Below are 60,948 nucleotides of genomic sequence, written 5' to 3'. Positions count from 1 at the left end.
ATACATGGTGCAAATAGATGACTGGGCTGCCCTATCCCATACAGTCTGCCAGGCACTGCGAGAAAGAGGCGATTTGAGGGTGGTAGCCCATTTTTCCATGTAAGCACGATGTGGGGTCTCTCCCTCTGCAATTGTGGCCAGAAGGCGGTAGATAAGAGAGATCAGACCTCTCGTCCCTGTGCCCAGTCTGCACAAGCGCTCAAATGGGGTAGGAAGTGACACCCTAAGCGAACCAAAAGTGGTGCTCACATAGTGACGAACCTGGAGGTAGTGGAGTCCCTCCATCGCCGGTAATTTCGATTGGTCCTGAAGTTGCGCAAAGAGCCTCAATGTCAGAGTAGAGGCGTCTACAATGTCCGCCAGATGGAAGAGACCCAACGACAACCAGACCCATGGGGGCGGTCAAGCTAGAGGGAATAGCTGGGTTGTAGAGAAAGGAGATCATAGAGGAGTGCTGAGAAGCTAAGGAAAACCGTCGGTGGCAGGTGTCCTATATGTGTTTGGTAAAGGCCATAGGCCCCAGGAGGGGAGTGTGGGGAGCTACGGGGGCCCTCTGCCATAGCAGGGTGTTTGGATGAACCGGGGCAATCCAGGGTTTTTCGATTTCTACCCATTTGGTGTATGCCTGTTGGGATGCCCAAAAAGGAATGATATGCAAATGAGAAGCCCAGTAATAATGTATGATATTATGGACCAATATGCCGCCTCTATCTGTGGCCGCGAAAATAACCTTACGGGGGATGCGGGGACGTTTACCTTGCCATATAAAGTTAAGAACGGCCTGTTGGAGGAGGAGTAGTTCTGACATAGGGATTCGTACTGGGAGCGTCTCAAAGTAATAAAGCAATTTTAGGAGGAGGGACATCTTCACCGCTGCTATGCGGTCTAGCAATAATATGTATAGGGGTTTCCATTTTGTGAGGAGGGACTTAAGTTCCCGGCAGAGGGGAGGGAAGTTACTGGAGTACAATGAGGCATACGTAGGAGTAATATGAACCCCTAGGTACTTCAGTGTGGGGTACGACCATCAATAGGAGAAATTGCTCTGGAGCAATGTTAGATCACTGGTGGGTAGAAGGATAGTTAGGGCTTCTGACTTAGGAGCATTGACCTTGTATCCCAAAAGGTCGCCGTAGTGAATTAAGGCTTTTTGTAGGTTTGGTAGTGTTATGTGGGGATTGGTCAGGGTGAGGAGGACATCGTCCGCATAAAGGTAGATCTTAAATTCCCTGTCCTGTACTTTAAGTCCCTGAATGTCGGGGTTCAGTCGTATGTGTGCTGCAAGGGGTTCTATACACAATGCAAAAATAAGCGGTGAGAGCGGGCAGCCCTGACATGTACCATTAGAAATATTGAACGGAATAGAGGAGCTAAAGGGCAACTTGACAAGCGCCGAAGGGGCAGAGTAGAGGGTGAAAATGGCTTGCAGAAAGGGTCCTGCGATACCGAAGATTCGGAAGGTTTCGAATAAAAAGGACCAATCAAGTTGGTCGAAGGCCTTTTCTGCCTCAAGGCTCAAAATAACTGTGGGGGTTGAGGTACGCATCGCCACATCAATTAGGTCAACAACCAGGCGAGTGTTATCTCCGCCTTGTCCATGGGGGATAAACCCCAACTGGTCCTTGTGGACCAGGCTGGGGAGCCCCATATTCAGGCGAGTGGCGAGAATACAGGTGAAAATTTTCAGGTCTGCGTTTAGGAAGGGCGATCGGTCTATAGTTAGCGTAGTCCTGAGGGTCTTTACCCGTCTTGTGGATGACTACAATATAGGATGACAGCATAGATGGCGGGATTGGAGAACCCAGTAGAAATGAGTTGAGTAAGGCCAGGAGATGGGGGGAGAGTTCTGATTCAATCGTTTTGTAGTACAGGTCTGTGAACCCGTCAGGTCCCGGAGATCTGCCTAGGAGGAGAGTTTTAATCACATCTCTGAGTTCCTCGGCTGATATGGGGCTATTCAGAGAGGCTACTTTCTTCAGAGAGAGCTTGGGCAATTTACAAGAGGCTTAGTAATTCCGTATGCGGGGAAGTGGGGGGGTGTTTGTTGGCAAGATTATACAATTTAGAGTATTAATCATGAAACCATCGAGCAATCGCGTCAAGGTGGTATTGGGGACAGCCAGTGTCTTTCCCCGCCTGGGGAGCACAATTAGAGGCAGCATCCCATAATTGACGGGCCAAGATAGTGTGGGCTTTATTTCCTTTTTCGTAATATCACTGTTTGGAGTAAAGCAGCATGGGTTCCACAGTATGCATGGAGGCATCTTTTAGTTTAGTGCGGGCCCCCACAAGCTCCCGGAGAAGGGAAAGACTCAGCCTATGGCTTAGTTGGGTTTGTAGCACAGTAATTTGTCGTAAGTTCCCGAACCCGGAGTGTTCTGGGGTTTTTTAAGTCGCGAGGCCAGTGCAATACATTGGCACCGAACTACCGCCTTTTCTCTAAACTTTTTAATGCACATGTCCAACTGTTCAATGTTTCAGTACTTTTTGCACAACTTGCTGTTCTCTAACAAGGAGCTTAACGGCAAAATTCACAACAGGTGTTTGATCCATGAATTGCCCAATAATTTTCCTGGTTCAATTAGAATTGGTATTTAAAAAGGCCTCCTCATCATGCTGTTCACATTTTTACATCATGAGACCAAGACGACACCTAACAATTGATCAACAGTACCTCGCCATTGCAAGGCTTCAAGCAGGATGTTCTCAGACGGAAGTGGCCACTGTGCTTAGAGTGTTACAGAGTGTCATCAACAGGTTGCAACGGAGATACAGAGCGACTGGAAAAGTCACAAAAAAGGCATAGAAGTGTACGTCCTTTGGCCACATCCCACACTGATGACCGCTTCATTGTGAACAATGCCCTGCGGAACCAGATGATGAATGCCACAGTGAACTGAGGGCTGCCCCTTAAAGAAGATTGTGATGCCATGCCTCAGCAGACAATAAGTCGACTTGTCAATAGCATGAGACGTCGTTGTCAAGCTGTAATTGATGCTCAAGGCAACATGACAAGTTATTGAGACACTGACATTTTTGTGGGGGTATACCGACCACTGCTGTTGGCTCTTGTTTCAATAAATTGTTTGAGATGAGTAAATCATTATTGTATGCGTCTAATTAAATTACTTAAATGCCCTACTTTCATTATATAATATCGCGTGAACATTTTTCCATAAATTTCACCCGAAAGCCAAATATCCCTAACTTTTTGTAAGTAGTGTATATCAGAAGAGTAAATTAAATCCTTGACTTTTGTTACTTAACCTCTGGCATGAAAAGTCCCTATTGCGTCTGAACTCTCTATAAGATGTCACATATTTGGTTGTTTTGTTCTTTTCTAAGTGATCATTATACATTCTTTACCTTGTAGGACAAAACAGGTTGAGCAGCTTCCCTGAGAAAATACACGGAACCTATGTAAATGAATGGTATCTTCCTTTTACATGTATTATCTGTAAACATACAGAATATTGCTCTGTGAAATGAAATGTGGAGTAAACAGAAGCTGACAATGTCAATTATGAGGTTACAAGTCCCTGTCCAAAAAATAAAGTCACTAGGTATACTGGTGGAAAAAGCAAGCTGTGGCTGTTTAAAGGGACTGTGGTTTCTACTCTACATAGTATCTGTCAACTGCAGTCCACAAGATTGCAGTGTATTGCTTTGGACTGCAGCGGTGCCTATATAGTAAAATCAGTAGTGCACCTTCTTTCCCCCAACTTTTGTGTTGGGGAGAGTCAATATCAATGTCGGACTGGGGTCATTATGGCCCACCTACTAAAATACTGCTGGCTGACAATGTGGCAGCAGCAGTAAGATGATACAGGATGATTATGGGGCCCCTACATTGACACTGAGAGGGCAGGTCCCTGGGGAAGAGGACACAGGCTAGCCTGACTCTGTACTTAGAAATCATCTTAGCCACCTGGGTAATTCACCTGTTCACCTCTGGGTCAGTCCGAGCCTAGTCAGTATGCCGCCATACACATTCTATTGTGACGAGCTGATTCTGCCGATATCAGCGGCTTTAGTCATTTGATCTAATGTGTATGTGCACAGTGGTGATCGATCACTTTGTGAGATAAATACAGCCTGTTAAACCAGTACATTTTAATCAATGGAATTTACTGTAAATGGGTGGCCTCTATATTTCTATTAAAGAGACTATCCGGCTCAAAAGCTGTACTGCAGTTGTGAGATTGTCACTACTGGGTATAATCTTTACTCTTATATAGATGGCCCTTTGCCCCTATTTTCACAACTGGTTGTTTTTTTTTTAGCTAGTTAGCAGCTCCCCTCCCCTAAGACTTCCCTCCATGATACCTTTATAACAGGTCAGTGACAAGCTCAGTCCCCTGGAGCTCACAGGACAAGGCGACAATGGACAGGAAAATGCAAGAGCAGAAGGTATTGTACTCCATACGTACATAGTACTGTTAAAGCGAAAGCTACAAGAGTGTGTGTGCAACAGTAATATATATGTGTGTGTGTATTAGTAATGTATATATGTGTATGTGTGTGTGTAATAGTATTGTATACATGTGTGTGCTATAGTAATGTATTTATAATATGTAAGTGTGTAGTAGTAATGTACTGGTATATATATATATATATATGTACAATTGTATGTATATATACAGTATCTGTGTGTGGTAGTAATGTGTGTGTGTATATATATATATATATATATATATATATATATATATATTACACATTAATGGCAAATACATCTATATTTTAATGTCTATACTTCTAAAAACTCTAAAACCAAATTGCATTTAGATCCTAAGCAACGCCTGCTACTGAAGTGCTTCTATAGTCCACTCTCTCTAAGTACATACATAGCTAATATTGTAGAAGTACAGGAGCAGAAGCTACAACCATGGCACCTTTTATCAATGTAAATGCTTAGTGCAGGCCCATTATTGGAGGTGCATAATTCATAGTTTGATAGACCTGTTTTATATTAACTATGGTGTCAAATACTGTAATATCCACCACCCTGTATCAGGAATAATAGCACACCACAAAGTAAAAGTATCTAATATAATATATGTTTTACTATCACCACCATCATCATCTACCCTCAACAGAATAAGATTTTTTTTTTTTTTTATAACAAATCCCTCTGTTTGGTTGACATAAAAAAAAAATCTGCCCCCTTGTGTGGCTCTGTGTTATTATGGGCACATTTTGCAACTATTTATTTGCAGGGATAACCCATGCACCTATGAACAATGCAGTCATTCTGTAGGCAAACAATAAGGCACCCCACCACCCAGATGTCCCTGTATCTCTGCTGCAGACATTTAATTATATTCGCTGTGTAATGGTAATAACCTCTAAAGTTAGGCAAATCAGAAAATGAAGGTTTCTCGTCATGCTGAGTGCTAGACGTTTGCATTTTCACACTGACTTGTAGCACAATGTTTACTCATGCATATCTATACGAGTACTGTATATTTGCAATGTAAATCCCTCCAGACTCCAGTGAGTCGAATGAGCAATGTTTATTTCATCTTAACTTTATAAGGGCTGCTATCAGTAAAAGTGACGAAATTCACCAAGCCCAGGAAAAGTATGAGATATTTAATTGACTTGCATAATACTACTATATAGGCACACGTTTAACAGGAGAGAGGCACCTGTATAACACTGACCCCTGCTCTGAACAGCTGCCAGGCCTCTGGCGCACATTTCCCTGGATAAGCACTATTTCTAATGACACAAGCAGGTTTATGACCCAGCAGACTTCCACACACACAGCTGCACTCTCCGGGTTATACTATGTATTGGCTCACTCATGAACTGTGTATATCTGTGCTAGTAGCTTTCATTCCGAAAAACTCAACCTATCATAATATAGAAGGCATATAAACACCTATCATCCCCGAAAAGAAGACCCCGCCACACATCACTTATAAAAACATGAAAAAATCTTTATTAATTCATAATCATTTTAAAATCCCATACACAGTATGAGACCGCACCAGCTGTCATGAAAGAATGTTAAAGCGGAACAAATCAAACCTACTAAGGGCTCATGCACACAAACGTATTTTGTTTCAGTGCCCATTCCGTTTTTTTGGGCGGATAGGAGGCGGACCCATTCGTTTCAACGGGTCTGCAATAAATGTGTATGTCTATTCCGTAGCCCCCGCAAAAAAACATAGAACATGTCCTATTCTTGTCCGTTTTGCGGACAAGGATAGGCATTGTTACAATGGGTCTGCAAATAAAAAACAGATGCAATGCAGATGTCTCACGGACGTCATCTGTATTTTTTGCAGATCCGTGTTTTGCGTACTGCAGTATACATACGGTCGTGTGCATGAGCCCTAACAGTGATTGTATGACCCAGTCAGCCTCCAGGCCTCTCACTGCTATAACCCCAGAGGTCTCGATATATAGTAGAAAGCAAAAATAGCCATTCACAGAGGCACCCGTGTTCAACCCCATATAATACACGGATTAGCCATGTAATAATGAGCTAATCCAAATGGGCAATCTAACATGCACATATAAAATGATAAAAAATCATTAAACATGGGCCTAAGGTGCCAGAAGGAGCAACAATACAGATCTGGAAGGTAGCAGCCATACCCCAATGGGCGTTTTGTCTGACTTCTTCCTGGGGGCAACTAAAGACGAAACGCATTTTGGGATACGGCTGCTACCTCCACAGTGTGTATTGTTGCCCCTTCTGGCATCTTAGGCCCATGTTTAATGAATTTCAATCATTATATGTGCATGGTAGATTGCCCATTTGGGTTAACTCACGCATCATATCTGCGTTCAGGAAAAATCACAGCACGTTCTATATTCTGTGTTTTTCCCGCAGCCCTGGTTCCATAGAAGTGAATGGGGCTTTTGTGAAAATCGGAATGCATCTAGATGCAATGTGTTTTTTACTGATTCATCTTCAGGTTTTTTTTTCACGCACGTGAAAAAACGCATTGACAAACTGATTTGCACCCGGGCAGAAAAATGGAAACACTGAACGCAATCGCAGACAAAACTGACTGAACTTGCCTGCAAAACCAGCAGGTTTTTTTCCGTATAGCTCGTGTGAAAGAGGCCCAAGAAAAGCAACACGGACCTGTAGTTTCTGCTGGTTTCCATTATTTTGGAGAGTATGAGGAATTTTTAATATCTAGAGAACTGATGTGTCAAATTTGAAGAAGTAGCAAATCCTGCTTTCAATGATAATGTCAGCTTTAGGGAAAGTGATGAGAATGATATTAATACGAGTATAAGACCAGTTTTGATCATTCTTGTAGTTCGGATATCACTCCAACAGCTCTTGCTTGCTTAGTAGAATAAGGATGGAGTTTGTGAGCACATATCATCAAATTCTGGCTTCAAATAGGTGAAAATAGAGCTTTGTGACTGTGGACTGAAAGGATTGGTCAAAATAGTGACAACTACTGTGGGTGTCATTTTAAAGTGTCAAGAGGAGTTGTCATTTATAAAATAAGTGATAAGGAAGGGGTCTTTACTTGTACAGGTAACATGGTTAGTTACTTTGCCTTTAAGTATCGCGTAATTTTAATTCACTCAATGCACTGGCAATGATCAGGAATAAACAGCTTGTTCCCAATTGTGTGTCTGCAGAAGAGTTGAATTTATATGGTGCAATCATCCCCTCTACAAACAATAGTGACTGTGATTGTTCATTCTTTTTTGGCAGCTCAATTATGTTTATAAAGCACAAACTGCTGTCCACAAAGAATTATTTTATGTGCCAAATAAAAGATGGGATTACGTGATGGACAAGTGTTTGATAGTTGATTGATCGGCAGCACATTTACATTGGACAGCACATTCATATAGACAACAATCTGCTGCCCTCAAACAATGATGTGATCACCCCACAGATGAGTGTTCGCTTGTTTGTTGGGTGATCAGCAGCATCTATATATAGGGCAATTATCGGGAACGAGCATATGAATACCCATTCCCAATAATTACCCTGTTCCAAAGGGCGTTTACTGTACATCTCTAAAGTAAAGGTAATCTCCTGATATGGTGCTGTCTTTCTTTTATCCTACTAGATTACAATACAGGAGGAAACTCAGGTGGGACTCTGGAACTCAGGACCCTATTCTTCCTTGAATAGTATTAAAATAGGGTCTGATTGTTATCTAAGTCACAGTTATAGACAATCTAACTAAACTAATAACACACAAACAGTTGTACTGCTCATGGTTTTTATTAAGCACAAACATTCACAATGCAGGGAGAAAAAGGACACCTTGAATTTAAAAACATTTACACAACATTGAGGAGGAATTTTGCACCATTCTTCCCTGCATATGTGTTTCAGTTCCTGATGAGCTTCAATGATTTTTGGACAGAAATGGCTTTCTTTTGGTGTCTTTATAAGGACACTATTCTTGTTTAGTGTTTTTCTAATAGTGAACACATGAACATATATTTTTGCAATTTTTACAGACTTCTGTATGTCTTTTGCTAATACTCTAGAGTCCTTTCAAACCTCTTTCATGATTGAGAAATAAATGGATCCTTACAGGATGACCACACCTAGGGAGAGTAGCAACAGTCCAGAATTTTCTCCATTGGTAGATAATTTGTCTAACCATGCATTGATGTACATCCAACATTTAGCAATTCTTTTTTAGTCTTTTTGGGCCTCATGCATCTCTTTAACATGTGTTCTGAAAGTTATTTGCATCATTGCATAGTTCAACAATTATTTTTGGTAAGGAAATATTTATCAGAAACTAGGCATTGTGTGCCTATATTTAAAGTGTAAAGCACAACCCACACTTACAATATCATGCCCTTAATTGTAAAATCTTATGCCAAATAGCTGTTGGTAAGGTAATTAAATGGGAGATTCGCTGTGAGATGTATGAGATAGCCAAGATGATTGTCTATAAAATTATGGTAGTCTCACTTTGAAAACTGTAGTGGATGGTGAGATATGGAGCCTGAAAGTCAAAGGTTCAAAACATTGTTACCCTTTTGATCATCAATGTAGGGCCAGAGATATGGAATAAAGACAATGGGGGTTATTTATTATTCTGAAATACGCCTATATTAGGCGTATTTTAGGTGCAGATTGCGGTGCACCAGTTAGTTGTGCCTCAATTTTGCGTCTTTTTCCCGCTCACGCCAGGTTTTAAAAACATGGGCAAGGTGTGGGCGGGGAAAGGGACGGGCCGGCAGGCCCATCTTAGTCATCATTTTCTATGTCTGTTTTGGGCGTAGAAAATGGTCTAAATGTAAGACAGCTAGGAAGCTGGCTTACATTTAGACTGGCGAAGGGATTATTAAGACTGGAGTCTAAAACGCTGGTCTTTATAAATGACCACCAATATGTTCTAACAATACATATGTCAATGTTGACAAAACAAAAATTATAATGAAATTAGGTAAATGATTGCTACCAGGTTTGCTGTAACTGGGAGAAAGTTGTGGGGCTCAGGAAATGCTATAGTAGTGATTCTTGGTATAACTGGGGTAATATGCATTACAGATACAGTCCTGATCAAAAGTTTAAGACCACTTGAAAAATGGCAAAAAATCATATTTAGCATGGCTGGATCTTAACAAGGTTCCAAGTAGAGCTTCAACATGCAACAAGAAGAAATGAGAGTGAGACAAAACATTTTTTGAGCATTCAATTTAATGAAAACAACGAATAAACTGAAACAGGCTGTTTTTCAGCTGATCAAAATTTTAGGACCACATGCCCTGTGCAAAGATGTGGATTTATTGTCATTTTCTGTCAGGTAGTCACACGTTGTGATGTCAAAGGCAAAAAAACTCTCCCTTTTTGAACATGGTCGGGTTGTTGAACGGCATAAGCAGGGTCTCTCACAGCGCGCCATCGCTGCTGAGGTGGGACACTGTAAGATAGTCATTTGGAATTTCTTAAATGAGGGTTATGGAACAAAAAAGTCAAGTGGAAGACCCAAAAAAATGTCCTTAGCACTGAGCCGGAGGATCCAATTGGCTGTCCGTCAAGACAATGGACGATCCTCGACCCAAATTAAGGCCCTTACTGGTGCTGACTGCAGCCCCATAACCATCAGACGGCATCTGAGACTGAAGGGCTTCAAAAACAAAAAACGTCTTCAAAGACCTCGTCTCCTTGAATGCCACAGAACTGCTCGTTTGGACTTTGCAAGAGAGCTCCAAACATGGGACATTCAAAGGTGGAAGAAAGTTTTATTCTCTGATGAGAAAAAATTTAACCTTGATGGTCCTGATGGTTTCCAACGTTACTGGCATGACAAGCAGATCCCACCTGAGATGTTTTCTATGCGCCACAGTGGAGGTGGCGCCATAATGGTCTGGGGTGATTTTTCCTTCAGTGGAACAATGGAGCTTCAGGAAGTGCAGGGGCGTCAAACGGCCGCTGGCTATGTCCAGATGTTGCAGAGAGCATTCCTCATGACTGAGGGCCCTCGTCTGTGTGGTAACGACTGGGTTTTTCAACGGGACAACTCTACAGTACACAATGACCACAGGACAAGGGACTTCTTCCAGGAGAATAACATCACTCTTTTGGCCCATCCTGCGTGTTCCCCTGATCTAAATCCAATTGAGAACCTTTGGGGATGGATGGCAAGGGAAGTTTACAAAAATGGACAACAGTTCCAGACAGTAGATGGCCTTCGTGCGGCCGTCTTCACCACTTGGAGAAATGTTCCCACTCACCTCATGGAAACGCTTGCATCAAGCATGCCAAAACGAATTTTGGAAGTGATAAACAATAACGGCGGAGCTACTCCTTACTGAGTTCATGTTTGGAAGTTGGATTTCTGTTTTCGGGGGGTTTAGGGGTTTCTTGGAGGTGTGGTCCTAAACTTTTGATCACCTGAAAAACAGCCTGTTTCAGTTTATTCGTTGTTTTCATTAAATTAAATGCTCAAAAAATGTTTTGTCTCACTCCTATTTCTTCTTATTGCATGTTGAAGCTCTACTTGGAACCTTGTTAAGATCCAGCCATGCTAAATATGATTTTTTGCCATTCTTCAAGTGGTCTTAAACTTTTGATCAGGACTGTACATCTAAATCTAGCTATGTGCCAGCTTACCTTTTCATTCCTAGAAGATCAGGGTCCAGTCTGCTGCAGATTTAGCAGAGGTTCTCTGCACACATGCTTTCGAGCCGTGTGTCTGAGGTATATGTTGGGATGATTTTGTGGTGTATACCTCCGCAGAAAGGCTATGATGTATGCCACTGTTTAAAAAGAAAGAATATCCCATGGCACTTAAAAGTTTTGAGGAGGGTCCAATGGGACTGCTTCTTACTGCTGAGGATGGTCCAATGGGACTGAAATATCCGATACTAATCAAGTGACTGTACTAACACGTTATATTGTATTTTCATTGTTTACACTTGGATGAACTTTCTCTGAATAAAACACTTTTAATACTTGCTTGGATCTAGTGTATGTGGCAGCTAAAATTTATATTGCCATACATGCATGGTATGGCGCATGCTTTATTTTGGGTTCTGGAGCAAGGTTGAGGCAGGGTCACATTAATATTAGGTGGCATCTCCCATTCCTGCGATACAGGCTGCCACTCTGGTCATAGGAATCATACAGATGCTGGATATCCTCCTGTGGTATGTCACTCCAATCTCTTTTAACTTGGACCCGTAGTTCATCCAAGGTGGTTGTTGGCTGCTGTGCATTGGAGATCTGTCACCCCAGCTTGGGCAGAGTGTGGACACGTGTTATCTTGTTGAAACACCATATTTCAAAAAAGGCAGTAGGACTAGTTCCATGATGTTCTGGACATACTGAAGGCTGGTCAATGTTCCCTGTACAAGTACCAGATGGGAACGATCATGGTGCCCCACATCATGACACCTGGTATTGGTCCTTTTTCTCTGCACTATGCATGACGGCAGTAGGTGCTCTCCAGCCCATCTGTGAACTATGATGTAGCCATCAATGGCGAACAGTAGTGTCAGTGATGACAGCAGGTTCTGCCTTGGTACTAATGATGGCTGCATCACAGTGATTCCATCCTTAAACTCAATATTTTGCAATTGTTAACTTTTAATCATTTTTAATTATAGTGAGGATCTCAATACTAGAGAAAAACACTTTATTGGGGACAAAACTGAACAGAACAGAACGGAATGCTCCAAAATGCATTCCGTTCCGTTTGGTTGCTTTCCCATACTGGAGAGCAAACCGCAACAAGCTGTGGTTTTCTTTCCATCATGGGATGCGGAGCAAAAGTCAATGGTGCCGGATCCGTTTTCTCTGACGCAATAGAAAACGGATCCGTCCTCCATTGACTTATAATGGTGTTCATGACATATCCATCATTGCTATTTTAAAGATAATACAACCAGAACCATTCATTATGGATGCAGATGGTTGTATTATCAGAAACTGAACCATTTTTGCTGATCCCTGCTGGATCCAGCAAAAACACTAGTGCGAAAGTAGCATAAGTTTGATTGTTTATGATCAAGTGTTTGGCCTCAGTAAGATCTTTGTTTGCATTGCGCAGTTCTGGTACAAGGTACAAGGGTTGGATCAAAACAAAGGACATACAATGTACATCTTTGTCTCTGGACAGTAGATCGTTCTGTGTAAACAGAGTTACGCCGTGCAAAAACAATGAATCTATATAGGGACGAGCAATCACAGTAGCGATCAATCATCTTCATACAATGGAGATAATGGTTGCATGTAAATGTAGCTCTCATCTTCTCTAACAAGAAAGCAATTATTGGGAATAAATGTTTCATTCCCGATAATTGGCTTGTGTAATGGGGGCCTTTTAAGGGGTTGTGTCACTTCAGAAAATGGCATTTATTATGCAGAGAAAGTCAATACAAGCCACTTACTAATGTATTGTTATTATCTATATTGCTTCCTTTCCTGGCTTGATTCATTTTTCCATTGCATTATACACTGCTTGTTTCCATGGTTACAACCACCCTGTAATCCATCAGCGGTGGCTGTGCTTGCACACTATAGGAAAAAGTACCTACCTCTCTGGTGGTCAGGACCACGGGAGTGCACATAGGCTGGTGCACGGCCACCGCGGATGGATTGCAGGGTGGTCATAACCATGGAAACGAGTAGTGTATGAATCCAGCCAGAAAATAAAGCAATATGGATAATAACAATACATTAGTAAGTGTTTTTATCTACCTGATAAATGTTATTTGCTGAAGTAACAAATCCCCTTTAAGGAAATTAGCAATTGATTAAACAATGTGTAACCAATGCTGCTATGTCTGTTCTTTATCACTTCTAGAACCTGACGGGAACCCTAATTTTTGCTGTGTTCACGGCTGTGCTGGGATCTCTACAATATGGATATGGTATTGGAGTTATCAATGCACCACAAAAGGTAAGGCATAATAGTCTTATTCTAAGGCCTCATGCACACGACCGTAGTTTCGGTCTGCATCCAATCTGCATTTTTTGTAGATTTGATGCAGACCCGTTCATTTCAATTGGGGCCGCAAAAGATGCAGACAGCACACCTTATACTGTCCGCATTCCCTTTGTCCCCACAAAAAAAAAAAATAGAACTTGTCCTACTCTTGTACTTTTGCAGACAAGAATAGGCATTTGAAACATACTGTGGGACTTGCGGAAGGGAAAATGCGGGATGCACACGGCGAGTATCTGTACTTTGCTGGTCCACAATTTGTGGACAGCAAAACGGATAGGGTCGTGTGCATAATTCCTAATGGTAACCACAAGGTCAGTGTACGGCTTCTCCAAATACATAGTGGCCCGAAAAAAGGTGAATAAGCCTCAACTTCAATATCATCATCAAAAGCGGTGGCTCAAGTTTGCAAAAAAAGTAATTACAGTGGAAAGTAGAAGATTGGAAACTGGTGATTTGGAGCCATGAGACGAAAGTCAATAGACTGGGATCTGATGGGTACTAATGGGTCTGGAAGAAACAAGGGAAAAGGGGGCTAACGGATTGAGAAATTGAAGGAACTGTCAATATCAGTGGAGGAAGCCTGATGACATGGGGTTGTTTCACAGCCAAAAGCATTGGATACTTGTGTAGAATCGATAGTGGTAATATTTTAGAACATTTTATATGACAGTGATGATGCCAATGGTAATCAGGTTACTGCTGTCATTATCTCTCCTCCAACAACACAGAGACAGTTAGAATCTGGTCGCTATAAGTAACATTCAAAAATAATTCTCTTTGCTTTTGAATATTTCACATTTTCCTTTTAACTGAGAGTTCATAGAGTGATAATGTTAGGGGGGTTTCACACAGTGTGTTTTACAAAAAGGACACTGCAGTTATTGACCATGAGCCAGAAGTGGATTCAGCAGGAAAAAGAAGTCCTTCCTTTATATTTTTCATTCTTTTGAATCCACTTCTGGCATTAGTTTAAAGAACTGCATAAACATTGCAGTAGCTTTTTTTCCCATAAACTGCTGTGTGTTAAAGGGTTTCTGTCACCAGAAATACCTAAATGAAACTGGCTGACATTAGCGATGTGCTAATGTCAGCTGAACCTAACTAGCCTATTCCTACTTTTATCTATGCCCCGTTACTCCATAAATGTAACTTTTATAATATGCTAATTAGCCTCCTAGAGGCTCCGTTCTCCCACCTTTGTCACCTCCCTCCAAGTCTTGATTGACAGGGCCAGGCAGCATTCGCATCCTCCTGCTGGCCCTGAGTGCATGGCAAATCACGCGCCTGCGCCGTGCCGTTCAGTATTCAGCGCAGGCGCAGTAAGGAAGTTGGTAGCCAGTGACTGTCCTGCCTTCACTATGCCTGAGCTGAATACTGCATGGCGCAGGCGCGAGATTTACTATGCACTTAGGGCCGGCAGGAGGATGCGAACGTTGCCGGGCCCTGTCAATCAAGACTTTGAGGGAGGTGACAGAGGTGGGAGAACGGAGCCTCTAGGAGCAGGGGCAACGCCCCCCTCGCTCCTAGAGGCTAATTTGCATATTATAAAAGTTATATTTCTGGAGTAACGGGGGCATAGATAAAAGTAGGAATAGGCTAGTTAGGTTCAGATGACATTAGCACATCGCTAATGTCATCTAGTTTAGTTTAGGTATTTCTGGTGACAGAAACCCTTTAACCCTAAAAGAGATAAAGCTCTTCAAGTCAGCAAATATTTTACAGTCTTACTTACCAGTGTAGTATGCAATGTCAATGCCAAAGTGCATCCATTATCATAATGACAACATTTTATGCAAGTTATCAGTCTAAATAGTAAATCTCAATGACTGGATCAATAATCTGTCCATATAGGTAGGGCATGCAGCGCACGTCTGCTTGAGCAATCTCTGAGCAACGGAGTGAAGCTTCCATGACAAGCTTATTCACAAGACCATGTTTCTCTGTCCGCAAAGAACAGATCTATTAAAAAGGAATACTTTCTGTTACCATTCTATTTTTTCTCACTTCCATCAATAAAAATGGCTATTCTGATCTGTAAAAACAGACTGAATAGAACTTGTGGTGAGATTCCTAGATCTGCTCCAGAATGCTTTGTACAGCAATTAGAAGTAAGGGGGCTACTGAGTACAGACTGCTACCAGCCATTCTGAAGCCAACACAAAAAGTTTCAAACATTGGCGCAGATTTACTGATCCTGTTGAAAATATAGACAGTGTTAACTAAAGAGCCACCAAATCTATCACAGTGGATCCGACTGGATGCTAACTTTTTCTGCATGGTTAGGCACTTTTATCTGACTTTACATTGCCTAAACATCCCTTTCAGCTAAAGCCACACCACTCCTTGCTAAACCAGGTGCAGTGTTGTTGTTTTTTTTTCTCACATTTGATTAAAAAATCAAAACTAGATTTCTGCATACATTTTGACACATTTTGCAAAAAGGTGTAGGTTCAATCACATTCGTTAATGTGTTCTCTATTCAGGTATCTGGAATTTGTGGTTACAGTAAAAGTGCAGTGTGAGCAGATCCCAATTACTGGCAGAAAACATGTTTTATGATTTTTTTTTTGACTCCACAGAATGGATTGATCCAAGCCTTTTCCCCATTAGTCTAAAAGCCACCCGCTCAACTGCTACTGGAGCAACAGAGCTGTGAGACGTCTGCCTGTCGCTGGCTGGGCGGCATTTTCTTGCACCCTGGAATAAACATCTCTACATACAGTATAAGCAGCTTTTCTTCCACTGATACACATAGTGACCTATTATTCTGATGGTAGTCACAGGGAACAGCTGATTTCGGAGCAACTGCATGTGTTATAAAGAAGTGTCAGACAGTGTACACAGTGCTTCCTCTGAGCAAGTGCATCCGCATAGCAATGCAGCAAACTGTGCCCCCCGTACCATCATATATCATACACTGCTCAAAAAAATAAAGGGAACACTTAAACAACACAATGTAACTCCAAGTCAATCACACTTCTGTGAAATCAAACTGTCCACTTAGGAAGCAACACTGAGTGACAATCAATTTCACATGCTGTTGTGCAAATGGGATAGACAACAGGTGGAAATTATAGGCAATTAGCAAGACACCCCCAATAAAGGAATGGTTCGGCAGGTGGTGATCACAGACCACTTCTCAGTTCCTATGCTTCCTGGCTGATGTTTTGGTCACTTTTGAATGCTGGCGGTGCTTTCACTCTAGTGGTAGCATGAGACGGAGTCTACAACCCACACAAGTGGCTCAGGTAGTGCAGCTTATCCAGGATGGCACATCAATGCGAGCTGTGGCAAGAAGGTTTGCTGTGTCTGTCAGCGTAGTGTCCAGAGCATGGAGGCGCTACCAGGAGACAGGCCAGTACATCAGGAGACGTGGAGGAGGCCGTAGGAGGGCAACAACCCAGCAGCAGGACCGCTACCTCCGCCTTTGTGCAAGGAGGAACAGGAGGAGCACTGCCAGAGCCCTGCAAAATGACCTCCAGCAGGCCACAAATGTGCATGTGTCTGCTCAAACGGTCAGAAACAGACTCCATGAGGGTGATATGAGGGCCCGACATCCACAGGTGGGGGTTGTGCTTACAGCCCAACACCGTGCAGGACGTTTGGCATTTGCCAGAGAACACCAAGATTGGCAAATTCACCACTGGCGCCCCCTGTGCTCTTTACAGATGAAAGCAGGTTCACACTGAGCACATGTGACAGACGTGACAGAGTCTGGAGACGCTGTGGAGAACGTTCTGCTGCCTGCAACATCCTCCAGCATGACCGGTTTGGCATTAGGTCAGTAATGGTGTGGGGTGGCATTTCTTTGGAGGGCCGCACAGCCCTCCATGTGCTCGCCAGAGGTAGCCTGACTGCCATTAGGTACCGAGATGAGATCCTCAGACCCCTTGTGAGACCATATGCTGGTGCGGTTGGCCCTGGGTTCCTCCTAATGCAAGACAATGCTAGACCTCATGTGGCTGGAGTGTGTCAGCAGTTCCTGCAAGACGAAGGCATTGATGCTATGGACTGGCCCGCCCGTTCCCCAGACCTGAATCCAATTGAGCACATCTGGGACATCACGTCTCGCTCTATCCACCAACGTCACGTTGCACCACAGACTGTCCAGGAGTTGGCAGATGCTTTAGTCCAGGTCTGGGAGGAGATCCCTCAGGAGACCGTCCGCCACCTCATCAGGAGCATGCACAGGCATTGTAGGGAGGTCATACAGGCACGTGGAGGCCACACACACTACTGAGCCTCATTTTGACTTGTTTTAAGGACATTACATCAAAGTTGGATCAGCCTGTAGTGTGTTTTTCCACTTTAATTTTAAGGGGGACTCCAAATCCAAACCTCCATGGGTTAAAAAATTTGATTTCCATTTTTTTTTTGTGTGATTTTGTTGTCAGCACATTCAACTATGTAAAGAACAAAGTATTTCAGAAGAATATTTAATTAATTCAGATCTAGGATGTGTTATTTTTGTGTTCCCTTTATTTTTTTGAGCAGTGTATATACCTAGAGGTACATGCCCAGTCCCTGTGTATTGAAATCCATGTAAGTTAAAGGGGTTGTGCAAGAATGGGGGAGTTTTTGGCAACCTCCCATCCCCATTTGGCCAGACCTGTAAAGGAATGATTACTTCCCGGTGCTGGCTCCATGCTTCTTGTCCTACAGGCCTGCAATGATCCCTCCACTGGGCTACCTCGATGTCAACATCCTGTCTGACAACGTTGCAGCCAATCTTCGGCCGCAGCTGGGATTGGCTCCCCTTACATCATGACAAATGGTCACATGACGCAAAGGTATCCAGTCTTCATTGCAGCCATTCAATGTCAAGCCAGATGTTCACAGCAAGGGAGCCCAGCAGGCCTGGAGCAAGAGAACCACTTTTGGGTCAGTAGAGGTGTACGTCTTAGAGTTTGGGCATGGGGACCAGCGCTTAGTATGCACTTTACTGTGCAAACTGAAACCCCAGTGCCTGATGCTACCAATTCTTGAGCAGTTCTTTTGCAATCACTTGAAGGTTTTTAACCTCCTGCCACTTCAGGAATCTGATGGCAGCCAGTTATAGCTTGCTTTTTCTACCAAATCCAGGTAGTGCAGCCAGTATTCCTTTAACTTTGAACTTGCAAACTATGCTCTCAACTATATGTCTAGAAACATTCAGCGCCTTTGCTATCTTTTTATATCCTTTTCCTTGTTTGTGCAAGGTAATGGTGTCTTCTCTTAAAGGGTTTCTCCCTTTTTGCTGTATCCACGGTAAGGTGGTCTCTTCTCTTAAAGGGGTTGTCCTTCTTGCCATGGCAAGTTGGCACTAAGTGCCAGCCCAAGGCGGCTTTAGCTGAAAATGGATGTTTAGGTGATATAAAGTCCGATAAAAGTGTCTAGCCATGCAGAAAAAAGTTTAGCATCCAGTCGGATCCACTGTGATAGATTTGGTGGACCCTGTCTATATTTTAGACAGAATAAGTAAATCTGCCCCAAAATTTTTGTGTGTTGGCTATAGAATGGCTGACAGCAGTCTGTACTCAGTAGCTCCCTTACTATTGGTTGCTGTACAAAGCATTCTGGAGCAGATCTAGGAATCTCACCACAAGTCTTATTCTGTCCGTTTTTGTAGATCAGAATAGCCATTTTTATTCATGAGACTTAGAAAAAATAGAATGCATACAGAAGGTATTTGGTTTCTTTCCGGACAGAGAAACATGGTCTTGTGAATACTCACATCGTGGAAGCTTCACTCCGTTGCTCAGAGATTGCTCAAACAGACACGCGCTGCATGCCCTACCTATATGGGGAAATTATCGGCAAAAGTGGGAGAACAAGTCCTATTCTGCCTGTTTTTGCAGATCAGAAAAGCCTTTTTTTAATAAGATGCGTGCAAAAGGTATATGTTTTTAACGGATGCATTTTTTTGTGAAGAGAGAAACATGATCTTGTGAATAGGCTCATCATGGAAGCTTCACTCCATTGCACAGAGATTGCTCAAGCACGACATGCCTATATGGACAGATTATTGGCCTACTCATTTATATTTACTGTTTGGACTGATAACTTGCGTTAAAGGTTGTCATTATGATAATGGATGACGTCGCATATGTTTATTGGTTTATTTCAAACAGCTGAAAGTTTGTCAGTTTGGCTAATAAACCTAATTTGCAGTGCACGTTTACTGTTGGTCATGCAGAAAGCCTACATGCCTGAATCTTCTTTGCCCCAACATATTCTGGCAGTGCAGAGTTGAGACACCCCCAATGACAGTTGATCAGCGGAAATCTGTATTGTAACTTGTGTGTTTATTAGATGGCTTTAATGTTATCTATTATATCCTGTCACCTAGATCATTGAAAACCACTATTCAAATGTTTTGGATCTGCCGACAGAAAAAGTCCTGGTTGGAAGTGTAAATGAGACTGTGGCACACCCAACAGTTACCATGTACTGGTCACTCTCTGTATCAGTTTTCTCTCTGGGTGGGTTGGTGTCTTCATTTTTTGTTGGATGGATTGCAGACAAACTTGGAAGGTAAGTAGTTTTATGTTCAGTATATAAGCAAGAACTGACTTTTCCATCGTTTTGTGTTGCACTGTACCACATTATTTTTTTTTTGTAGATCCAAATTTTAATTTTCTGTAACAAAAGTAACAATGTAAAAAGTACAACCATATTAGTCAATTTGATCCCTTGATCCACCCAACCCAACCCAACCTTCCTTATTTTGCGATGTGTCTCTAGAAAACTAGAAAGGAGGCCATAGGACAGGGGGGGATCCAGCATATATATCTCAAACAGGAGAACAGAAAGAGGAGTAATATAGGCCCCAAACTAGTCCCTAAGTTTTCCATACCAACCATATCTTCTTCCATTTTTGTTCCCTATTTCTTTGCATATATAAGATATTTTCGTATCTTTTAACTTTATTCACTAAGTTTACCCACATCTTTAAATTTGGGGAATTACAAGAGAACCACATTCTTGTGATCAGCAATCGGGCCAGGAAAGTTATTCTGGTGAGGAGAGACTTTATATCTTTGCTGCAGTTCACCTCAGACATATCATTCAATAACCAACATTGTGGGGTCGACGGGAACGATACCCTCAGATTCTGCTTTATAAATTCAGAAACTGAGCTCCAATAATTACCTATCTCCAAACAGGACCAAAACATGTGTAAAACATCTGCATCCAGTGCACCACATCTTGGACAATTAGAAGTTTCCCTATATCCACATTTATTTAGCCATCTCGGGGTAATATACAATATTAAACTGAACTACAACGTGATTAAAGTTGTGCGATACTAACCTTAAACTTCTACATATCTTTTACCAGTTTATCGTGTCATTATTAAGACAGTCCACCCCCCACCCTTTTTGACCAGGGGAAACTATCTCCTTGAATAGTGAATTAACTAATATCTTATAGAATTGCGTACCACATTAAGTTCTTAATTTTCACTACTCTGAGCATAGAGGAGCCATCTGACGTTGGTCGTAAGGTGTTCTACACCTTCAATAGCTGTCAGCTGACAGCCGTATATCCTACCTTCCCCGTAGGCACATGTGGTTCATCCAAATGTGTATGAGTTTTCAATGAGGAGAGAGAAGAAAGACACTGACAGACACCTCTGGCAGGCAGTTATTCCCCCAGAGAACAAAAGGATCAGGCGGAAAAATCCATGCCTGATCCTTCTCTCCTCCAACATCATCTACATACAGATTAGATTGCCAGCTGGTCCCACTGGAAACAGTAGTTTAATATGTATGGGGGCCTTTAGTGATATGATGCAATCAACACAAAAAACAGAAATGTATAATGTAGAGTTGACAGTATAAATTAGTTATATCGCTGATAGCGATATAACTGCAGCTTAGACAAAAATTTGTATATGTCTTTTAACTTCAGACGTTTGCGTGCTATGATCACTTTTTCAATGTTCAGATAATTTAATAGTTCTACCACTGAGGAAGATTTATTATGGAGATTACACCAGATTTGTGGTGCAATTTGCAAGAAAAAAATAGTGTTTAAGCTTTGTACCACATTTATCACCTGCTTTAAACTATTTTACTCCTTGTCTGCCAAAGGGGTGTGGCTACATGACAAAGAGGCGTGTCTTAAAGGCTCCATGTACCAAAAAATGCACCAACACTTTGGCACATATTTGGAGTAAAACTAAGCCAGCTTATAGGTGGCGTAAACTTAGACTAGACAACTAAAAATACTATTATAAATCTGGCACAGTCTAAGTTTCCACTTACTGTTAGACAGTATTGGCAATCTGTTTCCCTGCTGTCTCTGCAGTTAGTGGTAAAAATACCACAGTTCAGAAACTCAGACAATTTTTTGATGCACAGACACGTTTTTGGCGCATGGACAGAATTCTGGCATAAATCTGGCACAGGATTTAACATACTCCAAATTTATTAAGGTCCACGCTCCAAATTAGTACATTTGCCTAAAATTACGACTGTTAGTAAATCTGCCCCATGAGTTTTTATTATGTTATGTCAAGTGATTATGTCTGTTCCATTGAAACAAGCTCAGCTCTGCTGCATCTGTCTATAATGCAGTTGACACAATCAGCCATATTATAGCTAACAGGCCCTGGAGATAGTGCTTTACACACAAAGCCTGATTCCTTTTAATGTTACTGTCTTTTAAAATTGATTATTATCTCTATTAGCATTATTGCTTTAATCACGTCTCCTACATTCTGTGTAAGCTACTAGACATTTTGCATGAGAGGTTAGTGTGTGGGATTAGTGTATGTTGGTAGAAAGTCGTACAGACAGCAAGGATGGGTGTGTAGAACCTGTTATGTGAGGACTTGTTGTCCTGTACTATGAACTATGGCCATTATAATAAAACATCTCATTTTATACCTGTCACTTACACTTATCTGTGATTGAGTTACACTTCTACAAAAGGCTTATGATTAATTTTTGACCAGGCTGGAATATATGGCTATTGATCAGTCAGATTTCCTGTGAAAATATGATTACCATGCTAAAGGTCCTGCATAGGCCGTGCAATCTATCCGCATATATCCTCCCTGATTTTAGCTCTTATTGTTTGTTTCAGGATTAAAGCCATGATGGTTGTGAATACTCTGGCCGTCATTGGTTCCCTTCTCATGGGCTTGGCTCCGCTGGGTCAGGCTCACGCTCTAGTAATTTCTGGCAGACTTATAACTGGTCTTTATTGTGGTAAGTGGGTCACACACCAAATGCTCATATCAATTTTCAACCTGAATGTTGTTTTTCTATGTATCTCACGTGATTCATTACAGTACATATACAGTCGTGGCCAAAAGTTTTGAGAATTACATAAATATTGGAAATTGGAAAAGTTGCTGCTTAAGTTTTTATAATAGCAATTTGCATATACTCCAGAATGTTATGAAGAGTGATCAGATAAATTGCATAGTCCTTCTTTGCCATGAAAATTAACTTAAAGGGTTTCTATCACTTCATATCACATATTTAGGTGTCAGACACTAGCGATCCGCTAGTGTCTGCTCTAACAAACCATCCTAATATGATAGGTTTTGGGGCAACCGTTTTGCTAAAATAACAACTTATATCTATATGCTAATGAGCCTCTAGGTGCTATGGAGGCGTCATTAGCACCTAGAGGCTCCGTCTACCTTCCTAAACTGCCGCCGCCCAGTGCGTCCCTCCAGCCCACCCATCTCCTGCTGAAGCGATCCTCTCCGTGCGCGTCTCTGTTCTGCGCATGCGCAGTGAATGTCTGACCGCTTCCCTGCTCAGACATCTCCACTGCGCCTGTTCCTCGGAGCACTATGATGTCATCGGCGCAGGCGCAGTGGAGATGTCTGAGCAGGGAAGCGGTCAGACATTCACTGCGCATGCGCAGAACAGAGACGCGCACGGAGAGGATCGCTTCAGCAGGAGATGGGCGGGCTGGAGGGACGCACTGGGCGGCGGCAGTTCAGGAAGGTAGACGGAGCCTCTAGGTGCTAATGACGCCCCCATAGCACCTAGAGGCTCATTAGCATATAGATATAAGTTGTTATTTTAGCAAAACGGCTGCCCCAAAACCTATCATATTAGGATGGTTTGTTAGAGCAGACACTAGCGGATCGCTAGTGTCTGACACCTAAATATGTGATATGAAGTGATAGAAACCCTTTAATCCCAAAAAACCTTTCCACTGCATTTCATTGCTGTCATTAAAGGACCTGCTGAGATCATTTCAGTGATCGTCTTGTTAACTCAGGTGAGAATGTTGACTAGCACAAGACTGGAGATCATTATGTCAGGCTGATTGGGTTAAAATGGCAGACTTGACATGTTAAAAGAAGGGTGATGCTTGAAATCATTGTTCTTCCATTGTTAACCATGGTGACCTGCAAAGAAACGCGTGCAGCCATCATTGCGTTGCATAAAAATGGCTTCACAGGTAAGGATATTGTGGCTACTAAGATTGCACCTCAATCAACAATTTATAGGATCATCAAGAACTTCAAGGAAAGAGGTTCAATTCTTGTTAAGAAGGCTTCAGGGCATCCAAGAAAGTCCAGCAAGCGCCAGGATCGTCTCCTAAAGAGGATTCAGCTGCGGGATCGGAGTGCCACCAGTGCAGAGCTTGCTCAGAAATGGCAGCAGGCAGGTGTGAGCGCATCTGCACGCACAGTGAGGCGAAGACTTTTGGAAGATGGCCTGGTGTCAAGAAGGGCAGCAAAGAAGCCACTTCTCTCCAAAAAAAACATCAGGGACAGATTGATCTTCTGCAGAAAGTATGGTGAATGGACTGCTGAGGACTGGGGCAAAGTCATATTCTCCGAAGAAGCCTCTTTTCGATTGTTTAGGGCATCTGGAAAAAGGCTTGTCCGGAGAAGAAAAGGTGAGCGCTACCATCAGTCCTGTGTCATGCCAACAGTAAAGCATCCTGAGACCATTCATGTGTGGGGTTGCTTCTCATCCAAGGGAGTGGGCTCACTCACAATTTTGCCCAAAAACACAGCCATGAATAAAGAATGGTACCAAAACACCCTGCAACAGCAACTTCTTCCAACAATCCAACAACAGTTTGGTGAAGAACAATGCTTTTACCAGCACGATGGAGCACCGTGCCATAAGGCAAAAGTGATAACTAAGTGGCTCGGGGACCAAAACGTTGATATTTTGGGTCTATGGCCTGGAAACTCCCCAGATCTTAATCCCATTGAGAACTTGTGGTCAATCCTCAAGAGGCGGGTGGACAAACAAAAAACCACTAATTCTGACAAACTCCAAGAAGTGATTATGAAAGAATGGGTTGCTATCAGTCAGGAATTGGCCCAGAAGTTGATTGAGAGCATGCCCAGTCGAATTGCAGAGGTCCTGAAAAAGAAGGGCCAACACTGCAAATACTGACTCTTTGCATAAATGTCATGTAATTGTCGATAAAAGCCTTTGAAACGTATGAAGTGCGTGCAATTATATTTCACTACATCACAGAAACAACTGAAACAAAGATCTAAAAGCAGTTTAGCAGCAAACTTTGTGAAAACTAATATTTGTGTCATTCTCAAAACTTTTGGCCACGACTGTATATATATATATATATATCCAAAATAAGAAGGACACAGCATAGCTGGGTTAAATAGAAAATCCCAAACCAATTTATTCAAAAGGGTACAGAGAGAGAGTATATATATATATATATATATATATATATATACACATACAGAGAGAGAGAGTATATATATATATATATATATATACAGAGAGAGAGTATATATATATATATATATATATATATACAGTACAGACCAAAAGTTTGGACACACCTTCTCATTCAAAGAGTTTTCTTTATTTTCATGACTATGAAGGCATCAAAACTATGAATTAAAACATGTGGAATTATATACATAACAAACAAGTGTGAAACAACTGAAAATATGTCATATTCTAGGTTCTTCAAAGTAGCCACCTTTTGCTTTGATTACTGCTTTGCACACTCTTGGCATTCTCTTGATGAGCTTCAAGAGGTAGTCCCCTGAAATGGTTTTCACTTCACAGGTGTGCCCTGTCAGGTTTAATAAGTGTGATTTCTTGCCTTATAAATGGGGTTGGGACCATCAGTTGCGTTGAGGAGAAGTCAGGTGGATACACAGCTGATAGTCCTACTGAATAGACTGTTAGAATTTGTATTATGGCAAGAAAAAAGCAGGTAAGTAAAGAAAAACGAGTGGCCATCATTACTTTAAGAAATGAAGGTCAGTCAGTCAGCCGAATAATTTGGAAAACTTTAAAAAGTAAGGGCTATTTGACCATGAAGGAGAGTGATGGGGTGCTGCGCCAGATGACCTGGCCTCCACAGTCACCGGACCTGAACCCAATCGAGATGGTTTGGGGTGAGCTGGACTGCAGAGTGAAGGCAAAAGGGCCAACAAGTGCTAAGCATCTCTGGGAACTCCTTCAAGACTGTTGGAAGACCATTTCAGGGGACTACCTCTTGAAGCTCATCAAGAGAATGCCAAGAGTGTGCAAAGCAGTAATCAAAGCAAAAGGTGGCTACTTTGAAGAACCTAGAATATGACATATTTTCAGTTCTTTCACACTTGTTTGTTATGTATACAATTCCACATGTGTTAATTCATAGTTTTGATGCCTTCATAGTCATGAAATAAAGAAAACTCTTTGAATGAGAAGGTGTGTCCAAACTTTTGGTCTGTACTGTATATATATATATATATATATATATATATGTATACACAGAGAAAGAGAAAGGCAGAAGATAACCAGGTTGTGCCTCTTGTGTAGCGTATTCATATACTTTCCAGCAAATGCACGCTGTTCCAATAGCCTGGGTCATATGGATACATATATCTCATTTAAAATTGGTCCCTTTGTTACTGGAAGTTGTAACTTAGACCTATTTTAATGTTTGCCATACAAGTTATAACTATGGGAATAAATGGATTATCCCCTTTCAATGTGTGCTATAAGGGTCTGTCTCTATAGGCCAGAGTTGAGAGGTGCTAATAAAAGGCCATTTCTTGCTTAGGTGGATCCAGCCATGTATTACAATTACACAGTTGGGCATTCATATGAATGGGTTTCATGTAATAATGCAATTCTATCATCTGATCACTGGATGGTCCAGAGGCTAACCCTGCTTCGATCAACTGATTGCTGGGCTAGCTTTATGTAAATATATATATATTAGATGTTATGCCTGTTACAAAACGGGCGCTAGAATTGGCCGGTGTGCAGAGCAATCATCACACCGTGTGCCATGGACGGCGCTGGCGGCGTGTGGGGCAGCCGGCGCTCGGGTTGTGGTCAGTGCAGACAGCACGTGGGGTCGACGTTGATCGGTGACTGGTGGCACTGACTGATGGCTAAGACGACTGACACTGACTGGTGGCTGAGACTGCGGGCGCTGTGACTGGTGGCTGAGATGGCTGGCACTGACTGGTGGTGCTGATACCACTGGCAGCAACTGGTGGCTAATACTGATGGCAGCAGCAGCTGCTGTATCTGACAGGACTGTAATGGCGGCGCTTCTGTTTCATTTAATGGCGGCGCTCAAACTGACACAGTACACCATAATAACGGTGCGCTGCTGTGGGCGATCCGAGCGGCGTGTTGTGCGCCTTGTGTGCCGCAATTGTGGGCGGTACCAGCGGCGTGTAGGACAGCGCTGTTGCTGTGGGTGGTTCAGGAGGCCTGAGGTGCGATGTGTTTTTATTGGCTGCTGGCGCAATTGTGGGCGGTACCTGCGGCATGTGGGGCGGCTTTGATGTTACCAATCTGTTGCTGTGGGCAGTTCAGGAGGCCTGAGGTGCGCCGTGTTTCTATTGGGCGTCGGCGCGCTGATGTGGGAGGTCCGGACGGCTGTGCGGTGTGCTGTGATTCTATTGGCCGGCACATCGTGCATGCACATTTAAATTGGCGCATAGCATATGCGCATTTAACTTCGGCACACATGCACCGACACAGCGCAGGCACAGAGGGATTTTATTATATAGGATATAAATATATATATATATTGCTATTATAACATCCTGTACAATACAGTGAACACATTATTTATGGTGATCAATTGCTTTTCTTTTTGGTATTTAACCCATAATAAAAGTTAAAGGAATTACCCCACAAAAAGTATTGCTATGCAATGAAGTATTATTGCAATATATACATACAATAACAATTGTTCGTCTTTTTACATATGTTACATTTTCCTCTCTGATAGCGCCCCCTTCTGTTTCTCCTTCTGGTCCACCTTGTACTGCATTCAGAGATGGATTAACATGCTCCATAGCCTTCCTCCCCTCAGTACTGGTGCAGTGACCTCTGAGAGAAGCAGATTAGGTGGCCCAGACAACTTTCTTCTATTCATTCCTACTTCTAAATTCATGGACCTTTACAGCCATATCTCTCTCTAGACAGTGGATAAGGAAGTCAGGAGAGGGCATTACATAAAAGATGTATCTCTACTGTATATATGACAGAATATTTTCTATGCAGATGAGGAAAGGGTTAACAAGCGCTAATTGCAATTCATCCTGGGAGATGCAGGTACAAAGTTTTCCAAATACGAGAGTAAAAAAAAGTTTTAAGTTCATAGGGTAATCCCTTTAATAAACTAAGGCCTCTTTCACACGGGCGAGATTTCCGAGGTGAACGCATTGCACCCGCACTAAATCCGGACCCATTAATTTCTATGGGGCTGTGTACATGAGCAGTAATTTTTATGCATCACTTGTGCGTTGTGTGAAAATCACAGCATGCTCTATATTGTGCGTTTTTCACTTAACACAGGCCCCATAGAAGTGAATGGGGCTGCGTGAAAATCGCAAGCATCCGCAAACAAGTGTGGATGCGGTGCGATTTTCACGCATGGTTGCTAGGAGATGATCGGGATGGGGACCCGATCTTCATAATTTTCCCTTATAATATGGTTATAAGGGAAAATAATAGCATTCTGAATACAGAATGCTTAGTAAAATAGCAAATAATTTAACTCACCCCATCCACTTGTTTGCGCAGCCCGGTTTGTCTTTTTTCTTTTTGACCTGGGTAAAGGACCTTTGATGACATCACTGTGCTCATCACATGATCCATCACCATGGTGATGGATCATGTGATGGACCATGTGATGAGCGCAGTGACGTCACCCAGGTCCTTTTCCTCCTGTCATCAAAGAAGAAGACAGAAGAGAAGCCGGGCTGCGTGAACAAGTGGATGAGGTGAGTTAAATATTTTTTTATTTTATTTTTTAACCCCCTCCATCCCTATTTTACTAAGCATTCTGTATTAGGAATGCTATTATTTTCCCTTATAACCATGTTATAAGGGAAAAAAATAAAATCTACACAACACCTAACCCAAACCCGAACTTCTGTGAAGAACTCCGGGTTCGGGTCTGGGTACCAAACATGCCAATTTTTCTCACACGCGTGCAAAACGCATTAAAACGCTTTGCACTCGCGGGTATAAATCAAGCATTTTCCTGCAACGCACCCGCATCTTTTCCCGCCCGTGTGAACCCAGCCTAAGGGGGACATTTATTAAGACCAGTGATTTAATCCCTTTAATAAAAATTTAATAAAAAAACTGAACAATGGATCCGTGAAAAACAGACCGCTATACACTGAAAAAGCCCTACGGTCGTGTGAAAGAGGCCTAACACCCAGCATTTAATTACCAGTGAGTCCGTTTATATTGACCACCAGCTTAGTAATGCCGCAGTAAAAGGTATGTATTTTGAGCTGACACTTTATCAGTAGCTGTCAGACCTGTGGTTAAACGTCAATTAATTTACTGACATGGTCTGACAGCTACTGATAAAGTGTCAGATCAAAATACATACCTTTTACTGCGGCATTACTAAGCTGGTGGTCAATATAAACGGACTCACTGGTAATTAAATGCTGGGCGTTAAGGAGTGAGAGGAGATTGTGCACATCTCCACCGCCCGTTCAGGAGACATCCGTGCACACAAAGGAGTGGCAAACAAAGTTTTTAACCTGTGTGTTGGCTCAGAGCCGTTTTAATTTCACAAATTAGGCCTCATGCACACGGCCGTTGTTTAGGTCCGGATCCGTGCCGCAGTTTTGGCGGTCGTGTGCATGAGGCCTAAAAGTTAAGTTTTAATTGATTTACTACCTGGGTCAAGTTAGGTTATGAGCCGCTTAGGCTTTGGAATATGTTGTAGGTGATGTACCTGTGCACAGGTATTGGTCCCTCTTGAGAATTACTAAAGTTATATAAAGGCGCAGGGCTCTACATAACTTTGGCTCTTGCTGCTGCTGGCCGTGCAACGTGTTTTAAACTACGCCATTTACCTTGCTGGCATAGTTTAAGACCATTCTCCACACCATAAACTGGCTTGGAAAATGATGCATGAGATGGGCATGATGGTCCGCCCTCTTCCCTGCCCACTGCATAATCTAGTACATGACAATCTTATTCTAACAAATCTAGAACCAGCCCTGTACCTCACAAGAATCCAGAGATCTCCCCATTCATTGCTCTGCTAGATTTATTCCAAGCTGTGAGCTTAGGGAACATGTCCTTTTTCAGGGGTGTGTCCTTTCTGCTGCGTCTGGTGACAGATGAAAGATGGAACTGAGCATGTATGTCAGCCTCAGTGAGCTGGATAGAGAATTTAGAAAAGCACAAACAGCAGGTGGCGCTATACAATAAGATTTCATTGAATAACTCAGTTGCTATAATAAATCTTTAATTACATGCAATTACACCAGGTGCTGGTTTGAAAACTGTAGAATATCTTTCTGGGACAACCCCTTTAATTCTATTTTATGTGTATGACCTTAAGAAATAAAGCAAATGTGTGCATACCTTCAGCATGCAATCACTGAAAAAAGATCTAGTTTTGCAGGTTTTGTATATTTTAGAGGAAATGTAAATTAAGCACAAATCAGCTGTGTACAAGGACAATCTATGTATAAGTTGTAAATAATCATCATAACTCTTTATTTAGGTTTAGCATCCGGACTAGTACCCATCTATATAGGGGAAATTTCACCTACTGCTCTACGAGGAGCTCTCGGAACTTTACACCAGCTTGGCATTGTAACTGGGATTCTTATCAGTCAGGTAAGTGCTACAGTATAATATGTACAGTAGACATAAACATAATTAGATATTGGTTGTAAAAATAGAAAATAGTATCTCTCTAATTAGAGATATTTCTCTATTTCACACATCTTATGACGGTCATTCATCTAAATGGCCACCCTGTAATATGTCTTCCCTGTAGTGGCCACTGCAGCTTCTGTTCTCTGCTCAACACAGCAGCAGATCCCATATTAAACAGGTTGTCTGGGATTAGACTGCGCCCATATGAATAAAAGCAGTTTTACGGACAGCATTATATGCGGATACAGTCATCCAGCCAAGATCTTGGGGAGCAGAGGGTCTTCAGAATTAATAAAATGTATTTGCACTGTTAGGGCTCATGCCCACGACTGTATGTATTTTGATGACATCCGTGTGCATTCAGTTTTTTGCGGGAACGGAACAGCTGGCCCCTAATAGAACAGTCCTATCCTTGTCTGTAATGTGGACAAGAATAGGACATGTTCTATTTTTTTGTGGAACGGACATACGGACATACAGAATGCACACGGAGTAACTTCCGTATTTTTTGGGGACCCATTGCAATGAATGGCTCCGCATACCGTCCGCAAAAAAAAATGAATAAATACGTTTGTGTGCATAAGCGCTTAACATGCACATCTGGACATTTTGGAAAACAAAATCAGAAGTGGATCATAAAAGGAAAGCATACAGGACAGATATGGCTTCTCCACTTTTTTTTATTCACTACTGGTTTTGGCTTTCAAAACTGCATCAGAAAATGTGACCGTGTGGCCGTACCCTCAGGCTATAGGAACATTTTGTGTATTACAATACAGGAGTCCACATCGTTCATCAGTAAACAATATATAGCACCCCATATCTAACATCAGGTTTACACTGTCCTATCTGAGGACAGTATGAAGTAGTGACAGATCTTCGCTTGCTTGCCAATGTGTTGTACGGGAGTAGTTTACTAGGTACGGAGCAAGCTGAGCACTGTGTGAGCCAGGAATGCTGTAAATCGGAGTCCTGATCTTCATGAGCTGTAGGTTCCTCCAGTTCTACCACTGCTGATGGATAGCTATTCCACTATTAGGCTACATGCACACAAACGTTGTTTGTTTCCGTGTCCGTTCATTTTTTTTTGCAGATAGGATGCGGACCCATTCATTTCAATGGGTCTGCAAAAAACGCGGACAGCACACCGTGTGCTGTCCGCATCAGTATGTCCATTTCGTTGCCCCGCAAAAAAAATTGTGCATGTCCTATTTTTTTCTAGTTTGCGGACAAGGATAGGCATTATTACAATAGATCCGAATAAAAACAGATCCGCGGAACATACGGAACATCATCTGTTTTTTTTTGGGCGGACCGCAAAACACATACGGTCATGTGCATGTAGGCTTAGGGAGAAAGCTGTCAATCAGCTGATGGGATGGTAGTCTGGAGCTCATGCCTATCGTTCACTGCTGGCTCACACAGCGTCTGGCTCAAGCTATGCCTGGTAAACTATGATTTTATGAAATGAAACCATATTGACAAGTGACACACCTCTGTAGTCAGGGTGTCTGTCATTACTTTATAGTGCCCTCAGATATAACCTGCTGATCCCTTTAAATACCATTGTTGTGCTTATTCATAGGATTAAACTAGTATATAGTTTAAATCAAAAGGTAATTTTAACCCCTTTCCGACCACCATACGGCTATTTACGTCGGCATTCGGAACTTTAAAGATGGGGCGCGCTCCTTGGTGGAGCGGGCACCATAGAAGCAGGGTGCCTGCTGTTTCATACAGCAGGCACTCGCAGCTAATGTCCACGACAGGCGGTAACGTCAATCATGGACATTTAATACTTTAGATTCTGTGGTCAATCCTGACCATGGGCATCTGAATGCTGAAAACCCGGAAGCACGTGCTTATGGGTGTGCTTTGGCTCCCCCTGGCTGGGATCGGGGGAGCCAGAGTGTGTTAGCAGCAGCCCTGTCTTCCTGTATGACAAGAGGCTGCTGCTTAGTAATTTCTATGGAGCCTTGGCAGGGCAATACAGTAAAATCCTGATAGACTCCAATGCTAATGCTATAGTTCCCTATGGGAATTATAAAAAAAAGTGTAAAAAAAAAATATTTAAATCACCCCACTTTCCCCAAAATGAAAAAAATAAAATAAAATAAAGAAGAAAAAAAAATAGAATAAATAGGTATCTGGGTGTGCAAAAATGCCCATACTATTACAATCTAGAAAATGTAATCCCTGCAGGAAACAGCAAAGCGGAAAAAAAATCAAAATGGCCGATTCGTCATTTTTCGGTTGCTTCATCTCCCACAAAAATGGTAATAAAAAGTGACCAAAAAGTCGTACACCGCCCCAAAATGATATCATTGAAAAGTACAGATCGCCCCGCAAAAAATGAGTTTTTTTCCCAATTTTTCCCCATTTATAGTTTTTTTTCCCAGCTTCCTACCACATTGTATGCAACCATAAATAGTGCCATCTTATCCTACAAAATACAAGCCATTATACAGCTATGTGAACAAAAAAGCTTTGGGAGGGCTGGGAGTAAAAAACAAAAAGGAATAGAACGGAAAATTGCCTGGTCATGAAAAGGTTAAAAAAACATTTACATAAAATTATAGTTTACATTTTTTAATACTGTTGTGTTTGCCACCATAACATTATATTTAATGTCTTTACATTGTAAACATTAGCTTGCCTTCCTTTGCCTATAACTACAGTATGTTTCTGCTGTTACACATCCACTATCAGAGTAATATTAAACCCTCCATGTCGCTAATTCATAGGTTGTCGGATTAGACTTTATTCTGGGCAGCAAGAGTTTATGGCCTGTCCTCCTTGGTCTTTCTGGTGTCCCGGCTGTGATCCAGACGATTCTTCTGTTCTTTTGCCCAGAAAGTCCCAGATATGCCTATATCGTACTTGGAAGAGAAGAAGTTGCCAGAAGAAGTAAGTCATGTATAAAATAATGGTACACATATATAGATAGAGATCATAAAAAGATTTCTATGGGTTATATGACCATAACTGATCTTTTTAGCCTCAATTAAAGTTTGATGGTTAAGTGTTTGTGAAGACGGACAGGGACATTGCTGTTCTGTTTATTCAAAACTGATGTTACAAACTTTGTTAACCCTTGAGGTGTTCCACAAGAATTAAAGTAAAATAGAGGTAAAACATTTTTTAAAAAATTGTAGATTTTTTGTTAATCATTTATTTCTTGCAACATAGCAAGGGTTAACAGCAAAATAAACCTCAATATACATCACTCTGATTCTGCAGTTTACAGAAATACCCCTTATGTGGTGGTAACCTGTTCTATGGGCACGTGGCAGTGGTCAAAAGGAAAGGAGCACAATATGGTTTTTGGAGGCAGATTTTGCTAGAATGGTTTTTGGGCACCATTTTATGTTTGAAGAGACCCGGACGTACCCCTACAGTGGAAACCCTCAAAAAGTGACCCCATTTTGGAAACTACACCCCTCAAAGAATATATTAAGGGGTGTACTGAGCAGTTTGACCCCATTTTACGGAATTTGGAAACATGTTGCTTTAGCCCCAAATTTTTCATTTTCACAAGGGGTAACAGGAGAAAAATCACCCCATCATTTGTTACCCATTTCATCCTAATTACGGCAACACCCCATATGTGGTGGTAAACTGCAGTGGGGGCACATGGGAGGACTCAGAACGGAAGGAGCACCATATGGCTTTTGCAGCACAGATTTCGATGGATTGGTTTACGGGTGCCATTGGTTTTTATTTTTTGAGTGATTCTCTTATGTGAGGGTTCATTTTTTGTGCGAGGAGGTGACATTTTCATTGGTACCATTTTGGGGTATATATGACTTTTTGATCACTCAATAATATGCATTTGTAGGGCGAGGTGAAAAAAAATGACTGTTCTGGCAAAGTTTTTATTTATTTGATTTTTACAGCGTTCTTTTAACAGAGTATATCATGTGATTTTTTTTATAGAGCAGGTTTTTACGGACACGGCCATACCTAATGTGTCTTATTTTTGTTAAGTTTTACACGGTAAAACCATTTTTGAACAGAATAAAATCTTGTTTTTGTGTTGCCATGTACTGGAAGAGTGCTGCGGATTTCTATATATACCTACTTCACGCTGGGACCCATGGCCAGGATCCCTATCTGCGAGCACCATCACCCTTCTTAGGCCTCATGCACGGCCGAGAGCGGTACGTGGTGACCCGGCCGGGATTCCTGCTGACAGCAGGAGCGCACGGCGTCATTGGTTGCTATGACGCCGTGCACTTCATGCCGCCGCTGCTGTACAGTAATACACTCGTATAGATCATACGAGTGTATTACTGTAGTGCAGCGGCGGCACGAACAACTGGACCCCTGCCACTCCTGCACCCGACCAATAAGCCCACCGTAGCTGTACCGAGCTGGGATTTAGTCACAGTCCGCAGCGCCGTACAGCTATGGCGCTGGTATCCTACGGCTTAATCAGAGTAAAAAAGTATGTCAGTTTTCTTGCACTATAAAGTATAAAAAGACTAAGCTGAGTGAATAGATAAGTGCTACAGATGGAAAAGATTACACGTCTATCACTGTGCTCTCTTCTCCATAATACCATCATTTCAGATTTTCCTCTTACTGCAGACAGTAGTAACTTGGATTGTGGCCCAATATCTATTGATATATGTAACAAAATATCTCATAGGATTAATTTTTGGTATGCCCTTACACCAAGGATAGTTTCACAGTGTTAGGACTCACGCACACGATCATTTGCTGCCCGTGCACGTATTGCGGACCGCAATGCACGGCCACCAACCGTGGGCCAGCCGCAGGTGGATCGTGACCCCATTCACTTCAGTCCGCAAGTTCTATCTTTCTGCTGAACGGAATCACGAAACGGAACCCGTAGTGCTTCCGTTCTGTGGTTCCGTTCCATTCTGCACCACATCTCCAGATTTGCGGACACATTCAAGTGAATCCGTGCAGAATGCACACGGCTGGTGTCCCGTGTATTGCGGCCTTAGGGCTCATGCACATGAACGAATTTTATTTCCGTTTCCATTGCATTTTTTTTGCGGAACGTATGCAGAACCATTAATTTCAATGGGTCCGCAAAAAAAACTGAAGGTACTCCGTATGTTCCAATGTCCGTATGTCTGTATTTACAAGTGTTGCATTCAAGTGAATGGGATGAGCAGTTGTAATTACACTGTGCTGTCTCTACCAAGGAGATGACGGTGCAAGCATGAGCACTGCTACCCCTTCAAACAGCTGATCCACATGGGTGACAGGTGTTGGATCCCAGGCGATTAGATATTGATGACCTATCTTGAAGATAATCTAAAGAAGACCGGCACTCGCTGAGTTAGATGAAAAAAGTTCTGTTTTATTGCCACATGGAGGACAACAAGTGACGCGTTTCGACTCTACAAATCGAGTCTTTGTCAAATCTTTGTCTATCTTGAAGATAAGTCATCAATATGACCCCACTTTAACGTTTGTGTCACCATATTCTGACATACATAACTTTTTAAAATCGTTTTTCATCTATGCCAAGACTTGTTTTTTTGTTGGACGAGTTGACATTTTCATTGGTATTATTTAGGCATATATATGTATCACTTTTTACTCTTTTTTTGGAGATAAAATTTATTCTGCAGGTTAAATAATGTGATCATTTGATAGTTTGGTTTACTATGAATGTGTGTGTATGTATGTATATATATATATATATATACGGTATATATGTGCACAGGGCCTAATATTACATAAACGTAGTTAACGTAGTAACAAATTGAGGGATTTGATGAACTAGCAAAGGTTTTCAGTCATAATTAGTTTTTTTCTCCCCCAGCAACTTGTTACTTGAGGTGGCTCTAGGTATTCTTGAACTATTATGATTGCCTGGATACAGAATCCTTAACAGTGGTTAAAAGTTAACAAAGATAACATACAAATAGTTAATGCTAGAAAACACAATCTATTACCTAGCAGAACAAATATATTGATTTACTGTGGTTAGTGTGGATTTGTGTAGGTAGTCATGACACACTGTTATTTTTTATATTTTTGAATCACAAGGAACTTGGTAGGGGCCAGTGTCATTTTGCAAGATTGGGGAGAAGTGTCTCCCCTTTGCCTTCCCAGGCTGTGCACCCTGTGACTGATATATCACTGCCTATACACAGCTGTTTAGAAATGAAGCAGAACAGAAGTGGTGGGGGAATCAGTTATTGCTTATTTTATTTTTTTAAACCCTCTCTAAGCCCTTTGCCAATAATGTTAGAGCCTTACAGGATGAATGGTATAGCAAAGTACATGCTCAACCACCAATTCATTCATACGGCGGGACAAAAGACCCCCTTCTCTTGCTCAGTGGGGGTTCCCATCAGTGGAACTCCTAAATCCCCATTATTGAGAATATGAACACTCGTTCCTGATAACTGACCCGTGTAATCGAGCAGCCAATCAACTAATAAAAGACCAGACCCATAGGAAGGTGTAAAGGGAAATATTAATTATTGATATTTTGGGTAATCTCGACAATGAATATTCATAAATAGGCGTGACTCGTCTATTGATGACTCCGCCTATTTATATAATATAACTAAGTAAAACTCTGTTGCCTTTACACTACATTGAACTAACTGCGACTCACTGCTACTATTGCTATGGCGGTCACCACAAAAGACTATAAACAGTGCATTATGAACAATAAAGTATATTTATTCAAATAAGAACACATCTACAGTCCACTAATACGCTATATCTATATATATTTCTATATCAATGGTTATAAATATATATATACGCACACACTACAGTACAGTAATAGCACTACAATAAACACCTAGCTACACTACACACAGTACAATATAATACACAGTTCCACCCCACAAATCTACCTAGATAACACACTTACATACACACATAAATATCAGCAGCCCACCCTCCTGGCACTATATTGTCCCTATGGGGATAACAAGGGGTTCTTTTGTCGGGCTGCCCGGCTCAACTCCCTCAATCACAGTGGGGCTGCAGGGGTTAGCTCCGCTTCTTTTGAGCTCTGCCTGCGCTTCTCCTCATCTGGGGGAGCAGGGGTTGACTCCCTAGCACAGCGCCGACTATGCTTTCTTGGCCGGTCCTGGCTGTGGGGCTATGGGGGAGTTGAACTCTTGTGCACAACTGCAGACAAGGAGACGTGGGCTGGCGCGGCAAAATGATGTCACCGCGCCAGCCCACGCGTCCCTGCACGCGCATCTAAGGATCGCTTACAGGCGGGGATCTCTTTGATTCTCCTGCCTGTGAAGCGCTTGCATATCCCAGGTGCTGTAATTAACGCACCGGGGATATACAAAAAACAGAGGGAGGGGATCTTTTGTTCCCCTATCTCTGTTATGTTAATAATCTCCAGCCCTGTTGTGGATGTTTAACAAAAGGCACCGGAGTCTATTGATCCCTTGCCTTTTGAAGTCACCAGAGACTGGATATAATTGTCTGGAGCCATCTCCACCTCCTGCAGGAATGCAGGAGGAGGCTGGGGGGGGGGGGGGGGGGGGGGGGGGGCGGTCGCAGTGGCTGGGGGATATTACTGGCCACATTTAAGCACATATATCTATATAGGTGCTTGGGGCAGATCTATATACATATATACACTCAATATAAACCTGGGGCATAAATGGGAAGCTATAAGCCCACATACCTATACATACACATATATATAGACATGCATGCTGACAAAGGGGCATACATACATATATATATATATATATATATATATATACACACCACCTGGATAGGCCCATGTACTGGGCTCACACTGTAGGCATATATACATATATATTTAAATCTAACACTTCCCTCTACAGAAGGAGCATATTGTGCCATTAAACTGTGGACATATGACAATGACTCCACATTGTCTATCTGTGAACGTGCACCATGTTCCGCAGTTGATAATACCTTGGTTACTCAATTGTCTACTTGATGTCACTAGGCATTCCCTTTCTATAATGCTCTGCTAAAGTCAACTTTCCCCTGAGGTTAATTATTTGGTGCTTTTCACCCAGTTATTACCTGAGAAATTACAGTTCCTAGTTTAACATGAGAGGCATCTGAAAAATGTCTGAAATTGGTCTCGTACATGGTATCTCTTCCAGTGTTCCCTCTATTTCCTCCATCATCTTGTTTGCCTAAACCTAGCATTTCTATCTGTGTAACACAACCATACAACCTAGACATCAGGCCTGATGTGTTGTAGTTATACTTTCTTCATCACATTCAGTCCATATCCCAATCCTGTTACATTTCTCATATCTACTCTACTTCCCTACTGGAGGTAAAACATGAATCCAGGTCCTAATAATATGTCACCTATTGTATTGTTGGTCAAATCCGCCAAGAATGACAGGTCATTGATGATGATGATGATGTATAGTCTTGTGTACACGCAGTCTTACCCTTCGGGCCTCGATGCACTGTAAGTATGTCTTTGATTATCTGCTTCTAGCACGAAACCTTTCTTCTATTCTACAGAGCTCTTTCCAAAATGCTGCATAGACGTACTTCTCCGCCACAACCTGACCTGGTCAGAAATATCGCCACTCTATTCTGTCACCAATCAGTTCTCCTTCACATCCCTCTGCACCTTATATCTGTTTTATGGGCTGGTGACAGGTCCATGCAGCTTCATTTATAATCCCCAGGCCAACACAGGAGACTGGTCCCCTGGACTAAATTAGAACTATATACTGATTATAGCACTCCTGCTTTTATCTCATTTGTTATGATCAATTGTTATATAATAATATTTATTTATGTAGCGCCACCATATTCTGTAGCGGTTTACAATTCACAGGGTTCATGTACAAAACAAAAAACATCACAAAGTTACCAGCTCATATACAACTGATACATTAGGAGTGGGGGCCCTGCTCGCAAGAGCTTACAATCTTTGAGGAAGTGGGGGGTCACACAAAAGGTAGTTGATTGTTATATGAAATGGTCCAGCCATCTTTGGACTGAGAGGGGTGGTGTAGGCCGATCTGCATGTGCTAGTGTTTTGGGTGTGTGGATTACTGTCAGAAGATCGAGTTCAAGTCTGAAGAGTTGGGGGCGGGGGAGAGGTTTACTAGGGGACAAGGCAGTTTAGGAAGCTTGATAGGCCTGCCTGAACAAATGTGTTTTGAAGGTAGGGAAGTTGGGAATTAATCTAATATTCCGGGGCAGAGTATTTCAGAGAGTAGGTGCAGCTCGAGAAAAGTCTTGAAGACGGGAGTGAGAGGTACGAATCATGGAGGATATTAATTTTAGATAATTGGCAGAACAGAGAGCATGAGTAGGGTGGTAGACGGAAATGACAGAGGAGATGTATGGAGGTGCAGCACTGTGGAGAGCTTTCTGGCTGTGGCATTTAGGACAGACTGAAGGGGGGAATTTAGGACAGCACTATAAAGTGCTGCAGAATATGTTTGGTATTATAGTACTAAGTACTATAGTAGTAGTAATACTAAGAAATTATTATTTTTGGAAAGATATCTCTGCATCTTTACTCCATTTCACCATTTTGGACTTAGAGAGGAATATATCATTTGCTGTGGTTGATGTCAGTTTTAAGTCTTTGCATTGTAAAGTTGCTCCAAATAATAGAGTTGGCCCAAGTGATGTTGCACATCATAAATGAGACTTAAAGGAAATGTGTCACCAAAAAAGGACCTATTGTTTAAATCATGTTTTTATGTTTAACATATTATTAAAGAATTTTTGGTGATGTTATTTTTAATTTTCCATGTCACTATCTATAGATTAACAAATACCATAAAATCCTGTAGTTTTCGCATTGGTCACTAAGCCTAATAACAGGCGCCGCTTTTTGGTCTGTACAGATCAGTTTACTGCAGTTACCTGCTTATCTATACACAGAGGTGATGTCATTACAGGCAGGATTAGAATGACAGATAAGACATGATCCATCAGTCACAATAGGTGATTGTCAAAAAAACTCTCCAATAGAAGTCAGTGAGGTCCACTGTGTCTATGGACCATGGGTCTGCCATAAAGCAATTTTTTATTGCTGTGTAAATGCTGTTAAGAACAGCTCAGGCAAGATGACTGCCCCCATAATCATGTTGAGAAAAAAATAAAAAAAAATATACAATCAGAAAATAAAAACAGATTAGATAAAAAAGGTTGTGTGTTACTATCTGGTTTTAACTGGCAGAAAACATTTTTGGTGACACATTTCCTTTAAAGGTGTTCTAATCTAAAATCCTGACCTACTTTTCACTCCACTTCTAAAAGTAGGACCAAATGTCACAATAATATGCACCAAGTGTTACATGTGGGCATCACTTGCAACATTTTTTGTGAGCATGATAGCTTTCAGTATTCCAGCTGGAGATTAGCTGCTGCCAGAAGGCAGTGGAATTAGGGTATGTTAACACGGCTAAAATCTGGCACTGATTCAGCAGTGGAAAATGGGCCTTAAATCCACATTTAAAAGATTCATCAACAGTTTCCCCATTGACTTTAATGTTAAAAACGCCGCCTTATGCACACAGTGTAAGGCTACTTTCACACCTGCGTTCAGGTGTCCGCTCGTGAGCTCCGTTTGAAGGGGCTCACGAGCGGTCCTGAACGCAGCCGTCCAGCCCTGATGCATTCTCAATGGAGGCGGATCCGCTGAGAATGCATCCGCCTGCCAGCGCTCAGCCTCCGCTCCGCTCAGTGAGCGGACACCTGAACGCTGCTTGCAGCGTTCGGGTGCCCGCCTGGCCGTGCGGAGGCGAACGGATCCGTCCAGACTTATAATGGAAGTCAATGGGGACGGATCCGTTTGAAGATGACACAGTATGGCTCAATTTTCAAACGGATCCGTCCCCCATTGACTTTCAATGTAAAGTCAAAACGGTTCCGTTTGCATTATCATGAACAAAAAAAAAAAAAAAAAAAAATTATTTTTTTTTTTTTTTTTTTTTGTTCATGGTTATGCAAACGGATCCGTTCTGAACGGATGCAAGCGTTTGCATTATAGGAGCGGATCCGTCTGTGCAGACACCAGACGGATCCGCTCCTAACGCTAGTGTGAAAGTAGCCTAAAATGTAAAAAGTTTTTTCTGTAGCTGATTTGAAAAATACTTTAGAAGTAATGTTACATCTTAGAAGCAGATTGGATGAAGAATTTCATAGAAGTCAATGGACAAGCAGAAAAACACAAATACTCTTCTAAAAACTCCTCTAAAAATGGAGGAATTTCATTGGCTTTTTTTAAGCCAACCCCTACAGAGCCATTAGTATATATTGTACCCCCCCACAGTTCCTTTGGTTTATATAATGACCTCAATAGTGCCCCTGAGTGTAAATAATGCACCTCTGTAGTGCCCCAGGACATATAATGACACCCATAGTGCCCTCAGTATATATAAAATCTCCCCACCCCCACTAGTGTCAACAAATAAAATAAAATTGTGATCATGTGACGTCATGACGCTGAGAGCATCAGGTCCTGCTGCCTCCGGTGTGGAGCAAGTGTTCCCACAACTGCCTGCAGTGAGGTTTAAAAAGTAGAACCTTTTTGTTCTTTTTTCTTTTTTTAATAGTTTGTGGTGTAAATGAAGATGTTATTCATTTATTACATATTCCTCACTAAAATATGAAACTAACCAAAATGACTAAATTTCTTTGTGTGTGCTAATGCATGGAACATTAATTTATGCCCTATCCAATTAACAGAAAGAAACAGACAGTTCATTCCAGTTTTTGCTTACCCACATGTAAGCACATTCTGCTCCACTGGAGCAATACATTTTCTTCATTTATCTGTTCACTGAAGAAATCTAATGGGTGATGATCTCTAGAGGGAAGAAAAACAACAAAGAAACCAACCAAAGAAGATGGGCCAGATTTATCATTAGCTCAAGTCAAAATAATGGCGTGAAAAAGTCGCAAATTTTTGCGCAATCGCTAAAACTGCGCAAACATTAGCGACTTTTATTGGCTCTGCGCTATGCTCCTATGTAAATGAATCTCTAGACAGATTTACTAATATTTGAAATTCTGCATACATAACTTTCTTATATCAGGCAGGTGACCCCTATATGCAGTAGAATGGTATAGCCCATGTATCAGTCCTGTGTAATGTATCCATGGCCTAAGGCTACTTTCACACTGGCGTTTTGGTTTCCGTTTGTGAGATCCATTTCAGGGCTCTCACAAGCGGTCCAAAACGGATCAGTTTTGCCCTAATGCATTCTGATAAGGTTCCGCTCAGAATGCATCAGTTTGCCTCCGTTCAGCCTCCATTCCGCTCTGGAGGCAGACACTAAAACGCTGCTTGCAGCGTTTTGGTGTCCGCCTGACGATGCGGAGGCAAACGGATCAGTCCTGACACACAATGTAAGTCAATGGGGACGGATCCGTTTTCACTAAAACAATATGGCACAATAGAAAACAGATCAATGGTGTTCAAGACGGATCCGTTTTGGCTATGTTACAAATAATACAAATGAATCCGTTCTGAACGGATGCAGGCGGTTGTATTATCTGAATGGAAGCGTTTGTGCAGATCCATGACGCAAGTGTGAAAGTAGCCTAACTGAAACATGGCCTCAGTCATGCGACACCCTACACATCATATCAATTCTGACATTCAGTAAGGCCTCATGCACACGACCGTTGTGTGCACCCGTGGCCGTTGTGCCGTTTTCCGTTTTTTTTCGCGGACCCATTGACTTTCAATGGGTCCGTGGAAAAATCGGAAAATGCACCGTTTTGCAGCCGCATCCGTGATCCGTGTTTCCTGGCCGTGAAAAAAATATGACCTGTCCTATTTTTTTCACGGCCAACGGTTCACGGACCCATTCAAGTCAATGGGTCCGTGAAAGAACACGGATGCACACAAGATTGGCATCCGTGTCCGTGATCCGTGGCCGTAGTTTAGTTTTTATACAGACGGATCCGAAGATCCGTCTGCATAAAAGCTTTTTCAAAGCTGAATTTTCACTTCGTGAAAACTCAGAACCGACAGTATATTCTAACACAGAAGCGTTCCCATGGTGATGGGGACGCTTCTAGTTAGAATACACTACAAACTGTGTACAAGACTGCCCCCTGCTGCCTGGCAGCACCCGATCTCTTACAGGGGGCCGTGATCAGCACAATTAACCCCTTCAGGTGCGGCACCTGAAAGGGTTAATTGTACTATCATATCCCCCTGTAAGAGATCAGGGCTGCCAGGCAGCAGGGGGCAGACCCTCCCCCCCCCTCCCCAGTTTGAATATCATTGGTGGCCAGTGCGGCCCCCCCCCCTCCCTCTATTGTAATAATTCGTTGGTGGCACAGTGTGCGCCCACCCCCTCCCTCCCTCCATTGTAATAATTCGTTGGTGGCACAGTGTGCGCCCCCCCCCTTCCTCCCTCTATTGTAATAAATCGTTGGTGGCACAGTGTGCGCCCCCCCCCCCCTCCCTCTATAGCATTAACAACATTGGTGGCCAGTGGGCGGCCTCCCATCTCCCCCCCCCCATCATTGGTGGCAGCGGAGTTCCGATCGGAGTCCCAGTTTAATCGCTGGGGCTCCGATCGGTAACCATGGCAACCAGGACGCTACTACAGTCCTCGTTGCCATGGTTACTTAGCAATAGTACAATAGTTGAAGAGTCATACTTACCTGCTGCTGCGATGTTCGTGTCCGGCCGGGAGCTCCACCTACTGGTAAGTGACAGTGACAGGTCTGTGCGGCGCATTGCTAAATGAACCGTCACTTACCAGTAGGAGGAGCTCCCGGCCGGACACGAACATCACAGCTCCCAGGTAAGTATGAATCTTGTACTATTGCTAGTAACCCGCTGCCACCAATGATCGGGGGGGGGGGGGGGGGCGCAAGATGGGAGGCCGCACACGGGCCACCAATGTTGTTAATGCTATAGAGGGAGGGGGGCCAATAATTGCCACCAACGATTTATTACAATAGAGGGAGGAAGGGGGGGGGGGGCGCACACTGTGCCACCAACGAATTATTACAATAGAGGGAGGAAGGGGGGGGGCCGCACTGGCCACCATTGTTATTCAAACTGGGGAGGGGGGGGTCTGCCCCCTGCTGCCTGGCAGCCCTGATCTCTTACAGGGGGATATGATAGTACAATTAACCCCTTCAGGTGCGGCACCTGAGGGGTTAATTGTGCTGATCACGGCCCCCTGTAAGAGATCGGATGCTGCTAGGCAGCAGGGGGCAGTCATGTACACAGTTTGTAGTATATTCTAACTAGAAGCGTCCCCATCACCATGGGAACGCCTCTGTGTTAGAATATACTGTCGGAAATGAGGTTTCACGATCTAACTCATATCCGACAGTATATTCTAACATAGAGGCGTTCCCATGGTGATGGGGACGCTTCAAGTTAAAATATACCATCGGATTGGAGAAAACTCCGATCTGATGGTATAAAAGGGACTCCGGACTTTACATTGAAAGTCAATGGGGACGGATCCGTTTGAAATGGCACCATATTGTGTCAACGTCAAACGGATCCGTCCCCATTGACTTGCATTGTAATTCAGGACGGATCCGTTTGGCTCCGCACGGCCAGGCGGACACCAAAATGACTTTTTTTTTCATGTCCGTGGATCCGCCAAAAATCAAGGAAGACCCACGGACGAAAAAACGGTCACGGATCACGGACCTACGGACCCTGTTTTTGCGGACCGTGAAAAAAAAACGTTCGTGTGCATGAGGCCTAAGAAACAGTGTTGCATGACATATATGTGCTGTGTCAGCACAGGGGACACATCCATGAGATAAGTAAGTGGGACTAGTGTTGGAATCATGATTTTATTGTGGTAATGGCAGTAACTACATCACTGTGTATATTTACATTGCAGTCGGTCTCTAGATGATGTTGTAAAATGGCCGCCTGTCTCGAGGTGATGTTGTCATGTTGTTAAAGTTTAAAGTAAAAAAACAAACACACACAGAAATCAGCTTCTATATAGACACTGACAGACATGATGTTGAGGTGCTGCTGCGGGTAGTAATACTGTATATACTGTATCTGTTATCTTATTGGATACTGGGTAGTTAACTAAATGCCAGGTCACATGATACTTGTGAGGGACAAATCATGACTTACATGACTGATGTCATGTCTAGTCTTGTCCAGCTTTCCTATCTATGCATTTTACAGGCTTTAAACAGGCCATACCATTTTTTTTGTCATTAGGGAGAGGCTATTATATGGATATATAATAAACAAATTTTTAAATAGATGTATATTAGAAAATTGTTCAACATCCTATTCTCTAAACAAACAAATGTAACCATTAAAGCCATCTTTTCTTAGAACTGCGTTGTGTTCCTTTGTTATTACTACTAGAAATGTATAAATATATGGATAAGTTCCTACACACTCTGACCCAGTCCAATCAGTGCTAACAGTATTAGTGTAGGGACACCCCCTAAAGGAACACGGTTGTCAATTTAGTGTTCCTTTAGGAAGGGCACAACATACAGTTTTAAGAAAAGATGATCCAGAATTGTTATTGTTAAACTTATTTACTAAAAGAAACACGGGAGGAGTGGAGACAGGTCCTCTGCAAAAAAGATTGTCTTCTTTAGATAAACCCTTTTCTTAGAAAGTTCTCCCAGCTATGAACCTGTAATATGGTGGCAAGCTTTCAACTTCCCTGCAGCATTAGAATGCATTATAAATCAAGTTGTTGCCTAGAGCAAGAGACGCCATTTGCAGCTACCCGTTGATTAATAGAAGGAGGTCTTGATTAGGGGACTATGCTCTATTAACAAAGAATTATGACCGTGTAGGACATAGAACCTACGCGAGCTAGAGACTATTGTCTTCACTGGTGTCCAGGTCCATGTTCCGTGAGACATGGACCAAAGTTGTGTGTTGTGCATTGCACCATTTACTTCTACGGGTGCATGTCCTGTCCATGTGTGCAATTGACACAAATATGACCATCTGAATCAGGCCTAAACCTGAGAATGTCTTCAACTGTTGCTCAGATCTCAACTGTCCATGACAAAAAGTAATACTTTGTTTTTATACTATACTTTATTTCAGTTATTGCAAAACGTATTATCCTGTCAAACACTCTGCTTCAGCAAATATATTGATAAAAATGATTTTTTTTTCTGATTGCATAAACCTTTAGGATATATAATAGATTCATAGGTTGCGGTAAAAGTAACACTGCCTGAAATGTGCCATGCTTACCACATTGTTCCTGACTTTTACATCCAATGTTCTGTTACTCTATTAGTACCAATCTTCTGTTTGTAGTTCTGAGAAAACTGAGGGGAGACTATGATCCCTCCAAAGATATTGAGGAGATGAAGAAGGAAAAGGAGGAAGCAGCCAGTGAAAAGAAAGTGTCTATTATTCAGCTCTTTAGATCCCCAAATTACAGACAGCCGCTCCTTGTCTCTCTGGTATTACACATGTCTCAGCAGTTTTCTGGAATCAATGGGGTAAGAAAATTAAGATTCACTATATACTTGTTTGTGCAGCTTCGCAGAGGTGATATTTCATTAAAAACTCTAATGTCTGTGGAGAATGCTGGGACTACTGTACTTACTCTTAAAGGGGCTTTCTATTATTTTTATGACTGTAATATCTATTTTTCAAAATAACAATAAAATGCTACAGTTAAAAAATAATTTAATAATATTTTCCTGAATGTTAGAATTAAAATACACCTCTTCATTAAGTTAAAGAGAAAAATTCATGGTCATTCAGTGACTCTAAGAGGCTAACAATAAGGAAGGTGAAGCTTGAGAGAGAAATTAGACAGACTGCCCTTGCATGAAATTCCTAGCTCTCTTAAAGAAGACCTGTCAATCTCATTGGAAGGGGGAGTGGCAACCAGCAGAAATGAAGTGGTGGTGCTCTGATGGGCTAGGCCAGTCCCTCAGTGCTCTGAGCACCTCATTTACATAGAACAAAAAATAATTTCTCTGCATTAGTAATATAAATTGCAAAGAGAAAGGGTCATTTTAGTCACCATGATTAAAGGGGTTATCCACCTCTGAACAACCCCCGCACAATGCTTAACAAGCTTCTGTCATCGTGATCGACCCTATTAAACTATTAGAATTAAAGGGATTATCCACCACTGAACAACCCCCCGCACAATGCTTAACAAGCTTATGTCTTTATGATCAACCCTATTAAACCAGGTATAATGCCCATTCTTCTAAATGTTTATTTGCGAAGACACGCATGACTTCGTTGAATTATTTTGGTAGTTGGATTTTAAAGTGGAAAACCTTGAAACCGAACTCGGCTTCGGTTCTGAGATACTAGTTGGAACCAAAGCAGAGTTCGGTTTCAAGTTTTAAAGTGGTTTTCCACTTTAAAAATCAACTACCAAAGTTATTCAACAAAGTCCTGCGCGACTTCACAAATAACTTACTTCGGCTCATCAGAGCCCATACATTCTAATACCGTACAGTATTTTTTGCAAGTTTAAAAAAAATCGACTTTGGATGAAGCATCCGAAGTTCGCTTCGCTCAACACTACTGACAATATATACCTGTTCCCCGACACTGGTTTCCTTCTGGATAGCTCCATGGCCATCTTTGCATATACGGTATCCCATGTGCAGATAGCATCCATCAATGGGGGGTAAAGCCAATGGCAGGCCATGGTGCTGACCTGTTTCCCTTGCGTCACATGTGCAAAGACGGCCACGGAGCAATCTGGAAGGAAACCGGCATTGGAGTCCAGGTAAGTATTGTCAGTATTGCGGTTCTGGGCATAGTGGGGGAGTTGTTCAGTGGTGTATAACCCATTGTACGCATTTCTGGGGATCGCCATTAGCAACGGACCACAAGTGCAGGATTTGCTCCCCCGGTTATAAATGCACAACTGCATATGGGGTTGAGCATTCCCTGCTTTTTGAGACCAAGTTATATTATGTAATTTGTATATGTATGTCTGGAGGTGTATAAACTCCAAATTTGAATGTGCCTGATTTTTATCTATAGGCAGCATTCGGTGCACCTGTGAGGCCTGCATCCTATCAGTCAGCTCTGGGTGGGTCTCACAGCCTCCCCCCTCCTCCCATTGCATGTGTGGTTTCACACTGGAGGCAACTGGGAGCTGTTTGCTGTGAGTCGGACCTTATGCTTCTGTAATTCGCCCACTGGCCCCTAGTACTGCCCATATGGCACAGGTAGGTTAGCGTTAGGTCCCGTGCCACCTGAGATAGCTTGACGTGGTGCGCGGGCTCCGGTATGTCCTTCATAGAAGGATATATTGGCTAAAGTCTCATTTTTAACATCAGTGTGAGGGTTTAGTCAGATTTTTTTGATTGCATCCACCACAGTAGTGCACCTATTCTTCTAAATGTGTATTTGATATAGTCAATTACATCCACACATTTTTCTATCTTGTGTAGGATGTCTATGTGGCACTTGTGGTCTGCTGTGGGCATCCTCCATTGTACGCATTTCTTGCAGGGTATCGCCATTAGCAACGGACCACAAGTGCAGGATTTGCTCCCCCGGTTATAAATGCACAACTGCATATGGGGTTGAGCATTTCCTGCTTTTTGAGACCACGTTATATTATGTAATTTGTATATGTGCGACTTCGCAAATAGCTTACTTCGGTTCATCGGAGCCCAGACAAATCTCCGTACAGTATTGTTCCAAAGTTTTGAACGAATCAATTTTGAAAGAAGCATCCGAAGTTCGCTTCGCTGAACACCAATTGTCAGTATTGCGAGTCTGGGCATTGTGGGTTGGTTGTTCAGTGGTGGATAACCCCTTTAACTTTAATAGACATTATACCTGGTTCAAGAGGGTTGATCATGATGACAGATGCTTGTTAAGCCCCACTACACATTCGATTGATGCTGAATGGTCCACCACAAATCAAATGTAAAGAGCTGGATAAGCTGGGCCATACTTGTCTGGTATCTGGTCGCACCTTCCTCCCTGTAAACTGAATGTGCACATTAATAATGAAATTTTAATAGCCTATATGCCTCTGGTCCTGAAATTACTATATGTTCTAAATAAACCCCATATATTGTATAAGATATTACTAAAACGTATCTCAGTGTTACTGACTATAACCAGTCAAAGCTCATGTAAACACAGCTTCTGTTTAATTAAAGGGAACCTCTCACCACCAAATGCAGTGCAATCTGCAGACAATGTTTTATAGAGAAGGTGCAGCTGAGCAGACTGATATATACTTCTATAGGGATATATTTAGTAAAGTCTATCATTTAGGCCCCTTTCAGACAAGCCAGTTCCACACATTGGACTAGCAGCATGAGTATAAGACAGCTCCAGTCCTGACCTCCCAGCACGGAGTGGGTCGCATAGCATTATATTGATTTATGATGCTATGTAACCCTTTCAGTTCTGGAATGTATTGAATAACACTGACAGTATTATGTCACTGTTACACAATACATTCCATACCTCTAAGCATGGCATCATAAATCAATATAATGCCATGTGACCCCGGCAGTGCTGGGAGGTCAGGGCAGGTGCTCCCGCTGACTCATGCTGCATGTCCAATGTGTGGAACTCGCTTGTGTGAAAGTAGCCTTAATATTTTAAACTTGTGCTCTTTTTAGGTTTAGGAGTCACGTGGGCGGTCCTAACAGTGATTGACAGCCTTCCCTGTATGCTTAGTCATGCAGAGTTAGCTGTCAGTCACCGATAGGACTGCTCACATGACTCTTACACCTAAAAAAAGCTGAGGTTTAAATGTATAAATTACAAGTTTTACTGAATCTTTTCCAATAAAACAATACATCAATCTGCTCAGCTCCTCCTGCTCTATAACCTGCTGCCTTCAGACAGTACTTCATTTTCATGGCGAGAAGTTCCCTTTAATGACAGATGATTCCAAATCATATCTCTTGCACAGTAGTATTAGATCCATGTTAATCATAATTAATGCTCGTCTCTCAACAGATATTTTACTATTCAACAAGCATTTTTTCTAAATCTGGAATTAGCCAACCAGTATATGCAACCATTGGGGTTGGTGTAGTCAACACAGTTTTCACCATTGTTTCGGTAAGTCTTTTTGCATTATTTGTTGAAGCAGTTCACCACACAGCTTATTTCTAGAAGCATATGATTATAATACAAGCTGACATCTATTAGCACAGTATCTAGAGTCGTATCTTTCTTGTTCTACCAAGTGTGTACAAACTATAGCGGAGACGTTTTCAAAAACATTGCATTTTAGGGGTCTATTCCCACAGCATTTTTTTAACGGACTGTGAATAACAACCGTAAAAAAAACAAAAAAAGTCCCATTCTGTTTTTACGGACAGACAGTCCCCAAGTAGGCCTTTTTTAATGGGCTTTTTTTTTTTTTTTTCCCAGAAAGGCAGCTGTTAATAACGGCCGTTAAAAATGGACCATTTTGCTGTTTTTAACAGCCGTTTTTTTTTTCATTGCTGTGTGGCCTTTGAAAAACCCAAGAAGCCCAAATATCCACAATATAATAGACAGATTTAAATATTTACCAAAGAGGACCCATCAGCTCTCCTGACAGGTCAATTAACTGGAATTCTGGAACATCTTTTGTTAGAACTCTTCATGTTGTCCATTCTCTGTTATTCCTCCTAGAAATATATGAATATATATATATATATATATATATATATATATATATATATATATATATATAAATGTCCGAGATGGGCCAACCCCATAATCACAATTATTAACTTTATGTGCATGACATAATGTTCTTTTACTGACAGGCATGTGGTCTATGCTCTCTTATGCCTTAGTACTGCTACACGGTTAGCTTGGCAGGTTGTGCCATATTGTGGCTGCAAGAGGGCAGAGAACTGTCTGGTGGCCTGACTAATCTAGGTCAAAGAGTGAGAAAGAGCACTGCTGAAATTAGTCTATGGTACATTGCCGACATTATAAGTTCACCTGGCAGAGCTCTGGTATATTGTAGCCTGTAAGCATTTTTTTTTATCTCAAACCTCAAGGTCAAGCGCACATTAAATGCTGACTCCCACAAAATTGCATTAGAAACTTGTCAGCCTGTTATTTATTACTGAACAAGCTAGGTAATATTTGAATAGTTAAAATGTGGAAACTAGTACCAACAAAATAGGAAAGAAGCTTTCTATCTATTATGTAAGCATACTTAACTAGAACCACTCCCAGCATGTCTGCTTAAAGAAATACTGGCATTCTCCATAAAATAACAATTCTGGAGCATCTATTCTTAGGACTATGTGTTATGTCGTTCCTCTGTTATTTATCCAGAATACTTATGAATAAATTGACTGCTTGGTTTTACCATTTCCCTTGTCATAGGGGTGTGTCCTTACACAGTCTGGGACTGTTAGCACTGACTTAAGAGTATCAGTGTCAAGAGTGCACCCCCTAAGTGGTAACACCCAGTTTTTACGAGGAATAACAGAGGAACACTCTCTGGATTTGTGGTTCTCCTGCCTGGTGAGGTGCCGATGGTGTTTACGTTTGCTGTCAGGTGCAAGGCAGCGTCCCTTGGTACAGCAGTGGATGTCGGTTCAAGAAATAATGAATCCATGTTTTTTACTGAAGATTCAGACTGGCAGGTGTAACACTTCTCTTCCTGCAATGCAACCTCAGGGCAGACCCTCATATCAGGATATGTTCTGCACCTTTTTTGAACAGGTTGTCATAACCCAAGGGTAGAAGTCCACAATGATTACTGTGGGATTTGGATATTTTAGTTATGCAGGTGATTATTCTGCTCCTAAGGTATGTCCAGGCACCATTACACTTTAAACTCCTAGACACATAACAATGAAGACTTAGTGGTCCTTTTCAGATAGTAATTCTCCAAAGAACCTCTTTCTACACCACCTCTTTAACATCTCAAGAGTACATTTTTAACCCCTTTGCAGTGTACCACTGCTCTGTAGTGAAATTCTACACTTTTGTCCACCTACAATTGAGAGCTGTTATACCTACCCATTGCCCTAATTGCATTTTCTCTACAGCTTAAATTCCCTTCAGTGGGAAATGAACTGCGGCAATCCACACGGACACTACATTTTGAACGGAGCTACCTGTTCCACTCATAGTGTTCCCGCTCCAGAGGCTGCAGGGAACAACGGATCATGAGGGTGTGGGTTATTATATCATCACCGAATGGATATTAACGACTTATCCTGACAATAGGTCATCAATATTAGGAGCCTGGAAAACCCCTTTAGGCCTGCAAGCCATATGACTATATGTCAACAGGCCCCGGAACGTGTTGCATGCAAGGATAATTTATAAGAAACATTCTAAGAATTTACCACTTTATGAATTCTTTGTAATCCTGGTTCATGAAGAAGTGATATTTTTATTTGAATGTCTGTTATATTAATGAATCAGATCGGATTAATCCTGACAACCTCATATGCTACATTACAGGTGTTCCTTGTGGAGAAAGCTGGAAGAAGATCCCTTTATCTCATTGGCTTGTCAGGAATGTGCATTTGTGCTATAATCATGACAATTGCTCTAGCTTTGCTGGTAAGATCAATATAAACTGCCTGCATTGTAATAGCAAACCCTATAAATACAAAGATAAGATGAACAACCATGTGGATGAAATATGCATTATACACTGCTCAAAAAAATAAAGGGAACACTTAAACAACACAATGTAACTCCAAGTCAATCACACTTCTGTGAAATCAAACTGTCCACTTAGGAAGCAACACTGAGTGACAATCAATTTCACATGCTGTTGTGCAAATGGGATAGACAACAGGTGGAAATTATAGGCAATTAGCAAGACCCCCCCAATAAAGGAGTGGTTCTGCAGGTGGTGACCACAGACCACTTCTCAGTTCCTACGCTTCCTGGCTGATGTTTTGGTCACTTTTGAATGCTGGCTGTGCTTTCACTCTAGTGGTAGCATGAGACAGAGTCTACAACCCACACAAGTGGCTCAGGTAGTGCAGCTTATCCAGGATGGCACATCAATGCGAGCTGTGGCAAGAAGGTTTGCTGTGTCTGTCAGCGTAGTGTCCAGAGCATGGAGGCGCTACCAGGAGACAGGCCAGTACATCAGGAGATGTGGTGGAGGCCGTAGGAAAGGAACAACCCAGCAGCAGGACCGCTACCTCCGCCTTTGTGCAAGGAGGAACAGGAGGAGCACTGCCAGAGCCCTGCAAAATGACCTCCAGCAGGCCACAAATGTGCATGTGTCTGCTCAAACGGTCAGAAACAGACTCCATGAGGGTGATATGAGGGCCCGACGTCCACAGGTGGGGGTTGTGCTTACAGCCCAACACCGTGCAGGACGTTTGCCATTTGCCAGAGAACACCAAGATTGGCAAATTCGCCACTGGCGCCCTGTGCTCTTCACAGATGAAAGCAGGTTCACACTGAGCACATGTGACAGACGTGACAGAGTCTGGAGACGCCGTGGAGAATGTTCTGCTGCCTGCAACATCCTCCAGCATGACCGGTTTGGCATTGGGTCAGTAATGGTGTGGTGTGGCATTTCTTTGGAGGGCCGCACAGCCCTCCATGTGCTTGCCAGAGGTAGCCTGACTGCCATTAGGTACCGAGATGAGATCCTCAGACCCCTTGTGAGACCATATGCTGGTGCGGTTGGCCCTGGGTTCCTCCTAATGCAAGACAATGCTAGACCTCATGTGGCTGGAGTGTGTCAGCAGTTCCTGCAAGACGAAGGCATTGATGCTATGGACTGGCCCGCCCGTTCCCCAGACCTGAATCCAATTGAGCACATCTGGGACATCATGTCTCGCTCTATCCACCAACGTCACGTTGCACCACAGACTGTCCAGGAGTTGGCAGATGCTTTAGTCCAGGTATGGGAAGAGATCCCTCAGGAGACCGTCCGCCACCTCATCAGGAGCATGCACAGGCGTTGTAGGGAGGTCATACAGGCACGTGGAGGCCACACACACTACTGAGCCTCATTTTGACTTGTTTTAAGGACATTACATCAAAGTTGGATCAGCCTGTAGTGTGTTTTTCCACTTTAATTTTGAGTGTGACTCCAAATCCAGACCTCCATGGGTTGAAAAATTTGATTTCCATTTTTTTATTTTTGTGTGATTTTGTTGTCAGCACATTCAACTATGTAAAGAACAAAGTATTTCAGAAGAATATTTAATTAATTCAGATCTAGGATGTGTTATTTTTGTGTTCCCTTTATTTTTTTGAGCAGTGTATATATATATATATATATATATATATTATATTATATATATATATATATATATATATATATATATATATATTGGGCATATATAGAAACAAAATTGAAGGGGTTGGCCACTATCTAGTCAAATTTCTAAAATGCCCTAAACGATTATGTTCTGACACAAGCAACTCTAATTCCCCCCCATTGCTTACCCCCGCTCTGTATTTCAAGGTCCCCTGCTGTCCCTGGATTGGACTGAACAGTGGTTGGTGGCTTTGTCCCTATCCTACCCTTCTGAGCAGGCACTGACTGTGTCTGCAAGCGCAGACACAAGCAGCGGGAGTTCATATATCTGTACATGCTCTGAACGCGTTTAGCCATTATACAGTGTCCGTGCAGAAGGAGAGGGAACCAGAGAGGTGCTGACATGGGTAAATGACATGAGCAATACCATCTTGTGCCCTACAGACTGGGACACTGCTGCCATCCACTGTTTACACAGCCAATCCAGGGGCAGTAGGGGGCATGGAAAATGAAGCACAGGGTTAAGCAATGGGGGTATTTGGAGTTTTCCTGCGCTACAACACAGCAGTTTAGGGCATTTTACAACTTTGATTAGAAAGTGACCAACTCCATTAATCCATTGCCCTTCATAGCCAAATATCACCTGAAATTTTGTGTATTGTTTTAATATACAAATTATTACTTAGCAAAATAATTAAAGGCAATATTTCTGTAATAACCAATAATCACCATATAAACTGTATACTGTACATCCAATATAGATTCGCTTGTTGAATTGCCTACTAATGATTAACTAAGACTGACCGTCAGCAAAGACATAGAAATTAATGACAATTCTTTATGTCTTCCAGCATATCCATGCCTGGATGAGCTATCTTTGCATGGTTGCCATCTTTCTATTTGTAATATTCTTTGAAGTTGGGCCTGGTCCCATTCCATGGTTCATTGTTGCTGAGCTTTTCAGCCAAGGTCCTAGACCTGCAGCTATGGCAATATCCGGATTCTGCAACTGGACATGTAACTTCATCATTGGAATGTGTTTCCAGTACATCGCAGTGAGTATAAAACCAAGATTTATTTAGCCACATCTAAACCATATCAATCATTTCCAGTCTTGTGAATATATCATGAATACACACAATGATACATGTGTTCTGATAACTGAAATGACTTTGTGACCAAAGCAAATCGGAAATGGACCGCACAATATATTCCATTGTCTTCCAGGGGATTCTGTTTTGCCTAAAAGTGTCTTAAATCACATTTGTTGTATATTTTTTCACCCATAGATCAAATCTGTCTTAGAGAAAATTGGCATTATTGGCATGAACTATCTATTAGAGTTCACCTTTTAGATCTAAAAATAAAATTATGTTTCTACTGATTGACTGCTATGAGCTATTGGCCATCTTTTTGTCTGAGTAGTTTAAATGCCTAAAGCCCAGGTCTATTCTTTTTGGATTTGCATCTGTTATACATCATACACTGTCAGATCAGTGATTTTCATCAGTGATTTAGAGCAAAAAAAACTGGTGCATGTCAAATCTTTAAATTATACTTTACTACTGTATAAGCTCTGCTTCTAGTTTTGGTTCACAATCACTAATAGAAATCACTGACTAAACACTGACTGTGTGAAAGCGGTCTAAGGGTACAGTCCCATATAATGCTGCGGCTGAAAACCATGTTGGCGTGCAAGTCTGTGTAGTATTCATATTGTTAAGGCCTCATGCACACGACAGTATTTTTTCACGGTCCGCAAAATGGGGTTCCGTTGTTCCGTGATCCGTTTCCGTCTTTTTGTCTGTGTGTCTTCCTTGATTTTTGGAGGATCACCAGACAGGAAAAGTGAAAAAAAAAATCTAAGTCAAGTTTGCCTTGAAAATGATAGGAAAAAAATGGACACGGATCACGGACGCGGATGACAATCTTGTGTGCCTCCGTGTTTTTTCACAGACCCATTGACTTGAATGGGTTCGCGAACCGTTGTCCGTGAAAAAAATAGGACAGGAAACACGGATCACGGACGCGGATGACAAACGGTGCATTTTCCAAGTTTTCAACTGACCCATTGAAAGTCAATGGGTTCGCCGAAAATCACGGAAAACGGATGTGCATGAGGCCTTCGTGAACAAAATGTGCAGTCATTACTGATCAACAATGAATTCACTTTGAGATTTAAAAATTTAATTTGAAAACCCCTCAGACCTGCAGAACCATAACATGGGACCCTACCCTAAGGCTACATGCACACGAACGTAAGTGCTCCGTGCTCGTGCTGCGGTCCGCAAAGCACGGGCACAGGCCGTGGGGCAGCCGCTGCAGATTGCGGACCTATTCACTTGAATGGGGTCCACGATCCGCATCTGACGTCCGCCCCGCACAAAAGTAGTGCATGTGCTACTTTTTTGCGGTGCAGAGGCCACACCGTAGTGCTTATGTGGGGGTTCCGATCCGTGCCTCCGTTCCGCATCTCTGCTGTATGCAGGCCGCAATACGGCCATGGGGGGCACACAGTCGTGTGCATGTAGCCTAATGGTCAAAAATAAGCTAACAAGTTAAAGAGGATCTGCCAACTCTCCTGACATGTCTTTTGTATTAACTACTTGCATCTCCCTTGTAATAACAAGTCTAGAGTATCTTTTCATATAACTGTACATTGTGCCATTCTTCTATTATTCCTACTAGAAGTTTATGAATGAATTGTCAGCAGTCTGCGATAAAAGTCCATCTGGTTGTTATATCTTGGGGGGGGGGGGGGGGGGGGGTGTCCCTGCACAGTCTGACAGCACTGATTGGACATGCTCCAGAAAATTATTATTACATAGAAACCTAGAATGTGTCGGCAGATAAGAACCATTTGGCCCATCCAGTCTGCCCAATATACTGAATACTATGGATAGCCCCCGGCCCTATCTTATATGAAGGATGGCCTTGTGCCTATCCCATGCATGCTTAAACCCCTTCACTGTATTTGCAGCTACCACTTCTGCAGGTAGGCTATTACATGCATCCACTACTCTCTCAGTAAAGTAATACTTCCTGATATTACTTTTAAACCTTTGTCCCTCTAATTTAAAACTATGTCTCCTTGTAGCAGTTTTTCTTCTTTTTAGGGTCCATTCACACGTCCGTAATTTGGGTCCGCATTTCCGTCATTTCCGTAATTTGGGTCCGTAATTTGGGTCCGCATTTCAATGGGGCTGGAACGGATGCAAATCCACATTTCCTGGATCCGCATCCGTTTTTTCGGGATCCGCATCTGTTTTTTCAGGATCCGCAATTTTGTTCCTGGAAAAAATAGAACATGTCCTATTCTTGTCCGCAATTGCAGACCAGAAAAGGCATTTTCTTTTATAGTGTCTGTGATGTGCGGATCCGCAAATTGCGGATCGCACATTGCAGGTGTCCGTGTTTTGCAAAACACTTACGGACGTGTGAATGGACCCTAATGAAGTAATTCGTTATTTCAACAGACACGTCAGAAGAGGTGACAGGTCCTATTTAGTTGAGTTTCTACAGGAACGATATATTTATCTATTGATATTTGACTTTTTTTTTTCCGCAGAATACATAGAACGCATATAACTGCATAAGATATAATATACTGCTGTCTTTGCTTTCAATTTCAGGAAGCGTGTGGACCCTACGTCTTCATCATTTTTGCAGTTCTTCTCTTCGGTTTTACCATATTTACATACTTTAAAGTTCCAGAAACAAAAGGGAAGTCTTTTGAGGAGATATCTGCCGAGTTCCGCAAGAAGAAACACAAGGGGTTCAAAGCTACGGAGATGGAGTATCTTGGAAGTACAGATGCTTGAATTCTTTGATATCCGAACAGTTACTTTAATATTTCAGAAAATATTTTATGAGAGACGGTGAAACTGAGTATTTTGTGTTTTTATGGATTCGTATTTTTCAGTGTCGAAACACAAACAGCATGTGTTCTGTGGCGAATAGCAGGAACATGCATACCGTATATGCAACAATATGCTCTCAGGTAATTTCTTATATGCTTGAGGAATACACTACAGCTAGCTTTGTTCTAATCGTCTTAAAATAATCCTCGTTATCCACAGGGATTGACAGTTCTCATTTAATATGCTATGCATGCGCAGTATATTTTGGATTATTGCAGGCCTGCAGCATCAGGTTAGATGAAGTATTAACATAATCCAATACCAAAATTTAGAAATGATGGAACCAAAGAATGCCTAGGGTGCTGTGGTTAGTCATTTGTAAGTTGAAAGGTTTGGGTCAGTTTTGTAGAATAAGTGACATAGGACTATGTACTTTTGTATGATGTCAGAACAAATATGTAATAAGACTACTGCTGATACAGTTTGCACTATAAACCTTCAAGTGTTAGAAATGCTGACTTTAAGGTATTTTTTATAGAAACATACAGAAGCATACAGCCAGCAAAATGGTCGGAAAGTGCCACAAATGAGTGAGAAAATACACCATCCGTATAGGAATTGTCTCATTCAGAAAACATATTTTCCAATACCCTAGAAAGGAATCCAGAATTAATACACGGAGGTCCCTAATTCAGGACCCTCTTCTATTAGCAGGAGCATAGAGCAGCTACAAAGAGGACCCAACATGATCATGCATAAGGGCTCATTCACACGACCGTAAGGGCTCCGTGCCCGTGCTGTGGACTGCAAATAGTAGTCTGCAATGCATGGGCACCGGCTGTGTGAATCCCGTATTGCGGTGCGAATCATTGACTGGAATGGGTCTGCGATCTTCAAAATACGGCAAAAGATAGGACATGTGCGATGCGAAGGCACGGACTTAAAAGCTCAGGGATGCGCTTCTGAGTGTTACATGTCCACTCTGCAAAAGATAGGACATGTCCCATCTTTCGCCAAATCCTGAGGATCGCAGACCCACTCACGTCAATGGGTCCGCATCCCCAACATGGCGTGCACACGGGCAGTGCCTGTATATTGCGGATCCGCCATTTGCAGGTTTACTTCTGCGTAGATGAATGCCCCCCCCCCCCCATGCTAAATTTAACATTTGGATAGAAAATGTAAAGGCGTTTTCCTGCAAAAATGATCACCTAAATATAAATAAATAAATATCGGATAGTGGGGGATCCGACCACTGGGACACTTCACAATCCCTCCAGAGATGGGACTTGGCCCTCGTTCATGGGAGGAGGTTCCTTGCTGTCGGATGACCCCCATCATGTTTTTTTATGAGCTATCCACAGGTAATAATTTGGTGGGATATCCCCTTTAAAGACTCAGTGCCTGTGCCACATGATACATACCATGTGCCATAACCACTGATTATTCAGCATATTGTTTACAGTTCTACACTGGTCTGTTACATAAGCTAGAAGCTTTCTTCTGTGGGATTTTTAGAATTTTGGGAATTTTAGCATTTTGGAAACATATTTTTGGATATAAAATCTTTCCTGATTATATGTAAGTCTGAGTGAACTCACCATAGAATGGAAACTCCTGGTGTGAAGAACTGCCTTACTTTTGCTATTGTCACAGCCTGTGGGTGCTTTTACATGGGCCAATGCCTAACCTTAAACAAGCACCGACCGACAATATAACTAGTCAATTGGCGCTTATGTAAAGAACCTTCACACCAGCAGATGCAAACTGAAAGGGGGCAGCAATAGTCATTGTGATCACTGGCCTCCCTGGCGTTGGCTCTGCCAACCAGCGAGCATTTTTATGGCCACATAAAAGATCCAATCATCCGACAAATGAGCACTGGCTTGCTTCTTGACTGATCACTTCTTATATCTTCTTTTCATTTGGTAATGTCAGTTGTTGTAAGCATACAAGAAAATGCATGCATCTCATATTTTGGATAGCAATACTAAAGATTGTATTTGCCTATGTACATAATATTTCTATATAATCCTGTATGGTCATGCGCACACCATAATTATAGATTAATCTGCTCTATTTTTATATACGTTAGTTTGTAAGAATTGAAAATAGTCACAGCTGATGTGATGAAACACAAGATCAATCTATACTTCTACTTGTACTGTTGCATTCAATGCTTTACTATATGGTGGCACTTTAGTAAAGTTTTAAATAGGACCAATCAGCTCTCCGGATATGTCTGTATTCCCTGTGTAATAACAATTCTGGAGCATCTTTTCTTATGGCTCTATGTTGTTCCATTCCTTATTTATTTATCCCTGCTAGAAGTTAGGAATGAATTGCCAACAGTCTGCAATTAAAGTCTAGAAGAATGTAACCAGTTGGGAGTGTGTCCCTGCACAGTCTGCTGGTGGCAGCACTACTTGCA

The 60,948-nt window shown here is 42.1% G+C and overlaps 1 protein-coding gene across 1 annotated transcript; it reads left to right on the top strand.

Annotated features, from left to right (window-relative positions):
- The first annotated feature begins 4,316 nt into the window (after window positions 1-4,316).
- SLC2A2 (solute carrier family 2 member 2) lies at window positions 4,317-59,733 on the top strand. The gene is made up of 11 exons (XM_040428226.1): window positions 4,317-4,410; window positions 13,266-13,361; window positions 19,738-19,922; window positions 22,482-22,606; window positions 30,360-30,475; window positions 33,262-33,424; window positions 46,758-46,945; window positions 50,415-50,519; window positions 52,884-52,985; window positions 55,509-55,712; window positions 58,290-59,733. Exons 1-11 carry the CDS (start codon window positions 4,384-4,386, stop codon window positions 58,476-58,478), a joined length of 1,500 nt encoding a protein of 499 aa, XP_040284160.1. The 5' UTR covers window positions 4,317-4,383; the 3' UTR covers window positions 58,479-59,733.
- Window positions 59,734-60,948: the final 1,215 nt, after the last annotated feature.

Source organism: Bufo bufo, chromosome 4 (genome assembly GCF_905171765.1).
Source record: "Bufo bufo chromosome 4, aBufBuf1.1, whole genome shotgun sequence".
Taxonomy (NCBI): domain Eukaryota; kingdom Metazoa; phylum Chordata; class Amphibia; order Anura; family Bufonidae; genus Bufo; species Bufo bufo.
This window is presented reverse-complemented; position numbering and strand designations above follow the sequence as displayed.

Coding starts and splice junctions, on each gene's coding strand:
- SLC2A2 (XM_040428226.1), top strand. CDS start 4,384: ATGGACAGGAAAATGCAAGAGCAGAAG. Junction 4,411..13,265: donor GGAAAATGCAAGAGCAGAAG/GTATTGTACTCC, acceptor TATCACTTCTAG/AACCTGACGGGAACCCTAAT. Junction 52,986..55,508: donor CAATTGCTCTAGCTTTGCTG/GTAAGATCAATA, acceptor TATGTCTTCCAG/CATATCCATGCCTGGATGAG.